Source organism: Salvia splendens, chromosome 4, assembly GCF_004379255.2.
Source record: "Salvia splendens isolate huo1 chromosome 4, SspV2, whole genome shotgun sequence".
NCBI classification, from domain to species: Eukaryota; Viridiplantae; Streptophyta; class Magnoliopsida; order Lamiales; family Lamiaceae; genus Salvia; species Salvia splendens.
The window spans coordinates 30,012,114-30,084,202 of record NC_056035.1 but is presented as its reverse complement, the minus strand read 5'-3'; the positions used below and the strand labels follow the sequence as shown (position 1 = coordinate 30,084,202).

The following is a 72,089-nucleotide window of genomic DNA, read 5'->3' as shown; positions in this document are numbered from 1 at the left end:
TGAAAATGTTTTCGGCATGAGTCCACTGAGTGCATCAAGTACTCAGGCCTGCATTTCTTTTTTTTTAAAATGTGCAGGTTGAGCAGTGACGAGCGCGGTGGGTGTTGAGCAGAGCTGGTGAAGATTTGTGTTTGCTTTTAAATGTCTGAATATATTATGTCTTCATACATAATATTATTCTTCTCTCGAATGCTTCCGTTGAATGTTGTTTCTTTTGAGTTTATGTATTGTTGAGATATAATCCCTTTGAGTTGTCAATTGTTGAGATGACACTCTGATTTTTATTCAAGCTATTCCCATTTGTTTCGAGTTATGGTCGAGTTGTGTTGATTTTCCCCTTTCTTCCCCGCTTCTTTAATCCTCCCCTAGTCGCGATCAACCGTATTTTCTATCCTTAGAAAATGCGGGAGTGACAGTTTCACTGCCCTCATTTCCCTGTTGTGGAGGGGCAGGTCTGTCAATATCAGAAATCACAATGACTCGGATTGCGGGGCGCATCCTCTTCGGATAAGGAGGAACACTTTTCTTCCCCTTCCTTTTCCTCTCTCTCTATTCTGACTTGGTTGTCCTCAACAACCATTCTTTCCTCATCGGCCTCACCGGCCCCTTGGTTTATCGCCCCAACGGATCCTCGGTCTTCCGGCTCCTCCAGTTTATCCAATATCGATCGTACTTTGCGGGGGTCTCTCCACCTGCTCCTCCTCTGCCCTCTGCATGCTGGCCACCCCGGCCTCCACCTCCTCCACCAACCGGTTGATCTCCATTCTGTGCGTCCGACGGTGCAACGGCTCATCCTTCATATCCGGGACTGATTCATCCTCTGCATGAAGAATGAAGTTCCAATCCGCCTCCGTTTGTTGCACTATTTCGTTGGGAGGAGGCAGAAGGTCCTCCGTAGAATCGTCGTCAACATTTACAACCTCGATCGGTTGTGTCGGGCCTAGGAGAGTAGGGGAGTTGGAGCCTCGGCCACTTGGTGGTGTCGGAGCGTTGGGAGTAGCCGCGCCCTCTGCACGTGGTTGCGGCACGGATTTGGTTAAAAGTGACATCCGGATCTGAAATCTTCCTTTTATACTGATATTGCGGCTGTTGGGATCCTCTACTGTTGAGATCCCTGCGGCTGTTCAGATCTTTGGACTTTTCACGTACAGGCACGTCCTTTCAGAGTGCCAGCTGGCATAGCTTCTCTGATACGCTTCCTTCCTCTCTCCAGGACGTTCTGTCCAATGCGACAGTTGGCGCTTCCTGACACCCTTTCAGTCACTGTGCACGTCCTTTCATCACCTGCCCTGATCAACGAAAGTACTGTACCACCAATTAAATTCGAATTGTACTTATCAAGTGGACAATTAATTCCAGATGAAAACTCAAATAGTTCCACTTGATCAACTTCCATCCTTACTTCCGACTTTTAATTTCTAAAAATTAAAGACTAACACACAAAAAATTATTTACACTAACTACAAAGGATTCGACCAAGCTCCCCTAGGATGTCACTTGATTAGTTTAATAGATCAAGAATTTTTCGCTTTGATCAAGCAGACTACCCATGAGTACCCGATCACTCCTTTTACCTACTCACTGGGTAAGATTAGGCAGGATCAGTGGAATTTCTTCCACTGTGCCCTCCTCGGTCTTGTCCATGTAGGGCTCAACCCGATAACTCTTGACCACGAAGGAGAACGAATTGGGGGGGTCTCCTGGGAGTATGTTTGCCTCCTGTGTGTGCATTGTCATGATGGTACGAGGGTCCGCCCATTTTGAATTCCGCTTCCTGGGTATCAGTTTGAGTCGATACTAGAAGAGTAGCTCTTTCTGCCCCACTATGAGCTCTTCCTTTCTCAAAGCGGGGTTGAGTATGCGTTGTCGATCAAGGTGGGGTGTCACTCCTTCTTCTATCCTGGCAGGATACATGCACAGATCTGGTTAATCTTTCTCACGTATGTTGTTTTCCACTTGACCCCCTCTTGACCTAGCCTCAGTTCTTCCATCAGTTGTCCTCCCTGTCCTTGCAGATTTGGTTTGACTGGTTCTTGATACGTTTGGTTGGACAGGCTCTTGAGGGTAACTGGCGATGCAGGTAAAGATAATAGTTTCCTTGTAGGCGCAGGACTTTCCTTCAACATTCTTCTCAATGGGGCGGCTTGGTCAGGTGGTTTTTCGACCCTTGCCGGCTGAGTGATCTCTTTTAGCTCAGCTGGTCGTGGCGGCTTACAGAAATCCATAATTGCCCGTTCGATGGCTTGATCATCCATTTCTTCAGTCATCGTTGCATCGAACCATTCAGCTGCTTCATTCTTAAGTTGTTCGTATTCAATGGAGTCAGTGGTCGGTTTTTTGAAGAGTTTTTTTCCTAGATACTTTTGCTCCCAAGGTCTGATAGTATCTACCGATTGTATGCTCTCACTGTCATGTGGCTTTCTTATAGCTTTATCAATGTCAAATGTAAGTTGTTCTCCATTAAAACCCAGATTCATCATCCCATGGCGGACGTCGATGACTGTGCTGACTGTAGATAGGAACGGCCTTCCCAAAAGGACTCTGGTAGACTCCTCCGCTCCTGGCTCTGTCATCTTCATGACGACGAAGTCGGCGGGGTACCTAAATTTGTTTGCCTTGACGATTTCATCTTCCAGAATTTCCTCTGGGTGAATGCCAGACCCGTCTGCCAGCTATATCATCATACTGGTTTTGACGAGCTTAGCTTCTTCCAACTTCTCGTATATAGAATACGGCATAATATTGATGGAAGCCCCTAGGTCGCATATTACGTGCTCCATTTGAACGTCTCTGATGGAAATTGGGAGTGTGAACACCCCTGGGTCAGTCTTCTTTGGTGGAAGATCACTAGGTTGGATTACCACGGCCACATTTTCTACTTCGACCATCCGTCCTTTCTCAGTGACTTGTTCAAGGGCACTAGACTCTCCTTCTTTTGTGACTTGATCAAAGGCGCTGGACTCAGGGCCTTTTTAATGATTGGGTCCGTCTATGGGTGCTGGAGAACTCGCAGATGGGCTTTGATAAACTTTTTCTGATTTTAGAGATAATGTATTGACATTCTCTCTCCCAGGTGGTGGTTGCACTGTAGCTGGAATTTTTTCTTCATTTCCCCTCAGCTCGCCCAGTGACATGGCTACCTGAGATAACTGTTTTGTAAGCATATCTAGTGCAGCCCTCTGTTCTCTCTGGGCTTCTTGTATTTCTCGCATTGCATCATGGGGCTGATGTGGGATCATCATATCTCCTAGACCTTCATTTTGCTATTTGTTATACCTCTGATTAAAACGACCTCCTCCATGGCCTTATTGATAGTAGCCGGAAGGTCCATACTGTTATGGCTGGTTCTGGGGAAAATGATTCTGTTGGTTCCCTTGGAAATACTGGTTTCCTCTTTGGTACGGTGGGACATAATTTACCACTTGATTATTTGGCTGTCTTCCCTGGCTACTTGGCTGAGGGCCTTGGTGTTGGTACCCTCAATTTTCTTCATGTTGTTGGCTTGACCAGTTGGGCTGTCCTCCACTGGACCAGTTTCCTTGAGGTCCATTTGACCATCCTGCCCAACTTCCCTGCATTCTGTTCCCTCCAGTGTTTGGTCTATCCTGGATCCGAGCAGGCCAGTTGGGCTGCCCTTCAGAATGTTGCATCTGCTGTGTCGAGGGCTGTGGTGGCTGGCTTTGACTCTGATCAGTCCACCTAAAATTGGGGTGGTCTCTCTGCTTCCCCTGAATTCAGTTCCCATTTGCATTCCAGTGGCCAACGGCATTTACTTGGGGCAGCGGCTCTACCTTAGGGGGGAATTCGCAATAGTAGTAGTGATGCTCTTCTGGCGGAGGCGGTGGTGGCGCATACTGCTTCTCTGTTGGTGCAGGGGGTGGAGGCGGTCTGGCTTTCTCCACTGCCTCAAGCAGCTTCTTTTCCATTTGTTCAAATCGAGCCTCCAACTTTTCATCATTGCGCGCCTCTGCTATATGCACTGCCCCTCTTCTATACTGCCATCGGGACGTCTCATACGAGCGCTTAGCCTCGATAAGCCTTTCCAGGATGTTTTTAGCTTGGCTGAATGGGGTCTTTGAGAAATCCTCTTGGGCTGCGAGGTTTAGATCATTCTTGCTATCGACTGTCAGTCCACCATAGAAGATCGAATAGATCTCCCGCTCCCCCAGCTTGTGGTTGGGGCATGCTTGAAGCAGCCCTTGGAATCTATCCCAATACTGGCCGAGGGGTTCATCGTACTCCTGTCTGCCTTCTGTAATCTCCCTCTTGAGGGCACTTGTCTTTGACGCGGGGAAGAAACGATCTAGGAAGATCATTCAGAACTCGGCCCATGTTTTGATGTACCCTTCTGGCAGTCTCAACAGACATACTCCAGCATCACCCTTCAAGACGAAGGGGATAACTTTCAGCCTATAGTCCTCACACGTAGATCCAGCCGGTACAGGCTGGATATCACAGTATCGGCAAAATTCCTCCAAGAAGGCGTACGGACACTCCTTTGAAAGGCCGTAAAAATGGGATAAATCGGCCAGTACTCCGGACTTGATCACGATGGTCCGCATCCCAGGAGTAACGGCAATGGCATGTGTGGGCTCCTTCTCATCATGAGCGTGCAGAGAGCCAATTCCTGAGTCGCCGGCGACGAGGGCCATCTCTGCTTTTGCTTGTTCAAGTGGTGGTGGTTTAGGTTGCGCGTTCTGCTCTCCTTCTTCTTCGCTGGTCAGTTGGTCAACGGCTGCTGCTACTTCTAGTGCGGCTCTGTAATGAGTGGTAACGACGCAGGCTTCCTGGACTCTCCAATGAGCGTTAGTGCCTCTGTATATAAGAGGGTGATTCCAGTGGCTGCCGCGGTGGTACCTTCTCATCAACAGAAGAAAAAAAACAAATGAGATACACCTATGCGCTACACACAAACATAAAATAACACCATGCTTCCCCGGCAACGGCACCATTTTGGAAGGACCTCGAGAGGGCGCGCAAATAGAGTGTGGATCAAGTTATATGGAAGATAACCAAACTGGTTGGATCAGTTAGCAAATGTCGTTGCCACTTGATCAATGCCATCTCGCCCTCACTCGTTTCTACCAAAGTAATTTATAAACTCTCAATTTTGCACTACTTTAACAGTAAAGCGGCAAGTTCGGGGCCGATCCCACAGAGAAGCTAGTGTATCAAGTGTGTGAGTAGTGAACAGGGGGTTGGCTGCTGCCACGCTTTAACCTTGGGAGTTTTTACCTACTGATTTTACTCTAGACAGAATTTAACTTACTAACTTGATCAAGGAAATTTTAACTACTGGGTCAAGTGAATTTCAGACTGGAATGAAAATTAACTACGTGAAACAGTAAACACCACGATGAAAACGAAAGCAACTTTGATTAAAACTAAACTCAGAACAGTACAGCGTGAAATCTATACTAATCTAAGGTGCCAGTTTAATGAAAAGACTTATTTGCCCTTTTTGGCGGGAAAATTCAAAGCTATTTGGTTTAACCTTTTGGTCATTTAAAAAATGGCAACATTGGACAGAAAAAGGCAGATATTATTGGACAAAAATTATTCTAATGAAACACTAGCTTCTCAAATAAGATAAAACACTTATACATACACACACCTTTAATTGAATCTGCATTATTGTTGATTGATTTACTGAAAATTTTATTTTTGATTGCAGCGTAGCATGAATCTTGGAAGCTGGCGACAGCTCCGACGATGGGTGACGAAGGCGGCAAGGTTGATGGAGGTGGGGCAGTGGCGGCGACTGGCTATGAGAAAGTGAGCCGCCACTTCGAAGATCCGATCTTTACCCGGAACGGCGGCAGCAATGCAGCGGAGGCGTGAAACGAGCGGCAGTGAAGCAGGATGGACGGAGAGAGGAAGCAGAGCAGAGCAGCGCCGCGAGGAAGGGAGGAGTGACGGAGGAAGGAGAGAGATCTAAAAAAGAGTGAGAGAGAAAGGAGGAGGACGCCGGAGGAAGGGTTGTAGCGGCGATGCCGACTGAGGGCATCTCCAACGATGAGGCAAAACACATCTTTGCAATGAAAAACACCTCCAATCATACTCCAAAACGCATCCCAAATCTTCCTTTTTTTGCATTTTTGAACAGTATCACTCCAAAGATAAAACCGGAATGTAGCTACTGCATTCCACCTTTTGAAGTTCCTGGAAATTGCACTTGGCTCCCTCGTGCTTTTATATTTTCGAATGGAAGAAAGGGCTTACCTGGTTTATGGAGGATTGTTGATGGTTGAAGAGCTTGGGCAGAAAATTTTGAGATGCAGAAAGAACCAGAGAAGGGAACGAAAGAAGAAGAAGAAGAAGAAGAAGATAAAATTAGGTTTAAAATTCAATTAGTAGTATAATATATTGATGGGCTGGGCTAATCATATACTATGTATTTGTTTTTTGTACAAGTCATGATCCAATAAGAAATTACGCTATGAAATTGCAAATTTTGAAATAATTAGTTGAAGTAAAAGTTTTGATTAAATCGTAATATTAATAGTTAGTAATACACTGAACTTTTGATACATATATAATCGTAATATTAATAGTTACTACTAACTATTAATGTTTTTTTATTGAATGTATAATATATTTTATATTAATATAAATAATTATATTTAATTATTTAATTATATTTGGAAATTTATTTTGACAAAGTGTTATGGGTTAATGTGTAATTTAAATAAATATGTAGGTGAGATTGAAAAAGTAAAAAAAAAGTAGGTGAATATGGAATATTCTTTTGGGTTTGAGTTTGGTGTAAAAATTGTTGGAGTAGAATTACTGTTTGATGTGATAGAACTGGAAAAATGGGTTTGAGTTTAGTGTAAATGGTTGGAGATGGCCTGAGAGAGAAAGAGGAGATGGGAAGGGAGAGTGCAATCGGCGCTGAGAGAAAGAGAAAGGGAGGGAGGCGCCGCATTTTTCTGTAGGGTTTGTAGGGAATATTAATTTATGGAGTATACTGTTATTTAGATTTATTTGTGTTGAAATTTTAGTCTAAGGAATGTATTATTTGGGCTTTATTTGTATTGGATTTTATGATTTTGAAAAAATTTATAAAAGTATAGTTTTAAATTGGGTGTTATGTATATATCATTATATTTATGCTTTAAAAATTAGTTTTTAATTTTGAACTATTAATTTATTGGACTTTGTATAAATATTTTTTAATTTAAATTCATCTTTGTAATTAAGTTTATGTATTGTTATTTTGCCTTTTATTTGAATTAAAATTGGAATTGTGCTAAAGAGTTTAAAATTGGAATTGTGCTAAAGAGTTTAATTTGCCTTCTATTTGGGTTAAAATTAAAATTTTATTCATCAACAACCTCTAAAGTAGGAGCAAGTATGGCACGATCATGCAAACAATTACTCAACTCTTCATGATTCATATGAGACGGATATATCGTTGAAACAATTGTTCTAAGAGGATCCCCAGAATTAGACAAAACAATTGTAATAATTTCTTCTCTGAATTAATCTATAAACTAAATGGGAAACACAAATATATAATTTAATTTTCATGCTATATTTATTTAATTAAAATATTCAATATTTCATCCTCATAAAAATAAAGACATTTTTTATATTCGATTCAATTGAATGACCGAAAGTTTTAATTATTCTTGAGTTTAACTGAATATTAAATAATACTACTATTTTTATACGAAGTTGTAGTATGTCATTGAAGTGTGATTGCTCTATATGTATTATATATTTTATAGTGTTTTAGTTAATATTTATTTTAAAATTTATAGTTAATTAAGTAAAATATTTTTTGAATTATCTAATATGAGTATACTGTTATTGTACGTTTCTTATTCTAATTTCTACTCTTTGATCTTTACTCACACATATTTTCTTTATTTGTATATTTATTCTAATTAACTTATATTCTTTGATCATTAATTACACATATTCTTTTTGTAATTAATTTTATTATTTTTACTCCACTTGGATCATAAATTAAAATTGTATATAAATAATACATTCATTAAGGAGTAGTACATTTTTTTTATATCTTCGCATTGCTTTGAGTTCTTCATTTCTATATTTTTATTATATTTTGTATTCATTATTTGAAACTCTTATGTCCCGTGCATAGCACAGAGGTTAATACTAGTTTAAACTAAGCTAACACTTCGGAAAATACGAAAGCAAGTAAAACCGAGGAGATCCTCGGCGGGAAACTTAAGAATACGCCGACAAATATCAAGTATTCTGCAGCGCTCCTTTGATCACCCTTTCTAACTAAGCATTACTTTATCTAAGCTATCTAGAGAACTGAAGTAAACTAGAGAGCTAAACTAAACTAAACTAAAGACGGAAAGTAAAGGATCGGATCTGGTTAATGTGGTGGCACATCCTCTATTTATAGGCACGACCTCCAGCTGGATAACAATCTTGGCAGGGAATATTCGCTCACGCTGAGTGTGAGTGACTCATCGATTGCTACGTGCTCTCCTTCTAGAATGACGACGCTTTTCAATAACAGATTCATGACTCGGCTTCGTCCTTGTGTCTCATGTATCAGCACGTGTCCCCTTCTAGAACGTTGTCCTTGCTAAGAGAATGATGCGCACCATCCAGCTCATTGCCTCGCGTGTCCTTCTTCTGGAAGCCCGTGGTCCCCTCCTTGCCTGCTTGGTTACTCCCCTTGATCAACTCCCCCGATTTCTGGCATCTTTTCGCCTATTGTACTTGCTTGATCAGTTTGGCCTTGTTGCCTTGGTCAAGCGGCATTCCTGCACATTTAACACTTGCTTTGCTCGATAAACCGATCAAGTAGCGTACATTTACCCCTAAACCGATGCATGAAATGAGCCTTATCAATGAGTGGCGATTTTCCCTCTATAAATAGCCCCCAAAGCTTCATAAAAAATAGATCTTCTCTTTGCCAAATATTTCTAGAGCTTAAAAGTTAGAGTGCTTCATTGTGCAAGGAGTTGAAGAAGGATTCAAGATCATCAAAGCTACAAGGATTCAACCTTTGGGTTTTATTGCTTTAGTTCTTATGTTTTCATTGTCTTCCCTTCAATCTATGTTTTTAGCTTATTCTATCATGTGTAACTGAACTCATAGGATTCTAGGGATGTGTTAGTAACTTTTATTGGTTTATACAATTCCTATTTCTATTTAACATTCGTTTGTTCTTACTTTGTTTCTTCTTTAAGTTAATGGATAATGCTTCACGCTTGAGTGACACATGCAGTGATGATTTAATATAACTTGCTACATAATCGTGAGAGGAGGTTGGCGAGTTAGATCCACTTAATAGACACAACAATTAGTTTTCTTTAAAACGACACTTTTAATTGAGAGTGAGGACTTTTAAAGGGTCTTAGGAGCTTTTAGGAGTTACGTATTTAGGATTGACAACCCTAATGTTTGTAATCAACGTTTGCATCGCATGAGCATAACCTAGGTGACTCGTTCTATCAAAGTAAGAACTGTGCTAGGGTGTTGTAGTTGGAATTTGTATAACCATAATTGTGAATGCACATCCCTGGAATTCCCTTATCTCTATACTTTTATCTCCGTGATTATTTGCAATTAGTTATTTTTTGCTTTCAACAGTTCCTTTTTAAAAAAATCTCCAAAACTTTCGGTTTTTCAAATAGTATTTGAGTTTTAGTAGAAGATAGACAGTCCGTGTTTGTTTTCCCCGTGATCGATATCTGGTACTAACCTGTAGCTATACTATTCCTACTCCGTATACTTGCAAGTATTTATAGTGCTAATAAAAAGTGCATCAGTTATTCACCACATTTCAAGTTCAGTTGTTCCATCGTTTCGTAGCTAGCTAGTTCTGCCACTCTTCGAAGTGAAGAAACAATTTCACTTTCTGTTTTGTTACTTTGATTTTGCATTGCCGTTTGTTGAAGACATGTTTAGTTTCAGTTAATTTGTTTTCGCGCTTATGTTCAGTCTCTTACCATTTAATGGATAGTTCTATTTCACGGAATGCTTTCTATGCTTATTTACCTCACATTTGTTTTCGTTTGTACAAGTTTCTCACTTGTTGGGTGCTTTACGCAATTGTTAATTGGATAGTGTAGTAGATCTGAAGATTTCACTAGTTAAGTTTTAGATTTATGCATGTTTTCTACTCTCATATTTAGTTCCAGTTGATCAGTCTTTCGATTACATGTTTTTCTTGAGTATATCCAACATCTTAAGGTGTTTTGATTTATGAGTCTTTATGTTCTTTTGTCGTCTCGTTCGTTTCGTGTCTATGGGTTTCTTTTATAACAGTAATGTGAAGAAGATGAAGTAGTTTAGACGTAGCTTTAGGAGATCTGATTTGGATCAGATTGTTGTTTTTGCCCATTTTACTTTTTCAACTTTTTGCTATTTAGGGTAATGTCCTTCCTTCACTTTTTCTGCATGTTCGCCTTATTTAGGTAGTTGGCATGGAGCCACCTAAGTCAGGTACTCCAGGTTGTTTGTTTCTTTCTTTCACTATAATCCAAAAAATTTACGTGCCCATTAAGTTTCAACCTAATATTCCGTATTCGCTTTCCCAGCCTAGTTGATCAGTTTAGATTTAAGATTTCAGTCATATTTTCAAGCCCAATAGGTAACTTAATTCACAATTGTTGTGAGACAGCAGCCAAATCCTACCATGACATCCGAGTATAGTGTTCTTGGCATGTATCCATCTCTGTGGGATTTGACCCTTACATCAATGTGCTAGTTAGTTAGAGCATCTCCAACAAGGAAAGGTAAATAAAAGAGGTATATCAGTTATTTACCTTCTCAAAAAGTGAAATATACATTCTCAAAAAGTAACACATTCAGAAGGAAAAATGTATACGAAAAGGTAAATAATTTTTAAAAAATAAAATAATTGTACAAAACACATTAAAAAACATAGAGTGTAATATCTTCTCAAATACATTCCCCTTTGAGAATAATTTTTCATGAAAAGAAGGTAAATATGGTAGTTATAAGATTTTACCTCTCCATTAATGGAGAGGTAAAGATGCCTCTTCAAAATGGGAAAAGGTATAATACATTCTCAAATACCTCTTTCCTTGGAGAATGATTTTTCATGAAAAAGGTAAATATGGTAGTTATATGACATTACTTATCCATTGACCTCTCTCCTTGGAGACGCTGATAAGGATTCTTTGTGTAAATCCCTCCATGTTCCCAACAAATGCCCAAAAGTAGTGTTTGACTCCAAAATTTCTTTTTTTTTTAGTTAAGATAAAAAAGGATAGGTTGAGCTAGCCACAAAAACTAGCCTCAAAAGGAGTTTGGTGGAGAGGTAAGAAAAGGAAAGAAAGGTGTAAAGAGGGAGGAATCCTCTTTAGGGACCTATGACCTCCCACAAGAAGATGTGAGCAACCCTAGGCTACTTTCACCCAAAGCAAACACTTCATTGGCTCCACATTCATAACTACACCACAATAAATGTATACATATACTTGATCTAGTCTAATGAATATAAACCAAGCAACCTACATGTAGGAATTTGGATAAAAATATCACAAGGGAGATTCTCTCAAAGGAGTATTCAAAATATCATTTATCAAAGTCTCCCAATAAAAGTCTTATAAAATAGTATTTATAGCTAGGGTTGGAATCTCAAGAAAATGGCTCAAAATAAGTGAAAAAAGACTAAGGCAGTGAAAACGCCCGGCCGGGCGGCGTTTCGTCCAAGTGAAATCGCCCGACCGGGCGAACTTTCTGCCTCAATTGTGCAAAAACGTGCAAAACGCCCACTCGTGCATTTTGAACCTCAAAATCGCCTGCCCGCGCGTTTTCTCTGGACTCGTTCTCTCTTCTGCACGGCTTTAGTAAATTGGTCATAACTCTCTCCACCGGACTCCGATCGAGGCGTGCAATATACTCACGCGACCCTCTTTCGAAGATGAACTTATTGGTCGCCTTTGAAAATCATTTGGACGTCATTTAAATAGGTCTATTACCCTTGGAATCCCGCTGCGGCTGAAATGTTTGATGCACGGCTCCCATGATCGTATCATCATCTCCCTCTTGAGAAGGATTTGTCCTTAAATCCGAGCGTGCTCCTTTCCTACCATCCTCGGGAGGCCATCAAGCCTTGTAGGATCCTTGAAGTGTGTTCGGTCTCATCCTTGGACCCCAATCAATCCACGGCTCACATCGTTGGAGTGACTCTTGATTCCCCGCATGCATGGTCATATCATCCTCCTCCCCTTGGAAAGGATTTGTCCTCAAATCCAGTCCGCGCGTACCTACAAGAGTAAACACGAACCAATCAAGTATCATAGGACGATAAAAGGGATGAAGACCACGACAACATCCAAAAGAGGGTAGCACACCAATAAGGTGGGTATGATCATGCACAAAACCAAAAGCCAATCCAACATTCATGCTTCATCGAGTTCAAGACCAAATCACAAGCACTATAAGAACATAAATTCATGAAGTCTTTCATGTCCAAAACCAACCCATAGAGGGAAAAGTCTATAACAAGATTTCCATAGAAATTTTTCAAATTATTATACTCATAATAAAACCAAAGAAAGTCGTCAAGATATCCTTCATGCCAATACTCAAATAATCTCAAAAAATAGGCACAAGACGTGGGTGCACATAAGCCTATACATTCTTTCACAATGAAATCCTAAATAAGACCATTAGAAACAAAGTCTTTAACAAAAAGACTATAAAATATCACAAATACATTGAGAGGCTTGATTGAGATGCAATAAAAACAATTAACATGGCAAAAAACACATGTCCCAAGCATTTTGTTTCTATTTGGCTCAATCATCCCTACACTATCTATGCTCAAATTCTTGAACATCTTCACAAAAGATTTGACATTCACATTAGGGCTAAAAGTACACAAGAAAGGGTCTTCATATTGTGCATAGTTGATTATCACCAACAAAAGCCTAAGAACAAAATCACTAACCTCAAGATCATACAAGGGAAGACCATCAACAACCATTAACACATCATACTTGCTCGAATAAGGAACACTCTTCCACAAATTGACAAACTCTTGTCCAACACATCGAGTAGGTTCATGACAATTCACATCAAGCTTGCAAGAAGATGTATCAACCAACAAATCAATTTATCAAAAAGGATTTCACTCAATTGCCCCAACAATCTCAAAGCATGAGCAAAAATATGAGAACGATACATTGTTATTCCATTAATCACAACACAATCCATATGAAACATGTGAGTGGAAAAATCCTTCATAAAACGGCCATAAAATACTCCAATCCCGTAGAAGGGTTTAACCATTTTGCAATGAAAACAAAACAAACACCAAGTTCTAAACGCATCAACAATGTCACTCCTCGTGGTTCTACTATTTCCACCCACATGCTCATGAAGCACAAGATTACCAACAAACGAAAGCTTAGACATCGTAGCATGCAATCCATCTTTCAAGTTAGAATCCACAATAGAAATAACATGTTTATCAATGCTTGGATTTCTCAAGAAAGGATCAACATATGATGTAAAGATGGGTTTATGACTTAACAATTCAAGCTCTTGATGCCACATATTACACACATAAACAATGACAAATATACCAAGATAAATAGACTTCTCTAATCAAACCACATTCAATGGGGCATCACAAGGAGACAAGGTTACTGCACTTGAACCTTGGGCAAGGAGTTCCTCGACTTGCCCTTGTTCCTCTTGATCTATCACCGGTAGCGTAGTCTCCAAGCCAAGTGCAACATGATGCTCCACTTCTGTGCCTTCACTTTTGCTTCCTACAAATTCATCACCATAAAAAGACATACAAGAAGTGTTAGTGGGTAAAAGCTTATATTCCTCACCAAGAGCAGAGGGTAAAGGATTATTTAGGGCCCACCCACAGTTGGCCTTAGAATCTAACAAGCACCCTTCAGTCACTTGTGCTTGTGGTTTTTCTCTCATTTGGTGTTTATCTTTCTCTCACCCCCTCCACTCTCTTGACTTTTTCATCTCACACTCAAGTCATTTTTCACACTCTCTTGGCTTTTAAGGCACACTTTCACTCTCAAGCCTTTTATCTCTATCTAGGTTCTTTCTTCTACCACTTTGAATTAAGATCAGAGAAGATAAGACATCCGGACTCAACCTATGAGACACCTTTGGGGTATGGAAAGAAGAGGATGTGCCCTTACAACTTGATGAGGTGAATGTTTGGTTTATGTCCCCATCACCATATCGATCAAAAGGACACATCCGTACACTACATGGAACTTCTCCTTCAATTTCCCTCTCAAGCCCAGGAATTCTACAATACTCTCTCTTTATGCTTCTACGAGGAGGCTCTTCATAAAGCCTTGACACTCGCTCCCTTCTAATCCCTCTATCAATTACATTATCATGGCCCATCGACACATAATCACATCTACTATGCCTCTCTCGACTATATCCTCCATAGCACTTATAATCTTGATGAGGTCATTCTTGATATTCCAACTCTTGCTCTCATCGACCCCAATTAGCACAAGCTATCCTTCTTTCACTCCTCAACGAGTTCTCATTCCTCCTATACCTCCCATCGGAAACATGGGGATGTGTGGAGTTGCTCCTAGGATTGTTTGACCTTGATAGTTGTACGTTCTTCAAAGCGTTGGCATGTATGGACACTTGGTTCTCCTTGAGTTCCTTCAAGTCCCCGAACATAGCATCTTGAGCGACATGCGTTGTCGTTAGGCCTTCTTTTAGTTCCCTAAAGTCCGCCATAATTTTGGACCGTGCTCGCACTCGGTTCAACTCCCTCCGGTTGCGAATACCCCATCGTGGTGGATTTAGTACGAGGTGGCATTCAAAAAGGTACCTACAATAAGAAACAAAATAAACTAGGAACTAGTCCTAGGGGTTAGTAAAACAAGAAGAGATTTAAGAAGCTAACTCACCCCAATGGTTATATCCTACCCCCAAGTCACTCACCAATGTCACTCGGTAGGTTTAGAATATAATCACTCACTCTCGATCCAAATTCTCAAATGCAAGTGCAAAGAAAAATCAATCAATGTATACACGTATGCAATAGAACCAAGTAAGTAAAGCCAATAAAGCATGTGAAAGTAAGGTTCAATGCCTAAGGAAGCTAACAAACAAACTTAGTTGAGCTGAAAATTCATGTAACTCTTTGCTGATCTTTAAGAATTTTTTTGATATGGCTACCCAACCCCAAAATTGATGAAACTTGGTAAATAACAAGATTAAAGGGTTTAGAAAAAGGTAAAAATATCCCCAATATAGCAAGTTTTCGATATGACCTTTGATTTTAAGTTTTCCCCAACTCTGTCAAACTAGGGCACAAAACAGGGCAACAACTTCACACGTTAATTTGACATTCGAGTGATGGAATTCCGGGCTGAAGTTTTGCAGGTAAATAGTTCATATATCAAGGTTCATACACACCAAAATTCAGCTCAATCCAACAACAATATTCCAATAAACAAACAAAAGCTAAAACAAGGAAAACAAGGAAAATGAAATTTCATAGAGACAAATAATCAAACACTTACTAAGCAACCTGGCTCTAGATACCAAATGATAAGGATTCTTGTGAGGGAATCCTTCCATCTGCCCAAGAAATACCCAAAATAGTGTTTGACTCCAATTTTTTTAGTTAAGATAAAAAAAATGATAGGTTGAGCTAGCCACAAAAACTAGGCTAAAAAGGGAGTTTGGTGGAAAGGTTAGAAAAGAAAGAAGGGTGTAAAGAGGGAGGAATCCTCTTTGGGAACCTATGACCTCCCACAAGAAGATGTGGGCAACCCTAGGCTACTTTCACCCAAAGCAAACACTCGATTGGCTCCACATTCATGACTACACCACCACAAATGCATACCTATACTTGATCTAGTCTAATGAACATAAACCAAGCAACCTACATGTAGAAATTTGGATAAAAATATCACAAGGGAGATGCTATCAAAGAAGTCTTCAATATATCATTCATCAAAGTCTCCCAATAAAAGTCTTACAAAATAGTATTTATAGCTAGGGTTGGAATCCCAAGAAAATGGCTCAAAATAAGTGAAAAACGACTAAAGCGGTAAAAACGTCCGGTTGGGCGTTTCGTCCAAGTGAAATTGCCCAACCGGGCGAACTTTCTGCCTCAATTGTGCAAAAACATGCATAACGCCCAATCGAGCGTTTTGAACCTCAAAATCGCCCACCCGCGCATTTTCTCTGGACTTGCTCTCTCTTCTGCACTGCTTTAGTAAATTGGTCATAACTCTCTCCACCGGACTCTGATCGAGGCGTGCAATATACTAACGCGGCCCTCTTTCAAAGATGAACACACTGGTGGCCTTTGAAGATCGTTTGGACGTTATTTCAAAAAGGACGATTACCCTTGGAGTTCCGCTGCGGCTGAAATGTTTGATGCACGGCTCCCATGATCGTATTAGATTCTCTTAGTTGAACCGTAGGTTAAGGTTTTCTTTTTGTAGTAGTAGTGCACCGCACTTAGAGTCTAACGATTCGAGTCTAGCTTACCTGATCAGTTGGGTGAATCACATGCACATGCATTCACGTAGACTGCTTAGAGTACGCGATGAGCTATCGCTTCGTATGACAAGTATTGGATCCCACTCATCGGCGCGCAAAATGAGGAAGGGAGAGGGAAAGCCAAAGCGGTCGAGACGTCTTAGCCCCCGCCAGATGGGAAGAAGAAGAAGAGGCCGAACTACATCCCCAAGGATTAGATGGCTCTAGCGAGGTGTTGTGTCGACGTCTCCGAGGACCCGATCTTCTCCAACAGCCAGAAGGTGAAAAGGTTTGGGGGCAGATCATGTAGAAGATACGAAGCACTGAAGCCTGCTAGGGCAAAGATCTGCAATGAAGAATAGCTCCGCAAGCACTAGGAACGAATTAAAGCGGAAATTGGCAAATTTAACTCCGACTACCAAAACACCATGAGGATGTAGGTTGTGACCAGAACAAAAAAATATCCCCGACATGGTCATAAAGACGTACTCCAAAAAGGGTATACTTCTCGCATTCAAGCACTGAGAAGCCATGCTCATTGGGGTTGGAGCCAATACTCCAAAGAGGACAAAGCTCAACTTCAGCGGCAAATAAAACAGCATCGGAGGAGGTGATCGGGTAAGAGTTTTGGCACACACAGAGTCTTCCCATTGACGTTAAAGCGGCTAAGAAGAAGGGAAAGACAGAGGCGACCGGTTCACAAGCCGAATCGCCCTCAGTCTAAACACCCGACCCTCACAACTTTGACAAGGGCGTTGTTGCAGAGAAAAATATCGGACACCATCACAATTTCAATGTGAGAGGACGAGGTAGTGAAAATCGATTTGCAGAATTTCTTCAACGACGTCAAGAAACGATATGGGTTGGGTCCAAGCAACTGTTTTTTTTCTTGGTTTTTTTTTATTTTATTTTTTTGCATTGTAGCTTTTTTTATTTGAAGTATATTGGTTTTGCCTTTAATTTACTTTATTTGATAAACAAAAAAAATTTGTGCTAACATGAAAAATAGAGATGGACAGATTTATAGGGCAAATGGGGCTCATTGCAGGTGCTAAGGATGGAAATTAAATTGATGACATAGCAAAAGACAAGTGGAGATGGACAAATATATACTCCCTTAGTGCAAAAAAAATAGTTCCGTTTGTGGACGGCATGGGTTTTAGTGAGAAATATGTAAAGTAAGAAAGAAGAGGAGAAAAGGTGCATAAAGTAAAAAGAAAAAATAAGTAAAATACTACCTTCGTCCACCAAAATTAGAGATAATTGTGTATGGCACAGGTTTTCATGTGCATTTGGTAAAGTAAGAGAGAAGTAGTGTTAGTGATTATGGGGTCCACATTATTAGTACTCCCTCTGTCCTACTTTAGGAGTTCCGGTTTACCATTTTTGGGGTCCCACTTTAAGAGTCCTTGATGAAATATTCCATAAATGGTAATAGGCTTATGTGAATGAAATATGCTATCTGTATTCCCATAGTTTTGAATAGTTAATACTACCTCCGTCCCACGTTACTTGAGGCGTTTCTTTTCGGCACGGTATTTAAAAAAGTTGTATTTAGTGAGTTAAATAAAGTAGATGAGAGAAAAAGGTAAGATAAATAAGAGAGAGTACAGTAAAAGAAAGAAAAAGTAGGTGAGATTAGATGTTTTGTTTTTAGCTAAAAAAGAAATGACTCAAGTAACTTGGGACAACCTAAAATAGAATACGACTCAAGTAACTTGGGACGGTGGGAGTATGATTTAATGCTTGCAAATGTGTGTTTTTCTTGTGTAGGAGTGGAATGGAGTGCATAAATTGAAGTTGGAATGAAGTCCGGAGTCAAAAACGAACTTTGGAAGAAGTCAGAATGTTCCACTCGACCGAGTGGAAATGTGTCTAGAAGTCACTCGGACAGAGTGAGCCTAAGTGACCAAAAACTGTCAAGTTAGAGAGTTCCACTCTCGACCTAGTGGAAATGTGGTGAGAAGTCACTCGGACAGAGTGAGTCTAAGTGACCAAAAACTGTCAATTTAGAGATTCCACTCTACCGAGTTGAAATATTTCCATAATCCACTCGACCCGAGTGGAGTTATGCCCAACCGAAAATTAACAGTTTTTCATGATTTTTAAGTGGCATTTTTGGGAGTTTTGAGGGAGAGTCAGACATTCTCATAAACGAAAAAAGAGGGGAAAAAAGAGAAATATAGGATGAAGAAGAGAAGGAAGAAATTCTGGCCAACATTCCGACGAACCAACTCCAAATCTCAATTCCACTCAACAAGAGCATGTTGTCTATGGTTTTTATTGCAAATTTCACCATGTGTTTAGGCTAAAACTCTTGATGTTGCTCCATGTTGTGATTTAGGCTTGTATGGATGTTCTTCACCATTTAAATCCATGTGTTTTGTCACCAACAATGTGTTTGATGTTTATACGCTATGTTTTTGGCCATTATTATAGTGTTAGTTATTTCCTTTATTGTCTCTTTAACATAGTTGAGGAGTGTTTGATTATTGGTGTGCTATTGAATTTGAATTGTTCAGAGGATAATTTGATAGTGGATTAAATAGGAGATCATAGTACATGAATATTTCTCCCGTGCTTCCGCAAGAGTTTGTAGTCATTGAAAATTGGTTCATAGATTATGTGTTCAACTAATTATGAACTATACATCGTGTACATGTTCGATGTATGTGATTAGGTTGATGTGTTAATCCCAATTTATGCATTCTTGGTATGGGTGTAGAATAATACAAGTCTAATGAGCAATTTAAAGTGGCATGTTTTTCATGTTTGTGAAATCTTTCAATAGTTAATCTTCTGTTTTGAGTTTGTCAACATCTTTGAAAACCAAAAGTCCAATCTTTATGTTCACATTTTTAAGTTAGGAGGCTTTAAATAATCTTTCACATCTACGTGGATCGACACTTGAAATACTACTCACTGAAATATCAAGTTCAGTTAATTAATTGAACTTGATATTTTGTGTGAATTGAATCGGATACTCTAAAATACGCATCACAAACCTCACATTCCACTCACATTGTATTATAAAACTAATATATAAAAGTAGGACTCACATTTCACTATCTTTTTTCATCAACTTTTCTTTACATTTCTTAAAACTCGTGCTAAACTCAAATGTAACTTCTAAAGTGAGACGGAGGGAGTAGTATTTAAATGTTTAAAACTTTCCATATTTAGAAATTTGTTTAATTTTGATGGACGGTCCAAAATAATAAAAGTAGTTTATTTTATGTCTACGAAGGTACTATGAGATACTCCCTCCTCACACAATAATTGTCACTCTTATTGTGACCACGGGTTTAAAGAAATATAAAGAAAAGTTGGTTGGAAAAATTAGTGGAATATGATACCCACTTTTTTATATTAGTTTTATAATAATATGTGAGTGAAGTGTTAGTGAAATGTGAGACCTACTTTCTATTTATGGTAAAAATGAAGTGTGATAATTATTGTGGGACGGACCGAAATGGAAAAGAGTGACAATTATTGTGGAACGTAGGGTGTAGATGAAAAAAATATTAAAAAAATATAAAATAAAAAGAAAATACTGCTCCCTCTGTTCCATAGTAATAGAGTCATTTGTCATTTTGATACGTTCCATAGTAATAGAGTCATTTCCCTTTTAGTAAAAGTAACACATTTTTTCACACATACTTTATTTTTTCTTACTTTTTTCTTTCTTCATTTCTCTACCTTTTTTATTTTCTATTTTATTCTCCATTTACTTAACTCATCTAATATAATTTTTTTAATTTCCGTGATAAAAAAAATACCTCTATTACAATTTTTAGTTTTAGAAATGATAAACATACCAAAATGGCTAGAGGTTGACAATGTAGTTGTTGAAGCCCACTTAGCAAGTGTCGGCACGTAGAGACAAACAAAAGTGTCCGTGTCTCGCTGGAGAGAAGTGTCACGTGGAGGTGGGCCCGTGGCTCTCTTTAGCCGCACTTCATGCACTCTGTCCCTCGCATTGACGCTGCATTGCTGTTGATTATACCCCTCCCCATTATTAAATATTTTATTCCGTACCCCGCATCTCTATTTACTGAACTGCCCCTCCCCTCCAAACAATAATTTTAGAAATACAAATTTACAGGATTTACCTCATTCCCAACGAGATTTCATTATTCTTCTTGCATCCCTCATTATATTCCAATGTCCAATTAAAAAAATACATGTTATTTTAGGAAAACAGTGGAATATACATATTCTGTAACTTGGAATTTTGTTTTGGGTACTGTTATTACTATCTTCAATTCTTAATGATATGAATTAAAATATGAAGCATTTTACATTTACCCTTTTTGAAATTCATGCAAAGGTATCTCAACTGTGAAGTACTAAAAAATTACTGTATATTCTAAATAAAATATTATCTATATTTATGCACGTGTGTTAATATTTAAATCCAAATCTGCTGGCCATGTGGATTCACGTCACAAAATAAAAGGAGCAACAAATAAGAATCCATCAAAAAAATTTCAAATTACTCCAGTTTTTATTTAATAAATTGGCTAATAATTGTAATTCATGCCCTTAACCGAATGCTGAAGAGCATCTCCAATGGCGGACGTCCGCGACGGGCGACCAGGACGTCCGCCATTGTGGCGTCGAAGGTCGGATACGGACGTCCCGTGAGGACGTCGAGTGTCCTCGGACGTGCGGGCGACGGGCGGGCGGACGTCCGCCATTGTGGAGTGGGTCGGACGTCCGGTAATTATTTTTTTTAAACTCTATATATACGGCTCGTTGAACTTCATTTCATTCGCACCACTTGTGTTAACAAGTTTCTCTCTTCTTTTACTACAAATTTCATTTCTACTTAACGGAGAACGATAGGAACTCCCTTGCCACGAGCGAGTCGCAGACTCCGGCGTTTCCCATCGACCTGGAGGGAAACGTTAGCGGAAATGCGACAACAGTTCCGACAATGTCGGGTATGGGTGGAATGGGTGGGATGATGTCCCCTTATATGTACAATTGGACGAGTGAGATGGGTGGTATGATGCCCAGGGTTGCGGGGATGGGGGGCATGACCCCAAATATGATGATGCCGGGGATGATGGCGGGGATGGGGATGGGGGACATGACCCCAAATATGATGATGCCGGGGTCGGGGATGGTGATGGGGGGCATGACCCCAAATATGATGGGGATGGGTGGGATGATGGCGGGGATGATGCCGGGGGGAGGGGGTGGCAGGGGCCCATAAGCGGACGATGTCTATCGGCCAGTTATCGATATGCTGTCTACTGATACCCCCTCCACTTATGTTCCGGAGACTCAGTTCACCAGCTTGGAAACTTTCTCTTTAGAGGAGTTGGGGCAATCTCCGGTCAGGGAGACTCCAGGCAGGGGGAAGGGACGTGGCAAGGGCAAGGGGAAAGCCCCGGGCTCTTCCTCACGAACGGTGGCGGAGGAGGAGGATGAGGATGAGGATGAGACGGGAAAGAGGACGGTATGGAGCCCGTGGGAAAATGTCGCGCTTGCGAAAGCTTGGGTTTCAGTAGTCGAGGATCCCTATGTCGGTGCCAACCAACATATTGACAGACTGTGGTATCGCATCGCTGAAGCCTACCACACACACAAACCGGCTGGGGCGAAGCGTCGCGTTCCCGAACAGTGCCGGAAATAGTGGGATCGATTGAGGCCTAAGCTTAGTCGATTTGCGGGCCTCTACCAAAACAATCTCCGCCAGGCAAGCAGCGGTATGTCCGAGGAGGATGTTCGGAACCGTGCCTTTGCTCAGTACCCCGACAGAGCCTTGAAGTTCAAACAATTCGATCAGTGGGAGGCCTTTCTCGTGGTGAAGGAGTCCCCAAAGTTTTGTGGGAGTCGAATCGGGCTGGGCGAAGCGGACGAAGATCAACGCTTCTGGTGAATACAGCAGCAGTGCTGGTTCGCAGAGCTCCCAGAAGACGACGAAGTGTCCCCGCTACCTCAATCAGACTCTCGCCGCCGTCGTCGCCCGGTTGGGCAAAAGGCTGCGCAGCGGAGGGCTAGGGGAAGCAGCAGCGGGTCGTTCGAGGTCCAATCGGAGGCCCCTGCTCCCCCAGAAGATATCGACCGACTCGCCCGCGCGCAGTTAACGAATAGCTTGGTCCGGACCATGCATAGGTGGCATAGCACGACCGATCCGGTGTACAAGAGGATGTTGAAGGATGTCATCGATGGATGTCGGCGCGATTTGGGGATGCCACCCATTGGAGATGATGGCGCCGAGATTAGCGGCGGGGACGACGGGGCCGGCACGGGCCACGGGGGTGGCACGGGCGACGGGGGTGGCACGGGCGACGAGGACAGCGCGGAGTGAGCCGGGGATATTGGACTATGTATTTTTCTTTTTTTGAATGACTATGTATTTTGTTTTTTTTTCTAACTATGTTTTTTTTTATGTTTTATGACTATGTATTTTTGCCCGTATTTTACTTTCCTGTATTCCGTGTCAAAATTATAATTCCGTTTTTACGTAATTACATTATTGTGATTTTTTTATTGCGGGAAGTCATAGTGGGAAGGGCGATGGGAAGGGCGGATTGTGCAGGGGATGTCATAGTGACGTGGCAGTGGGATGGGAAGTCCTAGTGACGTGGCAGGAGGTGTTTTTGGGATGTCCTAGTGGATGTCCGAGTGGGACATCCGCCCACTGGAGATGCTCTAATTAACATCTATCCGTCCCATCATAAGCCATCCATATTTCTTTTTGGGACATTCAAGATAAAGTGAACAATTTTATCTTTTAGTAAAATAATATTCACTCCGTCCCATTAATATGAAATATTTTGTATTTTATATAATGTAATATTGTTGGTAAATAAAAAGATCTTAAAGTATGAAAGAGATGTTGAGATAATGTTACTTCTATATTAAAAAACATTACTCTATTTTACTTTATTATCTATTCACTCCTCCATTTACTTTATTTTCTAGTTTATTATCTTTTCACATAACTCTTTAAATATAATTTTCTTAAATTAGTCAAAAAGAATTTATCATTTATGAGATTTACAATACTACTAGTTTGGTTTTCTATTTTTATTCCCATACCTAAATTAGTGCCATTGCATTTTTTTCCAATTGTTATCTTTTTTTTACTCTTCTACTTCGCTCTCATCCACTTCACAAAACATGATAATTTCCCCTACGTAGAAGGTCCTAAGGGCATCGTTAACGCGTCGGGCCGGCCCGTCCTGCACGTAAGAGGGGGGGCGACTTGCGGCCTCGGCCGGTCCCGGGGCCGCGTTTGCGGCCTGGTGACAGTCACGGGGTCCGGCCCAGCCCTGCGTTAATCGGAGACGGGACTTGACGGAGCTGCTATTTTTGCCAAAAATTGGCAGAGGAAGAAGAGGGAGGAAGAGGAAGAAGAGAAAGAAGAGGGAGAGGGAGACGGGTGATGGAGCCCAATTTTCTGATTTTTTTTTGCATTTGGAAGAAGAAGAAGAGGGAGGAAGATGAAGAAGAGGGTTGGAGGATCCAATTTGCTAATTTTTTATTTTTTTGCATTTTTTTACATTTTTTATTTTATAATTTTTAGTTTTTTTGTATTTTTTGCATTTTTTATGTTATAATTTTTAGTTTTTTTGCATTTGTAATTTTTTTCTAGGATTTGTAATTTCTTTTTTCGAAAGAACAATTTATTTTCCCGGTTTGAATTGTTCAACGAATTGCATTTACAAGTCAAATATGTTGAAGTTGTGAATAGTGTCATTTATTAGTTTCGGCCCGGGTTGTGGCCCGCAGTGTTAGAGCAGTTGGGGTCTGGGCCGCAACTATAGATGAATGATGATGTGGAGGGGACTTGGAGCCTGAAACCTGGTTGGGGTTATTGATGCTCTAAGACCACCCGCAACGCGTCACGCGGGTGTCCCGAGTCACGTTACGGAGGGACGAGACAAGCGCGGGACGCGTTGCAGCGTCCCGGCTCGTCACCAACCCTTCCCCAGCACGTCACGTGTTCCGTCCCTCCTAGCGCGGCATGGGACGGCTCGCCACGCGCTCCGGCGAAGTGGCGCGCTCCCAGGCCATGCGTGATGCCCACTCGCCGGCCTGCGAGTGGGATTCGTCACGCTGACACAATAAATCATTTTTTTTAAAAAAATTGAATTAAAATAAAAATTAAAAAATTGCCAAACGCTAATGTTACCGTTTTTATAGCCATTTCCATTTTTTTTACTCTATAAATACTCCTAATTCATCATCATTTCCCACACAATTACAAATCTATTCTTCACAAATCATCTCCATTTCCTCTCCAATTTTCATCTCAAATCATCTCTACTTTATTCTTCCCCCAAATTTAATCGATCTCATGGATCCATATGAGCAAATGCGTCGAATAATGGAAGATTCACTTGAAGAAGATCGACATCGGGAGGCGGAGGAAGCCGCGCCGCCCCAAAGACGCTCTCGGACTTACATCCATCGTAACCGGGAGGAAGCTGCCGCAAGGTTAGTCCGCGACTACTTCTGCGATAACTTGGTGTGGGGAGATACCTACTTCCGTCGCCGTTTCCGCATGCGGCGACCGCTATTTCTCCACATCGCAAATACATTGGCGGCCCGGGAAGAGTTCTTCCAAGAAAGGTTCGATGTCGTCGGTCGTCCCAGCCACACGACGCTGCAGAAATGTACTGCAGCAATCCGTCAGATTGCGACTAGACAAACGGCGGATGTGTTCGACGAATACCTCCACATTGGAGACAGCTGTAACGCCCCACTTTTTGAATCCTAATTTTCGAACCCTAAGACGATTGCATTTATTTCTTTTAATGTCGTGAATTAAATGACGAATCGTTATGTGATTTCTTTGATGACCTAATTTTGGTTCGTAGTTATGATTTTGGGTTGACGGAGTCAATTGAATTGATTACATGGCTATTTGAATATTTGATGCGGGGTGAAATATATTGCAGTGAATTTTTTTTTTCTAAGGGTGAGTGAGATTAAATAGGATCATCAATAATTATCTTGGCCATTTTATTTAGAATCTTCGACCACTATTAAATATTGGATAGGAATTCTATTATCTTGGATTTAATTATTTGTTTGGGATAATTATCCAAATTAAATCCAAAGTCCAATTACCTTATTTCTTCATGAGAAAAATCGATCCCTATGCTTATTCCAAGGGAGATTTCGAAATTTTCCTAACTATGGGAGGAGGAAATTATTTATTTTTATCCCTTATCTATTTCTTTCCATGAGTGAATTAAAATATTCTAGCAAATCTTGTCTTACCTTATTCAATTAAAGATTTGAAATTTATTCCTTGTGGGAGGAACTTAATACACGCCTATTTCCCTATATCTTGGGAGGATTATTATTAATTTTTCTGCTCCGTATTATTTTATTCTACTCCGTGAAATACCAAATTAAATCATAGGCTAATTAAATAGCCTATAATTTTCGAAATCCCCCTTATTCCTCCCCAAGAATCACGTTAATTCCCCCATCAAACCTCCTCCAAATATTCATGTAATTAATTGGGATTTTATTTCAACTCTTTACATATGAGGGGGAGAAAACCCTAAACCTACAACTATACGCCCCCCCCCCCCCTCTCCCCCCCCCCCCCCCCCTCACATCCCACACGCCACTTTCTCCTCTCCACTCCTCCTCCACTTGTTTTTCTATTCCACTCAAGACCTCTTCATTTTTGCCAAGAATTGAATCAAGATTCATACTTTGTTTCTTCCGATCGTTTCAATAAAGAAAGGTACAATTGAACTTCTTTTCCTCATCCCCTCCATTCAAAAATTGATTTTGATTCCCTCATGCATAATGAGTGTAGGATCGTAGGTCTAAGAAATTAATCGGGTGGGATTGATGATTTCATGAGAAAAGATATGTTTATGCATTATGGTTGTATATGATTTATCTTGTGGATGATTTATGTTGAATGCTATGTGAATATGTGAGAACAAAATTGTGAGATCTTGCTGAAGCATGAATATATGTGTTGGGATGAATATTTGGTAAACCTTAATTCGGAATTGTGAAGCTTGAAATCTGTAGTGTTCGGATAGTAGATTCCGACGCGTGTTTGGCCGACCAAACAAACTTCTTTTTGTTCGATTCTTTTTTCTGAGTAAACGTTAAGGTGTCTTCTGTGTTGTGTGAAAATTTCAACCTATTTGGACAAAAAGATGAAATTTTAGTGAATTTGTAAAATTGACTGCGCAGTTCTGCCAGAAATTATTTTCTCGACCAGTGGGTTTCGTTTTTATTTGACCGACCTAAAAAGGTTATTTTGATGTGAAATTTAACTGGATAGTATTTGATGTGTTTACTGCATTGTGGTAAAATTTTATCCCCAACGGAAGTCGGATGAAATTCTTAACGATTTTTACAAAACGCTTGCGATGTGCTGCCAGATTCCTACCACGATCAAATGATCTTGACGATTAAGTTTTGAATGATATACATGATGCATATGTGTTAAGAAACCAATTCGATGATGTAGTGATGTGTTTTGCATTGATACATGCTATGGTGTGTTTCCTCATGTTGACAAAACGAATCGATGGGAAAAGGGGAAAGTTGGGGACATGCATGATTTTGAGTCGGTATTTGGGACTGATTGTGATACTCATAATTCAAAGGTGATAACTCGCGCTCTCAGCGTGACAGCAAGGGAAAGGAGATACTTGAAATCTAAGCAGTCGAGGTAGGCTTTCTTTTAAATAAGGACGATGTCCTAAATGTTTTATCGATGGGATATGAAACTGTGTTTATCATGCCATGTTTGATTTTAACGTGCCTGTCTGATATGGCTTTATGCCATTATTATTTAAATCGAATTCGGGTCCTCGTAGGGCCGTAAACCCTACTTGGACTAGTGTACACCTATGGTAGACCGTGTGCTAGCATACGGGCTGGCCGGTCTAGTGACCTGGTTTGTGGCCGCATTCCTTGTCATGTATGAGCAGATATGGCTAACGTCTATGAAAAAAAGACTGATCAGTCAACTTTTACTATGAGAAATGATTTTGAGTGTCTCGGGCCTTTCTAAAGCGAAACCCCGATGGTTACTTATGTATGGCATGATAAATAATACTTTTATTGAAAATGTTTTCGGCAAGAGCCCACTGAGTATCTTTATAGTACTCAGCCCTGCATGTGTTTTCCCTATGTGCAGGTTGAGCGGGGATGAGCGGTTGGTGGTGTTGAGCAAATCAATTAAAAAATGCTATTGTCTTGAAACTCCGAGTGTCGCCGTGTCTTCATACATGACTTCACTCTTCTCTTGGATGCTTCCGCTAAAACGTGAGTGTTTTGTCGTTAAGTTGATACTGATATTTTTGGATTCTCATTTTGAATATTGAAGCACGTTACGTTTTGAATTATTTTAAGCAATGCCTTTTTGACCTAAAGTATGATAGTCCTTCTTAATTGGATTTCATTGTTAAGGCGTCCCCTTTTCTTATACTTAATTGTTCATTAAATACTTTGGTCAAACCTCTTTGATGAAACCCTAGCCTATTTTTCCTTGTTGCATTTAAGTCCGTTTAAGTCGCGATCGCCGCATTTATTATACCTTAGAAGGGCGGTCGTGACAGTTTGGTATCAGAGTCTCAGTTCTTTCCGCTCTGGACCCAAGAGTCTTGTTGAGTCAAAGTCTTTTCATGTGTAAATTGATAAATTGATAATCGTCGAATGATCAACACCACGACTCGTCTCCACCCAACCACGAAGAAAGAGGTAAAAATATTTGTGTGAGTTTTGGATTGAAATACAGAAGTTTGGAATTTTCAACGAGAATCGAAGCTAATATGACATTTTGGAAATTTTGCTTGGAGTATGAAATAATGAATATGCACGGATATGAAATTGTTTTTAAGTCTCTGTCAAAAAATGATGAATAACGTTATGCAAATGAACTTATATTTTACTCGATAGAGAAAATCAACAAATATGTGTTAAACCTATATTAGTTGGATGAATGAAGTTTCATATGATTGCGATTATTCGACTGCATATGAGGCAATATTTATGAGCCTGAACTTGAGCCTGCTGCCATACCTAGTTGTAAATCATGTGTGAGATGGTGAAACGCGAAGTGTAATTACTATTATTCGTCTATACTATGAAACAACTCATATTAGAAACGCTTTTCCCTTGCAACCTTTCATATTTACAAATTTTGTGATGAATGTAAAACTTTATGGTAAGCACGAACGTGGGGGTGCGAACTGCCTAATGCGGGGCGAGCAGCCCATGGGGAAGTCGGCATTCTACGAATCGACAAAACCGAAAAAAAAACGCACGAACTAATAATCTTGGAATATAAATTCTTGGCTCGATGTACACCTTTTGATATATAGACATCCTCATGTGCACCGTATTCTCAGCATTTTTTAAAACTTAAACCCCATTGTTTCCTTCTACCCTTTGAATGATGCTGAGTTTTCTTTTTCTTTTCTTTTAGATGGTCCAACGGTATTATGCTCCAATGCGTAATCGTTACGCCAGCAACAGAAACCACCCGGTTGAGTGCTACCTAGAATACGAGTGGGATGGGGAGCTCTTTCTTATGTCCTACGTTACCGAGTTTTACAATAAATGGGTGAACGCCTACGCGTATGGGGGAGCTACCCATCACGCGGGAATCAAAAAGCTCATCCACACTCTCCCATCTCTTTGGAGCGAGTGGGTCGCCCAGGCGTCTGAGTCATTCACATGGTATAGCCCGCCCGAATACACACCGCGGGGGGGACCTGGTCGGCCTTATAAAGGTGCTACTTCCGGCCATAACAGCTGCAGCCGATGGACCGCCAAGCGATCCACCTCCACATATCTATCCGTCGGGTCAAGCCCGCATGCGGAAGTATCGCTACGACAAGGAGTCGCATGTCTCCCGTGCTCCTAAGAGAATGAGACTCGGGATGCGTACCTCGGCCCCTCTAAGAATAGACCGAGAAGTCGATAGGATGCTCGGGATGATCCCACCACCCGTAGGTGCCGAGGAGGAAAGTGTGGAAGAGGAGTCAGACGAGGAGGGGGAGGACCCAGATGGAGAAAGTGTTGGAGAGACCGAGGAGAAGGAGGATGAGGTTGGAGACATTTAGAAATGATAAGTCTGGGATATCTTGTTGCACTTTCCCCCATGTTTTGATACTTTATTGTTTTTGCACGACCTTACCATTATCTTTCCACGCTGTTTCACTCTTTTTGCCTTCTTCGTGATGGATACTAAGACCTCTTAGAGGCAACATTTTGATATTTTTATGGAAATTCTTGTCTTTTGCTATCCTATTGTGCAATGATTTGGCACCATCCTTTATTATCATATTGTGATTATCTTTTGCTAGCCTATGGCACAATTACCCTTTTGCTATACTATATCGTAAATATCCTATTCTATTCTAGTGCACAATTACCTTTGACGTACTATGGCGCAACCATCTTTTGACTATTCGATCGTACGGTTGCCTTTCGCCATAAAATTTTCCTTGTTATTCCATTAAGCAATTGTCTTTTGTTATCTTATTGTACAATTGTATTCTGCCATATTACCTTGCAGTTGTCTCTTACCATTCATCTGAATACTTGTGATTTGTCCTACTATTGTACCAATTGTCTTCTACTACACTATTGAACAATTACCTTTTACTATCCTGTTGAGCAATCGTCATGTTGCTATCTTACAGTACAATTGCCTCTTGCTATGTTATTTTGCAATTGCTCTCTTGCTATCATTTTGTGCAGTTGTATTTGATACCATGTCTTGCAGAAGCCCTTCATTATTCTATGATACAATCGTCCCTTGATTTCCCACTTTTCAACTATATCACATGACTAATCTCAGATTTTGAATAAATGCGATAATAACTCATGTGATAATGAATCAGAATGCCGCCAAGACGTAACATAAGACGTTGGAACCCTGAACCTACCCCTCAGACGATGGAGGAAAGTGTGACACAACCCATACCTCCACCACCACCACCTCCACCGCCAGTTGACCGTGAAATTGTGAAGCTGTTCCTAGAGCAAAAACCTCCCGTCTTTGATGGAATGGGAGAATCGGCCAAGGCCGAATCATGGATACGCACATTGGAGCGCATCTTCTCAATCCTAGGGTGCAATGATAAAGAACGGTTGAGTTGTGTGACCTACCAACTAACCGAGGCTGCTGACTTCTGGTGGGACACCAGGATGAAGACAATGCCCCGAGATCAAGCAGTGGGGATGACTGGGGAAGGCTTCAAGACCGAAATGTATAACAAGTACGTACCAAAGAGCTATCGGAAGGCAAAGGCGTCGGAATTCTTCAATTTGACCCAAGGGCGCATGACAGTGACCGAATACGACCGCGCGCCTAACAGCATGACCCGGTACGCACCTAATCAAGTCGATACTGATGAAAAGCTGGCTGAAAAGTTCCGTGAGGGACTAAGGCATGAGATAAGGATGTCGTTGGCTAATCATGGGAGACTCCCCTATGCGGAAGCATTAGCCCTTGCGCTAGATATTGAGGCAGCTATGTCCAAGGAGAGGATGAAGGAAGACACTACTTTGGCACTACCTCCACCATACCACTCTCGAGAGAAGAGGAAGTGGGAGGGGAATAGGACCCCGTACGACAACAGGAGGTACCAGCCCACCCAGAACCGACCACCGTATGGGGGAGGGCAAAACTCATCTAACAAGAGAGGCGATTTCCGACCCAAGCCACCCCAATGCAATGTCTGCTCCAAGCACCATTTTGGAGAGTATAGAGTTCAGAACACCACTAAGTGCTTTAACTGCGGGGGAAACGGCTACTTCTCTAGAAAGTGTCTGAGCAAGAAGGTGGCAATGGGGTCGAGGCAAAACACTCAAGGACCCCGCCAGCAGCCAAGGGTACAGCAAATGGAATCAAGGGGAAATCGCGATCAACCTCCGCAACAACAACAACCTTATCGCCCAAGACTTCTTCCCCGGGCTAGAGCATATGCCTTGAGTCAGAAACAACCCAAGACTAAACAAGGGAGTCACCAAAATGGAAACCTGGCAGGTATGGGCAAAATTCTCGACACTCATGTCGTTGTGTTGTTTGATACGGGCGCATCGCATTCATTCATATCTGATTTATGTGTGGATACTTTGAACTTGCCTATTAACGAATCTGAACATAAGATGGTAGTGTCTTCACCAGTGGGTGGGACAATAGAAATCTCTCAAACTTGCCCGAACGTAGAAATTTCTATTGGAGACCTTAAGCTAGTCGCTCACGATCTGCAAGTTATGGCGATAGGAGACATCGACGTAATTTTAGGAATGGATTGGTTGACCGTTAATTTTGCGACGATTCGTTGTAAGGAGAGACAAATATCTCTACAGGCTCCGGGAAAGAAACCCACCATATACTACGGAATCTCGATGAACCGGCGAACGTCTATCATCTCTGCACTCCAAGCCACTACGATGTTGAGAAAAGGGCGTCCTGCCTATCTGGTCTATCTACAGGGGATGAGAAGGAAGAAAGGGAGGTGGAGGATGTCGCTGTGATATGAGAATTTCCCGACGTCTTCCCTGAAGCTTTGCCTGGACCACCGCCAGATCGACATTTGGAGTTCACAATCGACCTAGCGCCAGGGTCGGCGCCTGTGTCCAAGGCACCATACCGAATAGCACCTAAGGAGTTAGAGGAACTCAAGATACAACTTCAAGAACTTATGGACCTGGGTTTCATTATACCCAGTGTCTCACCGTGGGGCGCTCCTGTGCTTTTTGTGAAAAAGAAGGATGGATCGATGAGAATGTGTATCGATTATAGAGAGCTGAACGAGATGACTCTCAAGAACAGATATCCACTGCCGAGGATAGATGACCTATTCGATCAACTTCGAGGAGTCGATGTGTTCTCAAAGATGGACTTAAGGTCTGGATACCATCAGTTGAGAGTCCGAAGAGAGGATATACCGAAGACTGCTTTTCGCACGAGGTATGGTCACTATGAGTTTGTGGTAATGCTGTTTGGATTGACTAATGCCCATGCGGTATTCATGGATTTAATGAATCGAGTGTTTCATCCGTACTTGGATAAGTTCGTTTTGGTATTTATAGATGATGTACTTTTTTATTCGAAGAATGAGAAATAGAACGAGGAACATCTGCGAATCACTTTGGAAACGTTGAGGAGTGAGAAACTGTACGCCAAATTCAGCAAGTGTGAGTTTTGGCTTAAGGAAGTAAATTTCCTTGGTCACATCGTGTCGGCAGAAGGAATTCGAGTGGATCCCGCTAAGGTTGAGGCGGTACAGCAGTGGAAAGCACCTTCAACACCAAACGAGATTTGGAGTTTCCTAGGCTTGGCAGGATACTACCGAAGGTTTATAGAGGGATTCTCCAAGATAGCGAGACCCATGACACAACAACTCAAGAAGGGGGTGAAAGTCAATTGGACCCCCGAGTGTGAGGCAAGTTTTCAACTCTTGAAGGAAAAGCTAACTAGTGCACCGATTCTAGCTGTACCAGAGCCTGAAGTGAACTACGTGGTATACACGGACGCTTCGAAGGTGGGATTTGGATGCGTGTTGATGCAAAGCAACAAGGTGATTGCTTACTCATCCCGATAATTGAGGCCACAAGAGTTGAACTATCCAACCCACGACTTGGAGTTTAGCAGCGGTAGTACACGCTTTAAAGATATGGAGACATCATCTCTACGGAGTTCGATGCGAGATCTTTACGGACCACAAAAGCCTAAAGTATTTCTTCGAGCAGAAAGATTTGAACATGCGGCAACGAAGATGACTCGAGTTGGTGAAAAACTACGATTGTGGCATCAATTACCACCCCGGCAAAAGCAAATATCGTGGCAGATGCTTTGAGCCGGAAGGACCATTCCCAACTGGCTACTTTTCTCACCAAAGAAGGAAGCCTGATTCGCGAGTTTAGTAAGATGCGTTTGGAAGTGGTGAGAGCACCTGAAACAGTGGAAGCGCGAATCACCACTTTAGTCATTGAACCTGATCTAAGGTCAAAAATTATTGAAGCACAACGGATGGATGCGAAATTGAAAGAAATTCGTGTAGAAGTACGAACCGGCGAACCTGGGAATTTTAGTGAATTAGGTGACAATGCGCTTACTTTCAAAGGAAGACTATGCATGCCGGACAACGAGGAGCTCAAAAACGAAGTTATGAATGAAGCACATGAGACTCCTTACACCGCCCACCCAGGAAGTACGAAAATGTATCAAGACTTGAAGAAGTCCTTTTGGTGGAATGGTATGAAGAGGGATATAGCGGCATTTGTAGCGCGCTGCTTAGCCTGCCAACAGGTGAAGGCTCTACATCAACGACCGTACGGAAAGTTGCAACCACTAGAAGTTCCCGAGTGGAAATGGGAGCACATCGCCATGGATTTTGTGACAACATTGCCCAAGACGCAAAAAAGGGAATACCGCCATATGGGTAATTATAGACCGACTCACCAAGAGTGCACACTTCATACCGATTTCCATAACCTATGGATCAAACAAGCTAGCTCAAATTTATATAAAGGAAATAGTGCGACTGCATGGAGTCCCAGTGACGATCATGTCTGACCGTGACCCAAAGTTCACCTCAAGGTTTTGGATCAGCCTACAACGTGGGCTAGGAACTCGATTGAATTTTAGCACAGCATTTCACCCGCAGACAGACGGGCAATCCGAAAGAACGATCCAAACCCTCGAAGATATGTTGAGAGCTGTGGTGTTAGACCGAGGAGGAAGTTGGGAGTCCGCACTACCACTGATTGAATTCACCTACAACAACAGTTTCCAGGCAACGATAAACATGGCGCCATATGAAGCCTTGTATGGGAGAAAGCGTAGATTCCCGCTCTACTGGGACGAAGTTGGTGAGAGAAGAGTACTTGGACCCGATGCAGTTGAAGAAATGGTCGGAATTGTCCGACAAATTCGTGAAAGGATAAAAGAAGCTCAAGACAGACATAAGTCATACGCGGATGCACGACGAACCGACTTACAATTTCAAACTGGCGACAAGGTTTTCCTCAAAGTATCCCCGTCAAAGGGGATAACGCGTTTTGGTGTCAAGGGAAAATTAAAACCGCGATTTATTGGGCCTTATGAAATCCTTGAAGGAGTGGGTCCTGTTGCATACCGTTTGGCGCTACCCCCAAGCCTTGGAAACGTGCACAACGTCTTTCATGTGTCGCAATTGCGGAAATACGTGTTTGACCCAAAGCACGTGATTCACTACAAAGAAGTCGCTTTGAACTCGGACTTGAGCTACGAGGAGAGACCCCAGATGACTTTAGACCGAAAGGTCCAGAGCGTGAGAAATAAACCGGTTGCTTACGTGAAAGTACTTTGGAGAAACCACGGGCACGAAGAAGCCATGTGGGAGATTGAGGACAAGATAATGAAATCGTACCCAGAACTCTTCCCATAAAGGTACCAAATTTCGGGATGAAATTTCTTTTAAGAGTGGTAGGATGTAACGCCCCACTTTTTGAACCCTAATTTTCGAACCCTAAGACGATTGCATTTATTTCTTTTAATATCGTGAATTAAATGACGAATTGTTATGTGATTTCTTTGGTGACCTAATTTTGGTTCGTAGTTATGATTTTGGATTGACGGAGTCAACTTCATTGAATTGATGACATGGCTATTTGAATATTTGATGCGGGGTGAAATATATTGCGGTGAATTTTTATTTTCTAAGGGTGAGTGAGATTAAATAGGATCATCAATAATTATCTTGGCCATTTTATTTAGAATCTTCGACCACTATTAAATATTGGAGAGGAATTCTATTTTCTTGGATTTAATTATTTATTTGGGATAATTATCCAAATTAAATCCAAAGTCCAATTACCTTATTTCTTCATGAGAAAAATCGATCCCTATGCTTATTCCAAGGGAGATTTCGAAATTTTCCTAATTATGGGAGGAGGAAATTATTTATTTTTATCCCTTATCTATTTCTTTCCATGAGTGAATTGAAATATTCTAGCAAATCTTGTGTTACCTTATTCAATTAAAGATTTTAAATTTATTCCTTGTGGGAGGAACTTAATACACGCCTATTTTCCTATATCTTGGGAGGATTATTATTAATTTTTCTACTCCGTATTATTTTATTCTACTCCGTGAAATACCAAATTAAATCATAGGCTAATTAAATAGCCTATAATTTTCGAAATCCCCCTTATTCCTCCCCAAGAATCACGTTAATCACGTTATTCTTCATGTAATTAATTAGGATTTTATTTCAACTCTTTACATATGAGGGGGAGAAAACCCTAAACCTACAACTACATGCCCCCCCCTCACATCCCACACGCCACTTTCTCCCCTCCACTCATCTTCCACTTGTTCTTCTATTCCACTCAAAACCTCTTCGTTTTTGCGAAGAATTTGTTGAAGAATCAAGATTCATACTTTGTTTCTACCGACCGTTTCAATCAAGAAAGGTATAATTGAACTTCTTTTCCTCATCCTCTCCATTCAAAAATTGATTTTGATTCCCTCATGCATAATGAGTGTAGGATCGTAGGTCTAAGAAATTAATCGGGTGGGATTGATGATTTCATGAGAAAAGATATGTTTATGCGTTATGGTTGTATATGATTTATCTTGTGGATGATTGATAAGTCGTATTCTAGGCCTTTGTTACGGGTCGGTATGATGTGCAAAATTGATTATATCTGCAAAACAGTTGCTCAAAGTGTGCAGGTTAAGTGTTCTAGCCAGTAGGGAAGTTTCGGAATGTTCAGGTGAAAAAGGGCGCCAGCATGATCTCATACTGATCAGTATTCGTGCTGAAACGGCTTGAGATGGAGAAGACGGATAGCTAGGACGGATTACCCACAATTAAGGGCAAAGAAGTCAACTTGCAATGAGGATATACCCTAAAATCAAGGGTAAGCCTCCCTATAAAAGGAAGCCAAGAAGGAGAGAGAAAAAAGAAAAAATCCACATTCACTCATTCACCACCATCTTTAGGTAGAGAGTTCCCTCGGTAATACCAGTCTTTCAGCCGTGTCCCGCTTCTTGCCTCGCCGCAGCCATGATCACCTGACGCCCAGATGTTCCCAGAGTTCCAGTCATCGTCCGTTCCAGCCAGCAAGACCGTAGCTTAGAGATTCCATCGCCCGGAGTGGCAAAAACACTTTTATTTGCCTTCGCAGTTTAATTTTCCTTGCTTTCCTTACGTTGGATCTTTGTTGCTTTTGGATATTTTCTACTTTTGAAGTACTTGTTGAAGATCCGAACGTGTTTATGCTATGAAGTTGATTTCCGTTTCGTTTATTGTGTTGTTTTCTTTTCCTTCCTTGCCTAGTTAGCTTAGATCTAAAGTTTCTTGGTGTTTTAAGTGTTGAATCTCTCATTTCTGTTTTACGTAGCAAGTTTCTCTAGGATAGTATAAGCTGGTACTGTTTGATTGGGAAGTGGATCGTTGCATGCAAAGCTTAGTTTTAATTTCCGAATCGTTTTTCCATGTTGACCAGTATGCAGAAGTCCAATTCCAGTGTTTGATTTCAGATTTGATTTCGTAGTTTTAGATCTGTGTTCGCGAGTTGATAATCTGTGTTTTCCGTGTTGAATCTGGAATTGTTATCTGAATTTTGGATGTGTTTGTTGAAGAAGATGGTGTCTATTTCAATTGGAGGGGACCACTTACTTTTTAGATGCTTTTTGCTTTTGTCCTTCACTTTTAGTTAAGCCCTGTCAGCCTAGTCACCAAACTTCCACTACCCTCTGAATATTCTGTTTAGCCCAAAATAGAAACCCGTACGTTCTAAATATTTTCTGTTACAAAAATGTCTCCCCATTTCACGTACACAGTTACATTCCAGATGTCTTTCATACCGTCTGACCAGTAAAACACCACCTTTAAGTTCTTGCCTAGGTAGAGACTCAACCCAAGCGTGGTAGCTAACCAACCTTTCCAAATATCACCGCGGTAGTTTAAACGCACCATCTCTGTGGGATTCGACCATTATCACCACTATACTGATCAGTAGGAGTAGGTTGAGGAATCTTTGAAACCAGGGTCTAGGCTTAGTTAGGATCTCTATCCTGACCAGTAGGATAAATCCTTGCTTGAACGACACCTACACACCTCTGGTCCTTTCAAATGGCGTCGTTGCCGGGGATGGATGGCATTTTTGAGTTGCTATTGTGTGTGATACTTTGGTGTATATATTGTGTATAATTTTCCTTTTTCTTTTCATTTCAGTTTATGAGCAGTAGCTCGTCTCCTGATCAGTGGAGGCCGAAAATACTCAAGCGAGGAACTATACTCGTAACCACTCGTTCTGGCCTGTCGACCACCTTGTCTGACCTAGGCACGAGTAGTGACGAAGAGAAGGGCACCATAGAGGGACCAATACCAGAAGAGAAACCACTGTTGGAAGGCAACCCAAGGGAAATGGCCAACCAGGGAGATGAAGACCCGGAGATCGGGACGCTGAACGCACATACTGAAGGAGAGCCACCGCAAGCCATAGTCGTTACTCCAGGGCAAACCGCCTGCGATGTGAAGCCTCATGTGATCGCGATCCTGCCTACATACTGTGGGAAGAGCTATGAAAGGCCGTATGAGTTTCTTCATGAGTTTTGTAAAATTTGTAGGGCGCAGAGGAGACCAGCAGGAGCGACTGAGGATGATTATAGGCTGAAGGCTTTGCCATTTGTGCTCAAGGGGGAAGCTAACACCTGGTTCATGCGCCTGCCCCCCAACTCTATTGAGACTTGGGCCGATTTCAAGTCAGCATTCCTGGGCGAGTTTTTTCCGTCATCCAAGACAAGCGCGCTGAAGAGGGAAATAACTAATGTGAAGCAAGGGTATGATGAACCCTTGAGTGATTATTGGGCAAGATACATGGGTCTTTTGGAATCATGTCCCAACCATCGCATGGCGGACATTGAAGTACATCATACTTTCTACGAAGGTATGAACGCGGTAACCAAGGACCTGGCAAATTCATCGTCAGGAGGAAGCTTCACGCAATTACGGGTCAGTGAAACGAAGAGAGTCCTAAGGAAGCTACTGAATGCAAAGAAAGAGTATGACCATTCAAGGGAAGGATACAACCGAGAGCGGGCTGCTGTTGCCTCGTCTACTGATCAGGAAAATAAGCTGGAGCAGAAAATGGATTTGAAAATGGATGAGCTGAAGAAGTCACTTCTGAGTGCGATCGAGAATAGCACTCCACCACCTCCCCCAGCTGGGAATTACAAGGGTGCAGAGCAGGGAAATCAAGGACCGAACTATGATCAGCCTAATGACTTCGGGAATATGGAGCAAGTTAATGTTGCGGGGTACTTCAATTCTAGTGGGCATTGGATTCAAGGTAGACAACGGGATGCACCATGGAGGGATCATCCAAACTTCCGATGGGGTGACGGAAGCCAAAATCAGAACCAAGGTCAGAACCAGTATAACCCTCATCCGAACCAAAACCCTAACAGTGGACCAGCAAACCCAGACTACCAGCCCAACTGGTCAGGAAGAAACCAACAATCCCAAAACCAAAACCCACAAAACCCGAACCCGAACCTTGTCTATGTGCCGCCCCACCAGAGAAACTTCCAAAATTTCCAAAATCAGCCGAACCCAGGACCCCAACACCATCAGAACCAAAATCAATTCCAAGGCCAGCACCAGAATCAATATCCTCAAGATCAGTACACCCCTCCTGCCCAGTATAACCAATACCCGCCTAATCAAGGCCAGCAAAACTCCCAGAACTATCAACACCAAGGGCCGAGTCATTTCCAAAATTCGAACAGGCCAAGGAGATCCGTTGAGGACATGATGGGTGAAATGCTAGCGTCACAACAGAGCATCAAAGGAGAATCGCAATCCCATAATGAGGTCGTGCAGGGGATGCAAAATGCCCAGAAGGAACATAAGGCGAACATGGATATGATGAATAGGCAGTTAGCTCAACTGGCCAGTTCGGTGGGTGATTTGAAGGGAAATGCGGGGAAACTCCCATCTACAGTCCAAATGCCCGAAAAGGCAAATGTGAGTAAGGTTACGTTGAGGTCAGGAACTACTTATGACGCGCCTCAACGGAAACGACCTAGTGGAGGATCCAATGGAACGAAGATAGGAGGCGATACCATTTCAGCGGAAGAATTAGGGAGACCTATGCCTCGGATGCAGGATCCATTCTTCTTGGATGATACACCAAGTGTAAGAGGTGAACCCGACACCCTACTGACCAGGAAGGAACCTCCTCAAGAGGAAGAGCCCAGAATGGAGGCCCAGACCCAGGAACTACCCAAGAAAGACTCCAAGATGGTTCCTGAGGGACCAGTAGAGGAGAAAAAAGGGGAGAAACCATTCCCATTCCGATTTGTTACAAAGAGGAAGAAAGAGAACCCGGTTGACTACTTGTCGATTTTTGGGAAGTTGGATGTCACCATACCATTCCTCCAAGCCGTGAAGCTGCCCCCTCTCGGGAAATTCATAAAGGACTTCATAGCCGGGAGAGCCCAGAAGGATGGCAAGATTATGGTGGAAGGGATAGCGTCAGCAATAGTGCAAGAGAAGTTACCACCCAAGAGAGCCGACCTAGGTATGTTCACCCTACCCATAACTGTAGGAGATGTGAAGGTCGAACATGCAATGTGTGATTTGGGGGCATCTATAAATGTCATGCCATTGTCTATCTATAACCGGTTGAAAGGAGTGAGGCTGTCAAATACTAGGGTGTTGATCCAACTGGCTGATAGGTCGTGCATAAGTCCTGAGGGAGTTTTAGAAAATGTGTTAGTAAGAGTGCATGATTTTACATACCCTGCTGATTTTTATGTGATCAAAATGAGTGAGCATGAAGCGAGGGAGTCTAGTGGAGTCTTGTTAGGAAGACCTTTTCTGAGAACGGCCAAGACAATAGTGGATATGGCTGAGGGGACTATTTGCATTGATTTTCATGGGGAGAAGTTTACCTTCGATATAAATGATGCCATGAAGAAACCCATCGATTCTGAAAATCTATGCTATGTTGATGTGATTGACCCCTTAGTCCAAGAATTTCTTGAGACCGAACTATTGCAGGAGAAACTCCAAGCTTTAGATGTGTATGAGCAAGCTGACGTAGAAGCCGCTGCATGGTGCGATCTGATCAGCAGCCAAGGGTTGACTGATGAAGAGATAGAAAAAACAATTATGAACTTTTGTCAGAAATCAGAATTTATTGGAGCCGCAGGGGCTCAACTACCAGCCAGTACAGAGGAATTCTCAGATGGTGAATTAGAAAAAGAGGGGGATGCTGCAAAAAACCTTCTACCCGCAGACACAGTTCCCCAACAAGTTGATTTAAAGAAAGCGGCCAACAAACAAGCCTCGGTGAGACCCTCTACAAACCTCCGAGATGAAACCCCAGAAATACAACCGCCGACTGAAGAGCGGCCGCCAAACCCACAACCGCAACCACAAGAGCCGATTCCTCAGGCTCCGGCGATGATTCCCTTGAACGAACTGGCGGAGTTCCTCTGGCAGCAGGACCCAAATAAAGATTGGGCGGCTGTGTTGGCAGGTTTTAGCCAAATCGGAGGCGGATCAAGCATGAGCGGAGGAACCCCGATAGTACCCACCCCAGAAACAAATGTTCAACCCACAGTGCACCCACCGACTTTCATTCCAACTTCCTCAACAATCCCACCAGAAAAGAAATCTCCCTTGGCGACCGCATCATCAGAATCCTCACAACCCTCCCCGACTCGCCAACAAATCGAACCAATGGATGTTGACCCTCTTTCTGCCTATTATGACTCTGACCTAAGGGAAGGCGAATGGAAAGCAAGCGAGGAGCAGAAGAGCAGGGAGGAAGAAGATGAATCGGAGAGAACACCGGTAGCGGAACTCGTTCCCCAAGAAATGGAAAGGGAGGGGATAGATCTGAACGAAACGGCCAGAAAGAAAGTCCTTATGACTGATGAGGAGTTTGAGGAGCTTTTGGACGAGGTAACCAGGATGGAAGATGGTACTGCCAAGATGGCTGAGGGTCTGGACCTCGCATCGGAGGCAGTAGGAGAGAGTGAAGAAGCTGGTATAAGGAACGACCTAGAAGGCCTAGCCCACCAGCCAGTAGACAAGGTGGAAGAGAAACAGACCGAAGAGGGAGAGCCGAAGTCGGTGACTCCCCAGCCAGAAGCAGGGGAGAGTGATACACAAATCGAGGAGAAGGATACCGAGGTACAACCAGCGGAACCAGAGCAGGTGGTACCACCAGTATTGAAACCGAAAGCAGTTAAAAGAAAATTGGTGTTGAAACGTGATCCAAAGGCAGAACGGCTGAAGCCAAAGAGAGTATCGCAAAGATGCCTAGGGAAATGGACATCCAGCAAGGCAGGAGCAAACACGGCAGCAAGTGCGTTGGAAATCTCTAGTGAAGAACACAGGGCTACTCCTACAAAACCTGGGGAAGAATCCTTGTCGGCTACCAGCTTGAAAGATGCCTCGACAGCAACCGAGGTGGTCTCACCCACGCCAAGTGACCAGAGGGAAGAAACTGACACGGTGGCTGAGGGTCTGGACCTCGCATCGGAGTCAGTAGGTCACCCAGAGTCAGGAGATGACAGTACCCATATCCTCTTGGAGACCCAGTCTACTGCCCAGAAGGAGCCTTCAACACCAACAGAGGAGAGACCGGAGAAATGAAGACGGAGATGAGGACAGATACCGCACGGAGAGGAAAAGGAAGGGGAAAGCCCCTGTTAAGAAGAAACCAAGCAGTAAGAAGCAACGCACGGTCAACACCGGCATCGCCATCACAGAGTCAGATCAGAGAGCCCCACCGCGCCGAAAGGAGCCAAGTGACAGTGATTATACCGCAAGTGAAGAATCGGGGTCAGAAAGCGACGTCTCCGTAGAGGACGAGGAGTATGGCGAGAAGCAGCTCCCAAACAACCATCGAGAGTTGATGCATCCTCCCGTGGAAAGATTGAAGTACCGGCGTTGGAAGGTGGAGCTCACTGACGAGCTAATAGAAGACATGAAGCACTTCAGCACTAAAAAGCTTCAGGATGCGTTTGATGACAAGGAAGACGGCAGCAAGCAGATTAAGAGTGGGAAGGTACTCTTTTTCCCAGCACTTGATGAATTGAATTCCCGTGAGCCTCTCTTGATGCATTCGCGTGCGTTGGGTTTTGATTGGTTGTTGGAGAATGTGGATCCGAGTATACCTATAAGGCTGGCAAATGAGTTTTTCACTACCTTTAGATTCAAGGTCACTACGGATCTGGATGAAGAGTCCATAACCATTAGGGTATTCGGAAGAGAGGTAAGCATGAGCTTGATTGAGTGGACGGTCAGATTGGGAATGTGTAGTTTAGGAGAGGCCATAGGGCCAGAATGGAGAAGTAGGGAGAGGGGAATTCCCCGGAGGCACATCGAATTTGAGCCCCAGGAAGCCTGGGAGGAACTTACTCACCCTGACGCAGGGCAGTTCCAGTCCTCGATTTCCCGCTCTGTCCACTTCAACAACCCGATTTTGCATCTGGTGCAGCTTTACCTGGATTTTAATTTGTTGGGGCAATCAAATTCCGCCGTCTGAACTTCAATGACCGAACTGTACCTCCTATGGTGTGCTAAGCGCGGGAGGACAGTGCACCTGGGCTTCTGGACCGCGTACCAGTGTCACCTCATCGCCACCCACCCAGCGAGGAACCTCTCCCTTTGCCATATATAGAAAGTTTTTGTCAGGAACAACATAGCTATCTTGGAGGAAGAGGACTTATCCCCCTTGACGATGGTCGACCCTCCTGGCCTCTTTGATACACCATTGTTCGTCCGAACGAACACCGTTTACATGAGGCAGGGCATACCACGTTTCTACGCGATGGAAGAAGAAGCTATACCAGCCGGGAGAGCGACGGCAGCCCAGGGAACACCAGCGCAGGAGCAGAGGCAGGAGAGGTTGGAAAAAGCAGTGGCGGAGTTGGCCGATGAAAATAGGAAAGCAAGGGCGGAGTTGAACCGTTTGGCAACTGTGATGGAAGGAATCTTGAAGGAGTTAGCTGCTGAAAAGTTAGTACGAGAAGCTGGTACAAGCGGCCACGGAGGCCAGGAAGTCGGATCACAAGGACCCCAAACAGAAGAGGAGAAACAAGAGGACGGAGATGCCGAGGAGTCGGCCGAGCCTGAAGGAAAACAGTCCGAGAATGATGAGGAGCAACCGGAAGAACCACCTGCACCACAACCTGCCCCGCGAAGGAGCAGGAGGAACAAGTGACCACCACCCCACCTGACCAGTTAGTTTTCTTTTTAATTTTTCAGTTTTTTTTAGCTTTCCGTATTTTTTTTTTGTGTGTCTTGGTTTTTGTTTAGGTGGTATAATCTGTGTTTGTTCGCAAACCCCCATTCATAACACTTAGTCTATTTAATAGTCTAAGTGTGAGAAGTATAGGGTTTGTTTCTTTAGAGCATGATTTCTGTGTTCTCTTGTTTTTATTTTTCGTACGCATGTTGACTCACACTTAGTCCATTGTATGGCCTAAGTGTGAGGAGTTTTTATTCGTGTTTGTGTTCGTTGGTTTTTGTTTAGGTGTTTAGTTTGTTGTTTCTAGTTGCTATTTTGTTGTCTGTGTGCCCGCCTTACTGGCCATTACCTTTTCCACTTCACAGCCTTATCTGAGCTGCTCGTGAGATCTAAGTCCGAAGCAACTGTGGTTGAGCATAATGAGATAATGCAGTCCTAACATTCCTAGTGAGGTATGAGTGACTGAGTGAACCTACAGTTGGGCCGAGAGTGTGGGCGATCTTGACAAACAGATATACTAATTGAGAGAGAGAGGGGGGTGGCAGAAGTTCAAGGCTGTCTAAGGCCGGATTGCACCTGATCCAGAGGGGAGGGATGGTTGAAAATATAGCCCGCTCTTTGTGTTTTCAGTTTTTTTGTGTGTTTGTTTAAGTGTTTCTTTTGCATCATAGTTTAGAGTCTAGGTTAGGTAGAGTCAGTCAGGGGAGTAACCAGGCTAGAATTCGACTTATGTCTTTCGGTTGTTCTTCACGCTTGAGGACAAGCATGTGGTAAGTGTGAGCAGTTTGATAAGTCGTATTCTAGGCCTTTTTTACGGGTCAATATGATGTGCAAAATTGATTATATCTGCAAAACAGTTGCTCAAAGTGTGCAGGTTAAGTGTTCTAGCCAGTAGGGAAGTTTCGGAATGTTCAGGTGAAAAAGGGCGCCAGCATGATCTCATACTGATCAGTATTCGTGCTGAAACGGCTTGAGATGGAGAAGACGAATAGCTGGGACGGATTACCCACAATTAAGGGCAAAGAAGTCAACTTGCAATGAGGATTTACCCTAAAATCAAGGGTAAGCCTCCCTATAAAAGGAAGCCAAGAAGGAGAGAGAAAAAAGAAAAAATCCACATTCACTCATTCACCACCATCTTTAGGTAGAGAGTTCTCTCGGTAATACCAGTCTTTCAGCCGTGTCCCGCTTCTTGCCTCGCCGCAGCCATGATCACCTGACGCCCAGATGTTCCCAGAGTTCCAGTCATCGTCCGTTCCAGCCAGCAAGACCGTAGCTTAGAGATTCCATCGCCCGGAGTGGCAAAAACACTTTTATTTGCCTTCGCAGTTTAATTTTCCTTGCTTTCCTTACGTTGGATCTTTGTTGCTTTTGGATATTTTCTGCTTTTGAAGTACTTGTTGAAGATCCGAACGTGTTTATGCTATGAAGTTGATTTCCGTTTCGTTTATTGTGTTGTTTTCTTTTCCTTCCTTGCCTAGTTAGCTTAGATCTAAAGTTTCTTGGTGTTTTAAGTGTTGAATCTCTCATTTCTGTTTTACGTAGCAAGTTTCTCTAGGATAGTATAAGCTGGTACTGTTTGATTGGGAAGTGGATCGTTGCATGCAAAGCTTAGTTTTAATTTCCGAATCATTTTTCCACGTTGACCAGTATGCAGAAGTCCAATTCCAGTGTTTGATTTCAGATTTGATTTCGTAGTTTTAGATCTGTGTTCGCGAGTTGATAATCTGTGTTTTTTGTGTTGAATCTGGAATTGTTATCTGAATTGGATGTGTTTGTTGAAGAAGATGGTGTCTATTTCAATTGGAGGGGACCACTTACTTTTTAGATGCTTTTTGCTTTTGTCCTTCACTTTTAGTTAAGCCCTGTCAGCCTAGTCACCAAACTTCCACTACCCTGAATATTCCGTTTAGCCCAAAATAGAAACCCGTACCTTCTAAATATTTTCTGTTACAAAAATGTCTCCCAATTTCACGTACACAGTTACATTCCAGATGTCTTTCATACCGTCTGCCCAGTAAAACACCACCTTTAAGTTCTTTCCTAGGTAGAGACTCAACCCAAGCGTGGTAGCTAACCAACCTTTCCAAATATCACCGCGGTAGTTTAAACGCACCATCTCTGTGGGATTCGACCCTTATCACCACTATAATGATCAGTAGGAGTGGGTTGAGGAATCTTTGAAACCAGGGTCTAGGCTTAGTTAGGATCTCTATCCTGACCAGTAGGATAAATCCTTGCTTGAACGACACCTACGCACCTCTGGTCCTTTCAATGATTTATGTTGAATGCTATGTGAATATGTCACAGCAATTGTGAGATCTTGCTGAAACATGAATATATGTGTTGGGATGAATATATGGTAAACCCTAATTCGGAATTGTGAAGCCTGAAATCTGTAGTATTCGCACAGTAGATTCCGACGCGTGTTTGACCGACCAAATGAATTCCTTTTTGTTCGATTCGTTTTTCTGAGTAAAAGTTACGGTGTCTTCTGTGTTGTGTGAAAATTTCAACCTATTTGGACAAAAGATGAAATTTTAGTGAATTTGTGAAATTGACTGCGCAGTTCTTCTAGAAATTATTTTCTCGACCAGTGTGACCGACCTAAAAAGGTTATTTTGATGTGAAATTTTAACTGGATGGTATTTGATGTGTTTACTACATTGTGGTAAAATTTTAGCCCCAACGGAAGTCGGATGAAATTCTTAACGATTTTTACAAAACTCTTGCGTTGTGCTGCCAGATTCCTACCACGATCAAATGATCTTGACGATTAAGTTTTGAATGATGTACATGATGCATATGTGTTAAGAAACCAATTCGATGATGTAGTGATGTGTTGTGCATTGATACATGCTATGGTGTGTTTCCTCATGTTGACAAAACGAATCGATGGGAAAAGGGGAAAGTTGGGGACATGCATGATTTTGAGTCGGTATTTGGGACTGATTGTGATACTCATAATTTAAAGGTGATAACTCGCGCTCTCAATGTGACAGCAAGGGAAAGGAGATACTTGAAATCTAAGCAGTCGAGGTAGACTTTCTTTTAAATAAGGACGATGTCCTAAATGTTTTATCGATGGGATATGAAACCGTGTTTATCATGCCCTGTTTGATTTTAACGTGCCTATCTGATATGGCTTTAAGTCATTATTATTTAAATCGAATTCGGGTCCTCGTAGGGCCGCAAACCCTACTTGGACTAGTGTACACCTATGGTAGACCGTGTGCTAGCGTACGGGCTGGCCGGTCTAGTGACCTGGTTTGCGGCCGCATTCCTTGTCATGTATGAGCAGATATGGCTAACGTCTATGGGAAAATGACTGATGAGTCGACTTTTACTATGAGAAATGATTTTGAGTGCCTCAGGCCTTTCTAAAGCTAAACCCCGATGGTTACTTATGTATGGCATGATAAATAATACTTTTATTAAAAATGTTTTCGGCAAGAGCCCACTGAGTATCTTTATAGTACTCAGCCCTGCATGTGTTTTCCCTATGTGCAGGTTGAGCGGTGACGAGCGGTTGTCGATGTTGAGCAAATCAATTAAAAAAATGCTATTATCTTGAAACTCCGAGTGTCGTCGTGTCTTCATACATGACTTTACTCTTCTCTTGGATGCTTCCGCTAAAACGTGATTGTTTTGTCGTTAAGTTGATACTGATATTTTTGGATTCTCATTTTGAATATTGAAACAATTTACGTTTTGAATTATTTTAAGCCATGCCTTTTTGACCTAAAGTATGATAGTCCTTCTTCATTAGATTTCATTGTTAAAGCGTCACATTTTCTTATACTTAATTGTTCATTAAATACTTTGGTCAAACCTCTTTGATGAAACCCTAGCCTATTTTTCCTTGTTGCATTTAAGTCTGTTTAAGTCGCGATCGCCGCATTTATTTTACCCTAGAAGGGCGGTCGTGACAACAGCACTGGGAGAATGTGCTTGCTCCAATTCTGCAAAGGTGTCCGGGCAGCCTTCACCGACAAATTTCTCCGGAAGCCAAGCACGACAGATTGCCAGTTCCTGCTCCGCCTTCACGAAGAAGTGCATGGATTCCCCATTATGCTTGGCAGCGTCGACTGCATGCACTGTCAATGAAAGAATTGCCCGGTGGCGTGGTGGGGGCGTACACGAGCAGCCACAAAGGCACCCACCCCACCGTTATACTCGAGGCAGTTGCCGACTACCGACTATGGATCTAGCATGCGTACTTCGGGGTCCCCGGCTCGAACAACGACATAAACGTGCTCCACCAATCCGACCTTTTCGCCGAAGTTTTGGATGGTAAAGCGCCGGTCATCAACTTCACCGCTAAAACCGGCGCTATAAAATGGGGTACTATCTTGCCAACGGCATCTACCCGAAGTGGCCAACCTTCGTGAAGACGTGCGTGTGAACGCAAAGCAGGCGCTTTTTGCGCAGAAGCATGAGGCTGCTCAGAAGGATGTGAAGCGGGCGTTCGGGGTTCTCCAAGCCCGCTTCAACATTATCAAAGCCCCGGCTCGTACGTGGTTCATGGAGAGCATTCGACATCATGTATACGTGCATAATCTTGCACAACATGATTGTCCAAGACGAAGGACTCGAGGCAGGAAATTGGTTCGACCCCGAAGCCCCCGGAATTTCAATCGCCAGTAGTCCGCCTCGAAGTGGAGTGCATCCGTCTATACAAGAACGGTTATCTATTCGGGCAAGGAAACGTGACTCTTCCTCCTTAGCTCAACTCCAAGATGATCTAATGGAGCACATTTGGGCGAACTTTGGCAGAGGAAATTAAATTATGTATTATGTAATTTTTTTAGGATTTTTAATTATGTTTTTTTAAAAATTTTACAAATTTTATGTTGTAATGTTATTTTATTTTTAATGAAATGTGTTTTTTATTAATGAAATTTGTTGGAAAAAAATAAAAAAAATGAAATTGAATGAATAGTAATTTAAGGGACGGAGGGTTGCAAGTTCCGTCCCTTAGTTAAGGGATAGAGTAAAAAAGTACAGTTAGGCCTGCGAATAGTAATGCAAGGGACGGTATAGTGACAGCATCGTGGATGGCTTAAAAACATCGACAGCAACTGCACATTAACATTCTTTTCCACTCAAAATGCTGTAATTTAAAAATAACAGCGATGGCGACAAACTTGATGAAAACCACATGAGGTTTTCACATAAAAAGAAAACACATACACAATTCCTCAAAAAGAAGACGATAAGAAAAGAATGTATTTACCTTCCTTTAACCCCTTTCCCATGTTTTTCTCTACTTCCTTCCATTTATCAAAAAAAAATCCTTTCAGTTCACGAGCTGCCGTGATTGTAACCATAATACGATAAATACCATTTCACGAACTTCTTCAAACCCGTTTGCAGATCAGTCGTCGGGTTGTACCCGAACTCGTTGTGCGCGTAGCTTATATTCGCGTGCGTGAACGGAACGTCGCCGTTTCCAGGCATGTCGAGCACATTCTTCTTCGCCTTAATCTTCAAATGCTTTTCTAATATCCCCACCATCATCGGCACCGTGACGGGGGACGTGTTGCCGAGGTTGAATATCCTGAACTGCGCCGGCCCCCGCTTCTTCCCGCCCGACCCGGTGCTCTTCTTCGCCGTGTCTAACGACCCGACGCACCCCTTCACAATGTCGTCGATGTAGGTGAAATCCCTTGCCAAATCGGCGTGGTTTTTGCCGCGGTAGACGGTGATCGGCTTGCCTTGGAGGATGTTGCGGGTGAAGGAGAAGTAGGCCATGTCGGGGCGGCCCCAGGGGCCGTACACGGTGAAGAAGCGTAAGCCGGTTATTGAGAGGCCGTAGATGTGGTTGTATGTGTGTGTGATTTCCTCTCCGGCCTTTTTTGTGGCCGCGTAGAGGGAGGCCGGTCTGTCGGTCCGGTCGGATTCGGAGAAGGGCGCTTTCTCGTTGAGGCCGTAGACGGAGCTGGAGCTGGCCCACACCACGGACGGCTGGGGGTGCGCGGACTTGGAAGCTTCTAGAAGCGTGACGAGGCCGGCTATGTTGCTGTGGATGTACGAGTGGGGATTCTCCATGGCGTACCTGATATTATAATTGATTACAGAGATTTGTGGTAATTAGATTTGAGGTATGGTAACGGTACCTGACGCCGGCCTGGGCGGCGAGGTGCATGACGTGGGAGAATTTGGCGATGTCGAAGAGCTTGGCGAGCAATTTGGCGTCGTTGACGTCGGCGTCGACGATGAAGATGTGGTGGGAGGAGAGGAGGTCGCGGCGGGCGGATTTGAGGGCGGGGTCGTAGTAGTGGTTGAAGTTGTCGAGGCCGACGACGCCGTCGCCGCGTTTTTTGAGGGCGAGGGAGACGTGGGAGCCGACGAAGCCGGCGGCGCCTGTGACGAGGACGGAGAAGCCGTGGGGGCGGCGGATCTGGGCGGAGGAGAGGACGTGGTGCTCCCAGTGGGTGAAGTAGGTGGCGGCGGAGGGTTGGAAGGTGAGGTAGGCGGCGGTGAGGGCGAGGAGGAGGAGGGCCCAGAGGAATAAGGTGCAGGGGGAGGAGGGGCAGCGGTGGAAATGGCGGTGGGATTTGTCTTTGAATTTGCCCGGGGTGGAGGGGAGGAAGAGCTCCTCCATCGGCATTTGGGAGGGACAAATCAGAAACAAGGTTGGATTTGGATTGGAGGTCTCTTCTCTCTCTCTGGAAATGGTGATTGAGAGAGAAGGAGAGATCCAAAATCCAAATGGGGAAAACAGATGCAAGACAGATTGGGAAAGAGGGGGGAATGGGGAATATATAGTGGGAGACCACAAATGAAGACGCGTGAACAGGGTGGAAAATCCAATGTTTTAAAAATCGGACCGGACTGGCCGGTTCGACCGGTCGGACCGTGAACCGTTAGGTAGTCCGGTCCGGTTCACCCCTTTAAACCATCACTGCATTGAACCGCCATGAACCGGTGGAACCGGCCAGTCGGACCGTGAACTGGAAACCGGTTTTCAATTTTTTTTTCAAAATTTTTTAAAATTTGTTGTTGGTAGAGGTAGTCCGGTTCGACCGGTCGGACCGTGAACCGTTAGGTAGTCCGGTCCGGTTCACCCCTTTAAACCATCACTGCATTGAACCGCCGTGAACCGGTGGAACCGGCCAGTCGGACCGTGAACCGGAAACCGGTTTTCAATTTTTTTTTCAAAATTTTTTAAAATTTGTTGTTGGTAGAGGTAGTCCGATTCGACCGGTCGGACCGTGAACCGTTAGGTAGTCCGGTCCGGTTCACCCCTTTAAACCATCACTGCATTGAACCGCCGTGAACCGGTGGAACCGGCCAGTCGGACCGTGAACCGGAAACCGGTTTTCAATTTTTTTTTCAAAATTTTTTAAAATTTGTTGTTGGTAGAGGTAGTCCGGTTCGACCGGTCGGACCGTGAACCGTTAGGTAGTCCGGTCCGGTTCACCCCTTTAAACCATCACTGCATTGAACCGCCGTGAACCGGTGGAACCGGCCAGTCGGACCATGAACCGGAAACCGGTTTTCAATTTTTTTTTCAAAATTTTTTAAAATTTGTTGTTGGTAGAGGTAGTCCGGTTCGACCGGTCGGACCGTGAACCGTTAGGTAGTCCGGTCCGGTTCACCCCTTTAAACCATCACTGCATTGAACCGCCGTGAACCGATGGAACCGGCCAGTCGGACCGTGAACCGGAAACCGGTTTTCAATTTTTTTTTCAAAATTTTTTAAAATTTGTTGTTGGTAGAGGTTGAACTCATGACCTCTGTTCTAGTTAAGAAGACCTATACCACTCCACCACATGGGCTCATTGAACAATTTGAACATTAAATATTTTTATACATTAACCATTAATTTTATCTACAAAAACTAATAATTCATTTTAATTTCATTATTCTTTAATATAATTGTTAATTATAATATATATAATTATCATCCTTTATATTTTAATGATGCTCTACTTACCACCTATATTATTATTAGTACCATATATGATTCATTATTTACTATAAATAAATTTTTTATATTACATACTTAATTTATATACCCTGACATTAATGAATAATCTTATCTAAACTAATTAATAAGTACTTAATTCGTATTTAATTATATATTATTTTACGAAATAAATTTTCTTAAATTAATATAAACATTATCTATTTTAATACATGAAATATTAAATTTTTTATCTAGACTAACTAATATTAAATATATATATCTGAATATATTTACTAAATTTTAATATTATTCATATTTATACATCACTAATTGTCTATAAGGTTTAATGTTTTGTGATATATTATTAATTGTAAATCATTTACTAAATTTAATATATTTTTATATATATTTGCAACAGTAAAACGGTTAGACCGGTGGTTCGACCGGTTGGACCGGTTGAACCGTGAACCAGTAACGTCGCCGGTTCGCTTGCCGGCCGGTTTTTAAAACATTGGTGGAAACTGTTTTGCTACTATACTTTTCGTTTAATTATGCAACGAGTGGACACTCGGGATTTGCCCATTTTGGAGGGACACATCAACTGTGAGGTTTGATGGATTTGGTAACTTTGTATTTGTACAGTTTACTTTTCATTCTTTTTAAATAAAAAAGATAAATTGTAAATTTATAATAAATTATTAAATATTCTTTTTTATTATCAAAATTTAATAAAACATTGGTATAGTATAATAAAATTAATTTATTATTATTATTATTATTATATACTCCATCCGTTCCACGATGGTAGAAACGTTTCTTTTCGCCACACGGTTTAAGAAAAGATTGTGTTAAGTGAGTTAAGTGAATATATGATTAAAATGTAGAGAAATAAAGAAAGAATATAATAAGAGAGAGTAAAGTAAGTGAAAATAAATATGTTGACTTTTACTAAAAAGGAAAATAACTCAACTACTATTTAACAAATTGCAAAAAGACTCTACTACTATGGACCGGAGAGTACAATGGAAAAGAAAAAAATTCAGTACTCCCTTCGTTACATTACATATGCCAAATTTCTTGTGGGCACAAGTTTTTTGTTAGGGGTGTTTAGCGGTTAGACGAAGAGGGAATAAAATAAGAGTGAGAAAAAAGTAGAGAAATAAAGTAGAAGAGATGATAAAGTAAAAAATAGATAGAAAAGTTTTTTTGTCATAAAAGAAAATATGTCACTTATACAGAGACGGCCTAAAAAGGAATACACTTTACTCACCGTGGACGCATATTACTTTATATTTTGATGGTCCATGAAAACTAGGCTCATTTGTAGATAATATGAGCATATAAGTTCTGACGTAATTGATAAAATATCAGAGGAAGAAAATAAATAAATAAAGTAATAATAGTATAACCCAGATAATAAAGAGAGAAAAGTAAATTACCTAAACTAAAATGGTTAAATGGGAGTGTTGAAGCTTGTATTCGGGCCAGCCCACTTATGAAATTCTGGAGGCCCATATTGTTGGCTCCACACGAATAACGGGCAGGCAATCAAAATACTTACGATTATATATTTTGCAGGAATTTTTTGTAAATATATTAATTTCATTTCCTATAATTTAGAACCACTGGCAAACCAACAATTTATCATTAAATTTGGTTTGCAACTTTGCACTTTTTTTGATGATATATTAAGAAATATTCAATTTAAATATAAAAAATTTGCTTCATATTTCCTGAAACAGAAATTAGGCACAATCGAAGAAAAAAAAAGGAAAGAAAAATGAGTAGAGTGATATGCAAATTCATTCTATCATCCTCTATCCCTGCTACTCACCTCCGCTTCGCTCCTCTTTGTTCCGCCGCTTCAAGGTCTTCGCGTATGGCGGCTCAACCTTCTTCTTCGTCGTCTTCCCCTTCCCCTTCCGCCGCCATCGATTTTCTCACTCTTTGTCACAGTCTCAAGGTATCCGTTTCTGAATTCCTAAATCAATGCGTACTCAAGTTTGTAAATCAATTGTATGTAATTGGCAGCCAAAGTTAGAATTGTCGAAACTATTGCCTTCGTTCGCTATGTCAAAGCATTGTAGATTAGAATGCATACATCTATTGTGATCTGGCCGTGCTGGAAAGGCTGCTGCTCTATATAGATTAGCGCATAGATCTGCTATTTATAATCAACAATGAAATAGATTGCAATGTGATTTCAATTTGATTAGAACGGAAGTAGATCGTTGGAATTTCATTAGTCAAAACATGAAGGCTGAAGGAGATACACAGGGATTAGAGAAGAGTTACTTATTACATGGATATGTTGCTATATGCATCATTTTATCACCTAAATTTGCATAACTGGATCTATTAGCGTAAATATGATCTTCTTTTGTGATCGTACCAGACGACGAAGCGAGCAGGATGGATAAAAAGGGGGGTTCAGGAACCAGAGTCGATAGCTGATCACATGTATCGGATGGGATTAATGGCTCTTATAGCTTCTGACAATCCTAGCGTCAACCGTGAGAAGTGAGCCTTTTTGTTTACAATTTCACTTATATGTTTTATTATGTATGTCGCGTTTTAGATTTTTTACACCAGTTACCTCATGAATGTCAGGTGTATAAAAATGGCTATTGTGCACGACATTGCTGAAGGTGAGGAGCAAATACACTTTTTAAGGATTGGCTAACAAACATTGCTTTGTATTGTGGGATGATCTAAATCTCTTTTTAGCATGTTTCTGATCAACTGCAAGATTTCATGTTTGATTCCGGTGTATAGCTATAGTTGGTGATATCACTCCTTCCGACGGGGTTCCAAAGGAAGAAAAGAGCCGACGCGAGCAAGAAGCATTGCAGAAAATGTGTGAACTACTTGGAGGAGGTGAAAGAGGTAAGAAGAAAATTTAGTCAACCATTGTTGTTCTATTTGAACTTAATATATGTGATATTAGCATGCTCTTATACCAGTATGCTGACTGTAATATGTTTGCTGCAGCTCAGGAGATTAAGGAATTATGGATGGAGTATGAACAGAATTCTTCTATGGAAGCTAAAGTTGTGAAAGACTTTGACAAGGTAATATGCATACGGGTCTCTTGACTCTTATGTTATGTGAAATGGGAAATTTCCTCAATATGGTGTTATTTACTCAAGGTTCAGTTCAGAATTCCACAGTGTGTTTATAACAAGTAAATAGTGGTCGAAGTGGGTGCTTTTCTGTGACTAATATTACCACATCTATCAGTAAAGTAAATAGCTAATTATTTCTGAAGTGATGTATCAAAAGCTTAACACAAAACTTTGATCCCGACAATCATTGAGTGCAGGGTCCATTGGACATTAAAATGACACATTTTACTTTTTAGGATGTCCCATTCAAAGTGACACATTTCTAAAAATGGAGACACTCTCTCTACTTTATTCTCTCTCCACTTAACACACTACACAACACTGCAAAAATCTTGTGGAATACTTCGCTTTGTCTGCTTTGACTGGGAAGGAGGGAGAAATCAGTGTTAATTTTAGCAAGTACTTGCTTATCTTCTTATTTCTATGTTTTTTCAATCATCTCAAATTTGGACATTCTCGCAGGTGGAGATGATACTGCAAGCTCTAGAGTATGAAACTGGTAATTCATCTAACCATAGTAATTCAAGTATTTTTCTGACATGAAGTTCATGATTATGGGATCTTAATATAGCTTGTCTTAGAATTGTTGCATGTCCTATCTCAATTAGAGTACGACATGCTAATTTCTGAGATTTCATACATGACAATGCCTGCTACAACTCATTGTTGGCCATACTTCCTTCATAATGCACTCCTTCTGTCCCATAAAAATAAGGACATTTGGGATGGCACAGGAATTAATGCACAATTGGTAAAGTAAGAGGGGGATATTTTTATGTGACGGACCAAAATGGAAAGTGTCCATATTTTTATGGATGGAGGGAGTATCATTTTTTTAGGATATTTAGCTGTTTGATTTTAATCAGTGTACAGTGTGTCTTCGTCAAGCGCCATGACTTCCCAACACCGTTCTACTTTCAATCTCCTTGCGTGTCAAATAAATCATGGAAGCTGGAGACATATCTACCCTGAGCTCTATTCACAATCAACATGCCCTCATAAATAATTAGCTAATAGTCTTGTGCTTTGCCTTATTTTTGCCCATGTATCTGCATCCAATTATATAGTTGTCCAATTTATGTATTGTTATCAGAAAAACTTACAAAACTGGAATATTTTCTTATATGCAGAGCAGGGGAAGGATTTGGAAGAGTTCTTTGAATCAACTGCAGGTTCACCCTCATTCCCATATTTCTTTTTGTCAAAAATAGCTGTATCATTCATTCTCAATTAAAAAATTCTCCGCATTGGTGCATCCACGGACATTGTTCTTGGATCAAAGTAAACAAAGTACTATATATCTACATAATGACATATGTAATGGACCAAAACAGTTTCGGTCATTTATAGACCAGCCATTTCTATGGACATAACTCACAATGGCTAAGTGCTCTTTCTTGTAACATTTCTTTCTACAGGGAAGTTCCAAACAGATCTGGGAAAAGCATGGGCTCTGGAAATAGCATCAAGGAGGAAAAAACACTAACAACTTAGCTTATAACATCGTTCATCTAATGCCATTCCCATCTCGAGGCCACTTCTTTCTGTGTAGGCGGAGTCGTGAGCTTTTCACTTCCAAACTACCAGTGATTTTAGGATTTGAGTTTGTAGAATATATGCAGATTTGGATCATAAATAATAGCTGGGAATCATTTTTAGAACTTCCTTCTTTGTTCTCTGATAAGGATAAATAAATATCGGCCATGATGCTTTTATCATCTTGCAGAATGACATCTTCTTTATCTTCATTTTGGTTCTACGAATTGGTGAATTTTTTCAAAAGAGGATCTATAATGGTTCTTTATCTACACCCGCAATGACTCGGATCTCCAATCTAAAGTTTCATTTGGGAAATGAGACTTTTTTTTGTGGACGGAGTGAGTAGTTGTATCGTCACAAATAGCAAAGCCTATGATTTGATGCCAACAGTAAATTGAGACATCAATTTATGGAGTTGAAGATAAATGAGCTAATTGCAGTTTGGATGGAGATGGTGATGCTGCTCCAAATACTCTCTGCTGTTCATCTCTGTCAACCTATTTCAATCAATAAACAACGACACAAGTCTTGTTTGAAATCATCGAAAACAAGATAAACCGATCTTCCAAATCTGACCTACTAATGGTGCGATCTTTGGCGAAGCCTAAGTCGTCGTCCACGCACACCTCAGAAAGGCCGCGTGTGGTAGCAGCATCGGATATCGTCACAACCTTCTCAAATAGTTCCATCGGACTACCTTCTGCACTGCACAATAATCTAGCTCGATTCTCATACATCACCTATAAACACAAAAAAAAATCATGTAACCTAATATAAACCTGCAAAATGATTTACATGAGTGAAGAACTGACATCAATTAGAGTCACAAAGCGGTACGCTGCAGTCCTGTTGGCAGGCCCGAATATCGGAACGCCTTCCACAGCCAACGTATGAAATTTCTCTGTGAAAAATGGTTCATTCGAATTGTTACAAGAGTTCGTATATAAACTGGAAATCTTGAAGAAGAAACGGCTTACTGAATAACCCAAAATAGTCTGCAGCTCCGAGGAGGTGGTCGAAAGGGAAGTAGGCGCAGCCGTTGGCTCCCAAAGGAACCTAACAAGTTTAAAACCACACCATTATAAGCAACAACCATAACAACATATGTAGGCTGCTTTGCAAGATCCACCTGCAGTTTTCTGCCCATAACCACTTCAACCTCGTCCGGAGCAGCCACCTTTTCGCCTATCAACTCTCTGAATTTCTGTTCAACAACGTTCGACACATGTTTTCCGACAAAGTAGAAGCCTTCCTCTGCCTGCATAAACCAATTTATATCAATGAGCATCGAAATATATTTTGTATGGAAAAATTACTAGCCATAAGATATGCTAAATGTACCGATGTCATTTTGCGGTAGTCCAGATACGAACCAATCTGATGAACTACACATCTCTCCTGCATCAAACAGATTCTTAGAAATCAAATACACTTTTTTTAGGAGTGAATGAGACAATTTATGCACCTTGAGAGTGGCAATGAATGGGAGGAACAGGTCCCTCTGCAGCCCTCCTTCGTAGAGCTTATCTGGAGCTCGATTCGAAGTAGCAACCAGAACCTGAAAAGGGTGCTTAGTTGATCACTTATATAGACAAGGGTTAGGCCTAGAGACGTTGGAAGCACTTACAACGTCGTTGTTGAACAAATGTGTGAAGAGACGATTTAGGATGAGTGCATCAGCTACATCACTCACCTGTATAGAGAATAGTAAGGCCAAAGCCACTAGGCTATAAGCGTGCAACGTGCTCAACAAGATCATCTCGCACCATGAACTCATCGAGGCATAACAAGATCGACTCGTTTGAGATCTCCCCACCTAAGATTTCTAGAGGATCTGCAACTCCTCTATGCTTCTGCGAACGAAGTGCCAATAAGTAGCAAGAAACGCAACTAGGGAACATCACATGTAAATACCTGCAAACGGGCATGAACGTTTAGCATGAAGTCTTGGAAATGGATCCTCCGCTTCCTCCAGCTGCGTGGCCTACGGAGATGCAACAAAGAAAATCATACCTTCACCTAATCAGGAAATAAAAAAAACATCCTTACAGTTGATGATAGAACAAGTCCATCAGCATAGTCTTGCCAGTTCCCACTCCTCCGTAGAGATAGAGTCCTCTCACAGGCGCGAAACTGGGCGAGTACCACCAACGTATGCTACAACATACAAGTAACAATAAACAATCAGCCATGAATCCATGTGATGGTGATCATGAACACTTATTAACAGTCTACCTCGCAGCTCTCTGAGAAGCGGCGTAAGCATCCAACCGGGAAGCTCCTGCGTTTGCAACGAGATCATCATATAGCCGTTGAAGTATCTAGCTGCAAAATCAAGTCTTTTCCTATTAAGTCCTCTACTTCTAAACAGAGCACTCTGCATTTAAACACATACACTAATCTCAAATTTACAATCTTGAACCAAAATTAATCACTAGTATTAACATACCTGTGAAGCATCTCCATCTAAAAGCTCACCGGCAGCGATTCTTCGACCGTATTCCATGAGAGGTCCATCTCTACTAAGTTCCACCACTAATTTGTCCAAGAAAATAAAAATTCAATCTTTTTATGAGAAAAAAGCACAAACAATAAAATCATGAATACAACCTCCAGTTACAGCATTAGCAGAAAGAGCTCGAGACAGCACATATAATGGATGTTTACATTCACAAACCCTTTGATTTATGTATACAGAGTAAAAATCGAATCTTTTTGTTGATCCAAAGTTTCCCTTCCAAAGAGCTGGCCTCAAATGCCTCGCAGCCCAAATGATTTTTCTCATTTTATGATGCAAAACTCAAAATTCACTAGTTTTTTATGTGGGAAGGAAACTGCAGTGAAGAAGATCAATGAATGAGTATCAAATCATATAAAAAATTCAATCATGTAAAATAATACTCCATCAAGTTGGTTATTGCTTTCCAATTTCCCATGAACCAAATTTTTGTTTTAAATTAGTATATACATAATCTTGCATTTTTTTATATTGACAATTTCATCTAGAGAAAAAAGTGGCATGATTATGCACTAAATCTTGAACAAAATTCAAAATCTTGAGAAAAATAATAGTACCTGATTGATGAAAGTACAAAACCCCTAGAGGTGAAATGCTCTCTTGTTGCTTCATGCAAATTTATGAAAGTGTGTGTGGATTATTACTATTTACTCAGATGCATGCACATGCATGACATAATTATAATCCATATGTGATGCTTTTATGAATAATGGTGAGTAATTCTCCTAAAAAATGAATCAATAGAAGTGCTTAAAAAGTGAAAAAAAAGAGGACTTGAGAAATTATATAATTCCCCTATATCTCAGGAGCTGAACAATTGGAAGATGGGACTCAATTATTTTTTAATACTAATGTTTCATCTTATCTTTTGTTAATAGGTTTAATTATGTGACATTGTGTCATCATTGCATATTTGATAGCCTTCTTTAATAGTATTTTTTTCTCCTCGTGAAGTGGTGAAGTGGTTGAGTGATGCGTGTATATTCAATTAATATTCATTTTGACTTGGTTTGATGTCACCTTCATCAACAACGTCCATTTACAAAATAGCCCATAAATAAATAAATAAAATTATAATGAAAATAGCGGCTCATTGGTTAATGGAAGTATAGAATATGCAACGTCTTTAAAAATGATAACTACAGCAATAATATGTTAAAATATTACTAATTCGTCTTGAAAATAATTGCTGATGCAGGGGTAATTTGGTCATAAATTGGGAGTTTTATGATAAACGGCAATACGTGTTGGAATCGTAAAGAATGTTGAATCTTATCAGTTAAACGTCGTTATCAGACGGGAAATGGGCCACAATATGGGCCATGGGCCCCATTAACCCATGACGCAGTCACTATTCTCTCACTTTAAAAAGAGAATAATATCCTCAATTATATCAAAATACCAAATCATAAAATTTGTTGAGTTTTATTTTAGGTCTCCAAAATCTTGTCATTTTGGTATATTTTATTAAATATTATATTTCATTTTTATTATTTTAATAAATAGATCATAGTGCATTCTATTAATTCATTTTATTTATATTTTAAAATAGTTTTTCATTCATTTTTCGTTATATTTTTAAAAAATAAACTAAATTAAATAGTGGTATCCAACTAACTAGACATGGATGGAGTGTTAATACACAATTATAACAAATGTGTTTTTACCGACACTTCAAAGTGATCAATAATAATAGATTGTCCGGAAGGAGATCTAGAATATATGACGGTCTTAGTAGTTCTCTGACTCACTAAAAATTACTCCCTTTATTTTTTATAAAAAAGTCTAAATTTATCATTTTAGTTCGTTCTATAAAATTAGACCAAATTTTAGTCAAAATTTTTTTCTATTTACTAACAATATTTCAATCACTTTTTATCAATCATGTTTTAAAACCGTGCCATTTTAAATTTGATCGAACAAGTAAATATCAAAATAGTAATTGATTGAATCAGTATTCAATATTCCCTAGTTTATTCTCAAGCTAGTATATAATTTATTGTTACTTTGCTTTTCAATTTATTACTACTAGTTCAATAAATTATTTTAAACCCCAGTGTTTAAGATAGCAATTGACGGCCATATTTCAATACTTAGAATTAAACATTAGTTCATGTGATCTAGTAATGTTAACTTACCTTTATCTATAGTACTTCCTTAGTATATTACTTAGAATTAAACATTAGTTCATGTGATCTAGTAATGTTAACTTACCTTTATCTATAGTACTTCCTTAGTATATTATTAGAAGTACTGATTTACCATTTTAGTCTATCCATAATTAAGAGTTCCAATTTACTTTTATTATGAATGATGACCATACATTCCCCTCACATATGAGTCTCACATTTCACTATCATTTTTCTATCCACCTTCTTTATATTTCTTAAAACACGCGTCGAACTCAAACGGAACTCTAATGCCAGACGGAGGGAGTATTAAAATAACATGTATACTTGCATATTACTCCTTTCGTCCACTATTAGAGCATCCACAACCGTGCTCTTGCCAGCGGCACGGTTGTGGGCCCGGCCCCACTTTTTCTGCCTGCTCTCTGGCAAGAGCACAACACCCACAGCTGTGCTCTTCCGCAAGGACGAGCACAATTCAATTTAAAATTCAATTAAACAATAACATTTCCATAATATTAAAATTCATTAAAAAACCACAATAAATAATACAAATTACAAATAAAATAAAAAAGACATAATTAAAATCCTAAAAATTAAAAATTACATAATTAAACTCCTAAAAATTAAAAATTACATAATTAAAATCCTAAAAATTGAGATTGAGAGAGTTGTTTAGTATAGTGCCATTTTTTGTGTTTGAAATGAGAGTATTTATAGATGAAAGTATGAATTTTGGGGTAAAAATGATGGAAAAAAAATTAAAAGTGTGAAAAAATGGATATATTTTATTAGGAAGTGAGACAATATTTTTTTAATTAATTTTGAAATTTTCAGATTTTTTCGATTTTTTTAAAAAAAAATAATAAAAAATGATAAATCAACGGGCCAATCAGAGCATGCCACGTCGACGCCTTGTGCTCTTGCCGCTGGCACGGCCGTGCTCTTAGCTAAGAGCACGTCCGTGCCAGCGGCAAGAGCGCAGCGGCGGCGGAGCGCGTCCTTGCCAGCGGCAAGGACGGACGAGCAGCATTCCACCACCGTTGGGGATGCTCTTAGGGGTTTCATTAAGAAATTAGGTAGAAAAGTTAGTGAAATAAAGGTCTCAATACATTAATTTTATACTATGAAATGTGTGTAAAATGAGTTAGTAGAATGTGAGATCGATTATCATTTGTAGTAAAAATTAACCGGAACTCATATTCAGTGATGGACCAAAATGGAAAAATAAAACTCCTAGTCACCACTGAGAGAGCATTTAACAGTAGGGTTTAGTGAAAACTAAAAAGTAAAATTGAGCTTTTCCTTGCATGCATTGATGGAGAAACTATGGCTATATTTTGTGTTGCATTTCTTTCCCATGATCTCTCTGGGTTATTGACGATTATTAGCTTGCTTTTCAATGAATGGACTCTCCATTTTATAGCTTTCTCCTTAATTATACATTCATGAATTCGGAATCATGTACTATCCACAAAATATTACATCAACATATTACAAGGACCAAAAAAATCACAATCCTAAATAAAAAGACATGATTTTTAGATATGTACTACATCATAAGAATAGAAGTACAAATGAAGTGGTGTGGCATGGCCTACTTAAACTCTCTTTCCCAATCCAAAGCTTCTCTTTTTTCTAATTACCTTGGACCAGAAAGTTCAATGCAATTGGCATCACAACCATCATCTATGCTCTTCTCCATCCCAAACATGCTCAACTCATCACAACCATGCACCTTGCCCTTTGAAGTGGTGCTACTGTCAATGTAGTTATGCGATGCCGCCCATTTTTCAGCCAGGCCGTCACCCTCGAGCATCCTTCACAACGTCAGCCATTTTAGGCCGGTGGGCGGGTAGGTACTGAGTGCATAGCAGAGCCACTTGCAGCATCTCCCCCACCTCAATCCTGTCATACTTCATCCCAAGCTCTTTGTCCACCAATAACTCAACTTTCTTCTCTTTGCTGGACCTTCTTCACCTAAAAGGTCAAATCTTGTATTAGTTCTAGTCCACTTAGTGATCAAACAAACACACATTACCCATTCTAGCATGGCTCCTTTCTGGCTCACGGTTTTCCCAAACTCGAGGGCTCGCATTCCCGTTATCAGCTCAAGCAGGAGGATCCCGAATCCAAACACATCGGTCTTGTCTGATGACTGGCCGGTGGAGAGGTATTCTGGCGCGATGTGGCCTACAGTGCCACGGACAGCTGTGGTGACATGAGATTCACCGTGATCGAGAAGCTTTGCAAGCCCAAAGTCTCCCACAACCGCCTCACAGTAGTCGTCCAGCAAGATATTCGCAGCCTTGACATCTTGGTGGATTATCTTCGGATCACATTGCTCGTGCAGATACAGTAAACCCCTTGAAGCCCTGATCGCAATCCTCTTCCTCGTGTTCCAGTCGAGCCCCAGTTTCCCTTGTAACAACATAAAATGGCAGACATGTTTTATCAGCTAACAATTTAAACAGACTACTAAAACATTATGCATTTGAATTTAAGACTAGCAATTACTTCTTGTACAACTCAAAGTTGGAATCTTAAGCACATTCTGAAGAATAAGCTAATTAGCAGTCTCCAAAAAAGAGGAACTGAAGCTACCTCTAAGCCTTGACGCGACGCTGCCATTAGACATGTAAGGGTACACAAGAAGCCTCTCATTTTGGGTGGCACAGCATCCAAATAAGCGAAGTAAGTTCCAGTGAACCGCAAGGCTGATCATCTCAAGCTCCGTTCTAAACTGTGATATCCCGGTAGTTCCTGTCAGATCCTTTAGTCGCTTCACTGCAACCAGCATTCCATCTTCCAATTTACTGCGGTAAACATTGCCAAATCCCCCAGCACCAAGTATGTTTTTGGAGCTAAAGTTATTTGTGGCACGTCGTATCTTTGTGATGGAGAAGCTCTTGAGGTTCCCTAGTCTTATAAGGTCCTCTTCTTGAACATCTACAGTATTGAAATAACGATACACAGTTACGAAAACTACAAAACGAGGAATCGTGTTATGGGCATAGTAATCACATACCTGTAATGTTTAGAACCGACCGCTTCTTCTTCTCGGTTCGTTTGTGGAGTAGAAAGCCTAATACTAAGACTAAAATGGAGACAAATATAATGCTCACTCCAAGTGCAATAGCTATTTTCTTGGTCTTGGATTTCCATGATTTATCGCCACAGAATGAGCAAATTGATCTGAGTTTAAACGACGTCGAACAGAGAACAAGAGAGCATAATCAAGTTTACCAGAAGTGGGATTGATGGCAAATGAAAGAGGGCTAGCCAGGAGGGATTCAGAGCATTTTTCACTAGAGTGGCTTCCACAAATCAGAGGATTTCCAGGAATGCTGCAACAACAAAACATTTGATGAATTGAGACTAAAAAAATACTAAAACAAAGGATGCCCACACACAAAACAAGGCACAGAGAGTGGCAGAGTAACATTTGTCTTACACAATTGTAGCATTCAATGCAGCTGATATGAATGTCATAATATGTGAATGTGATTAATCAGTAGAGAGAATCCTTACTTAAATGTTTTGGTTGGAAAAGTAGGAACAGGTCCACTAAGATTATTGAAGGACAAATCCCTGAAATATTCAAGAAAAAGACAGAACATCCCATGATTCACATGTGGAAAAACAAATCCCACAGCACTAAGATAAGCATAACAGAACAAAAATGAGGAGAAAAACTCAGAGAATATGGCAAGATTGATACTCACAAGAAAGTAAGACGAGGGAGATTGGCCAAAGGCAGAGGAACAGGCCCACTCAAGCTATTGTTGTTCAACCTTCTATATTCATTACAAGACAAACCACATCAAACAGACAGTACATTAAAAGTCAAACAGAGGGATAATATTTTGCCAAGAAAAGAAGTAAATTCAAAAACAATTGGGAACCCACATATACTGTAGGTGGTTCAAGAGGCCTAAAGACTCAGGGATATGGCCATGTAAATAGCTGTTTGAGAGATCCAGTGTCTGGAGATTTGGGAGATAGCCTATTCTTTTGGAATAAGGCCAGAAATATTGTTGTTCTGCAACATTCTGCATTGCAAAATTCAACATGAATGGTCCCTTCAAAATTCAAACTTTAGTTTGTGTGTGCTTGAAATTTGCTTGAGGTTTGTAAGGTTGGCAATCATCCAAGACAAAGACCCTGATAAGCCCTGACTCGGAGCTCCACTGCCCAGAACATAAACCACCAAGATTAGCAGTAAAAATACAATCTTTAACAGCAATAAAAATACAATCTTTAACAGCAACAAAACTGAATCAAGGAAAAGGAAGAAGACCAACACGGCAGTAACAAGAGCATCAGAATTGCAAGTTATCATAGACCAGCTACAAGGGTCCACAGAGTTCTCATCCCAATTGCTGAGAGCTCCATGAGGATCAACAAGGCCTTCTCTCACAGCAGTCAGAGCTTCAACTATACACCACAAACAAACAACAAGATATTGTGATTAAGAAGAAGTGGAGCTTTTGTAATCTGTTGAAATTTACCTTCTGGATTGCGGGGCTCAAAAGAGACACAGAGAGTGAAGAAAAATGGAAGGGAGAAGAGGAGGAGGAGGCAGTGGCTTGGAAGGAGAGGCATTGTTGTGATCATTGGGAGCAAGAAACAAACCACTACTACACTTGATTCACAAATGTACAGTTTTTGAGCACCTTTCTTTTCTCTCTCTCGCTTTCTGAAAAGCATTTTTTTACAATGACGCGTCTTTTACTATGTACCTCCTCTTTTTAGACCACTTTATCTTTTTATTTCTCCAGTTGCTTGCCTTTTGAATGTGTGCAAAAGGAGATTTACGGTAACAAGGAGATAAAAAAGGGTCTGTACAATTGTCTACACCACACCTACCTACTGCAAAAAAAAAATAGTGCCCGCAGCAGGTTTGCTGTTCTGTTTTACTGACCCTTCTTCTTTCTCTTGTAATCAACTAATTTTTTACATAAAATTTAAGAAAATATAGATAATACCCCTCCGTCCTAATGAAGATGACCCCTTCCTTGGGCGGCACGGGATTTTATGCAACTTGAGTTTGTGTGTTGAGTGGAGAGAGTAAAATAAGAGAGGGGAAATAAAGTAGAGATAAAGGTGTTTTCATTTTAAGTAATGGGTCATCTTAGTTGGGACGGATGAAAAAGGAAAGTGGGTCATCTTTAATGGGACGGGGGAGTTTAGGGAGTATTTAATGAAGTATAGCTAGTCCTATAACTAATATAAAAAAAAATAAAGAGAGAATGAATAGAATAGGGAATAAATTAAAAATGTTATTTTTTTTAAAAAAAAAGAGCAATATTTGCTTAATTACGTCTACAAATGTCTGCTGGAGTCTATCATGCAGGGACCAAGCCATATTTAGGCGTTGGAGCATGTCTATTGTATATTTCAAAAAATTTAGGCAGTTGGAAAATTTTCTCAATTTTGAAAAAATTTATGGAATGTGGATCTATTTTTATTTCAATATTATTAGTTTATAAAATGTGAGTGAGGATGAATTAGTGAAATTTTGAATTCATTACTAAATATGGTAAAAGTAAAATGTGACAGACGTAAATAGAAATAAGTGATAAAATTTTTTGAATGGAGGGAACAGTAAATTTAAGATAAAATTTTTGCAATAAAAATAGGATTTTTTGACATTTGTAAAATAATAAATTATGAGTTAATTATGTTTTGATTTCTAGAAAAATTATTACTAAGAGCTTGAAAACAACGCTGAATTGGAATCTGATAAATAGGAGAGGAAGTCGAAAGAGAAAACTATTAAACGTTTGGTTCAATCCGAATATATATGTATTACTCCGTCACTGAATCATATAGTAAGATTTGTTTCAAAAATTAGCAATTTATAATATATTATCCTTTTGTGAATCGATATTGAGTGTTTGTGCCCTAGGGACATGACCATAATAGAATGATGATGTGATGTAGTCATGTATTTCCTCGGTCTCATTTAAGAGGCTTAGGCCATTAGCAATGACGCGCCACGTCATCAGTTTTATCCTCTTACCCCCCACCTGCAATGGGGCGCCCTAAGACGTGCCCTATGAATTTTCATTTCATTTCATTTCATTTCATTTCATTTATAGAAAATTTAAATAACACACAAAATTGGGGAAAAACTTCATTTCAGTTATAGAAATTAATACATTACAATACGAATTAAAAAAATACACAAACTCAGCGACGGCGGTTACGGGCCCACACTTCTTCAATCATGTCGTTCATGAGCTGAACATGGTCTTGTTGGTTGCGCATTGAGACCTGGCTAGCTAGAACCTCATTGAAGCCCGGCGGTAATCCTCTAGTGGGGGGCTCGGTCGCCGTGCTGGACGAGCTAGATGCACCGTCATCATCGTTCCAGTCGGTGATGCTCCCACCCTCATGCTCGACTATCATGTTGTGCATGATTATGCACGCGTACATGACATCGGTGATGACTTTCTTGAACCAGAGACGAGCCGGCCCTTTCACAATTGCTCACCGTGCTTGGAGCACACCAAATGCCCGCTCGACATCCTTCCGCGCCGACTCCTGCTTTTGGGTAAATAAAACCCTCTTCTCACCAATTGGGCAGCTGATCGTCTTCAGAAAAACAGGCCACCGTGGGTATATGCCATCGGCCAAGTAGTACCCCATGTGGTGTTGGCGCATGTTGGCAGTGAACTCGATGGTCGGGTCGTTGCCACTGCATTGCTCGGTGAAGATGGTGGATGAGTTGAGGATGTTAATGTCGTTGTTCGACCCGCTATGTCGTTGTTTGAGAGAGGTAGAAATGTGAGAGATGAGCGAAATGAGAGAGGTGAGATGTTCGTACGAACAAGTGAATGAGAAACGAGGTTTAAATAGCCATAAAAAACGCGTGTCATCGTCCGCGACCATCGTCCGCCGATCCCGCAATAGGTCGCCCGATGGCGCGGACGATGGCCTATGATCCGCGCCATGGGCGCGCCCTATGGATCGGCCGCGGACGAAGGGGACGGACGATGGCGGGCACCCACAATGGGGGCATCGTCCGCGCCCGAGGACGATGGACGCCATAGGGCGTGCCATCGGGCGCCCCATTGCGGGTGCCCTTACTTTAAATATTTTCAAATAAAATTTTCTTTTGTTTCTCATTATTAAAATATTTAACTATATTTTTCTCTCTACCTACTACATCCAACAATTTATCCTAAAATTCGTGTTACTCAAGAATGTGAATATCTTAAATAGGGCGGAGGGAGCATATAAAGACAGGGTTGACTGACGTAATGCCCACATTTGTAGGGTGAAGTTTTCAAATGTGTATACAGAAAGCATACAAAAAATTAGATGGTAGTAGTATACTAATAAAATGATGGTTTTTATATCGCTTTCTAAAATCTTTATATCTACAAAATAATAAAAGTTCAATATATTTTAACTATTAGGAAATGGAATATAGTTCAGCTATTCAATATGGCTCACATGCCAAATAAACTTATTGGGTTAAAATTTAGACTATAAAACTGTTAGGATTGGTATACTGAAAAACATATTTCGAGCATGTTGCACGGATAAAATTGCTTGTATACAATAAACTCTACAATCCACTTTTAAACCAAGGCGAGAAGAAGTAATTTTATAGCATTGGTGTTTGCTTGTGCATTTATAAGATGTTTCTCAAATATTTAAATGTATAAGAAGCAAACAAGTCTAATTCTTCTACATAGTAGACTGGTCGTGAACGACGTTCACAGAAGGTGACGCAGTCAGTTCTTTGTAGATGAGAAATAGAATTTCATAACCTAGATAGGCTTTGGCTACCTATCGTGAAAGGTTGCAGTGTCAGTCCGCATATTTCCTTACCTTAGGAAATAAACGACACTGGTGTGGTATAGCACTGAAGGATCTAACAGTTGAGATAAGTCTTTCTTGCTATTCACTGAAAGACGAGGTCTCGGTGATTGTTATTTCTTAATCATTGTTGACATAACATTGAGCATACGATATTGATTATGCACTACTTTGATTTATCAAATGGTGCGGATTTTTCGCAATCCAAGAATCCTGGTATCTTGGGTAGTGGTGATCAATGTCTAGAGGTGCTAGTATTGTTATTGTAATGAATCGTGTGTTGGGTGTGTCCAGTTTGATAATATCCTCAAGAGGTGTTCGAAAAAGGTTTTATTATTCAGAAACCCGGTCGGTTGGAATTTATTCCAGAATAATAAATAAAGATTTTGAACTAGACAAATCTTGGAAAAAGATATTAATTAATTAAAGTCAAATAGCCGACTTAAATTAATTAATGGATATTTATATCTTAAACACGAGAAATAATAAATTAAAGATATAGAGCCCGGATTACTCGTAATTTGGGATTGGATGGGTAGTCAATATTATTTTACTGTAGTGGCTGATAATAATATTCTGTCGGACTTGTATTAAATTGAGGCTCAATTTAATTAGTAAAAGTCCAACAGGTTTGGCCCAAGTCCAACCTCCATGGATCCCTAATCTGGCCCATTATAACTCAATATAAAAGGAGATTAGAAAGGAGATTAGAAGAGAGATTTAGCGTTAATTAACCAAGAATTTTCGTGCTCCCCTCTGGGAGTGGACGAAAAAATCAGTTTTTGATAGAACTGGTATTCTGTCTCCTTTCTAATCAAGCCCTTTTCGATTCTGACAAGCTTTGCCCACCCAAAGGTCAGATTCTGAGTTCGGGATACATATTAGAAGATTCGTGGTTGAGTACGAAGAACATCACGTGGAGAAGGCGCAAGCAATTGTCAATTCATTGGAGAATCAGATCAGTAATCCTAAACCGTAGAATATCATGAATTAGGATTTTAATTCCTTAAGCATGATTTTTGTGCGTTCTTGTATGCAATTCAATGTTTAACATGTGAATCAATTAATCCCATAATCAGTTAAATAGATCCATATGTATGATTTATTTGTGAATGCATGTCTTCCGCTGTGCAAGGGCACCAAACCCCAACAATTGGTATCAGAGCCAATTTTTCGCTCTGATTATGTGGATTAATTTTATGTTATTTAATTGCTTGAATACTTGTTTTGATTTATGCGATGATTACATGGTTTCCTTGATGCTCACGTGAATTGAGTGACGATTTCTCAATTGAGCGATCATTGGGTGATTGAATAAACAATTGATTGTTTTTTATTCTCTTTTGAATTGGTGTGAACATGATTAATCAATATATATGTAATCAATTCGTGGGGAAATCAATTCGCTTCGCAACATGGGAGCACCGCAAATCGAGTGCAAGGCGTGCGATAACCGCCGCAGCAGCAGCACCGTTGTCCGGCAGACTCTGTGGAGACGAGCAGCAGCGGCTGCGGATGTCAGTGAGAGTCCGGCGGGGCAGGGGCAGCGACTACAACGAAGCTGCAGTGCCAAGCGGGCTGTCGGAGGCGACGCGAGAGCAGCGACGGCGACGCAGCAGCATCGACGTTGGGCAGCAGCGGCGTCCCTCCGTGAGCATCCCCAATAGTGCACGAAATTAGGGTTTGTCTTATGCGCGATGCTCGCGCGGGTCCCATCCGTGCGACGTCGCATTGCCTCGTCCCATGACTTCACTTTCCAAAATTGATTAGGGTTTCCAAATCCTTGGATTCAATTTTGGAAATAGTTCAAGATATGATTTAGAATAAGATTTTAGTATATCTTTAATTGGATTATCTAAAATTTAATTTAAGTTGAATTATGGATTAGTTGGAATTCATCTGGATTTGGATAGATTAAATTCTATCTAGTTAAATCCTAGTTAAATTCGGATGATAATAATTAATTTTTTTATTTTGTCTTATGGATTTATATAGATTAATTCTATGTGAATAAATCATAGATAGACTAGATAAATAATTAATTATATTTAGATTTTATCCTTATTTTATGGATTTGTATAGGTTTGCATCTGTCTAGATAAATCCTAGGTAAATTTGGATCATAATTAATTTTATTTTGTCTTATGGATTTATATAGATTTAACCCTATGTGAATAAATCCTGGATAGACTTAGATAAATTTTAATTATGTTTATCTATATCTTGTAGATATTGATAGATTTTTATCTATCGAAAATATATCTTAGTAGATTTGGAATAATTAAAATCCATATGTTATCTTTATCTTGTGGATATTTATAGATTTAATTCTATTTAGAAAATATCCTAGTAGATTTAGATAATTAAATTTATTTATATCTTATAGATATTGATAGATTTATATCTATCTAGAATATATATCTTAGTAGATTTAAATAATTATTAATCCAATATTGTATTATCTTTTAGATTTAAGATAGATTTAGTTCTATCTAGTTAAATCCTAGTTGAATTAAATTAATATTAATTCTAGTTTATCCTAATTTTATGGATACAAATAGATTTATTTCTATTTAGAAAATATCCTAGATAAATTTGGATAAAGATAATACAAGATAATCCTTTATCTAATTGGATTTTGATAAAATTAATTTTATCTAGAATAAATCCTAATTGATATGATATGTTAGTTTCTAATTCTAAATAATCTAAGATTTGCTTAAATCTTAGAATGATTGGATTTTATCTTTATCTTATGGATTTGGAGAGATTTATTTCTATCCTGAAATGTCCTTGTATAATTTAGATAATGATAATCCAAGGTCAGTATTATCTTGAATTTTATGATTTGATTTTATCCATGTAAAATCTAGAATAATCCTAAGAGGATTTAGATAGATTCAACTCTATCTAGATAAATCCTAAATAATTTGGATAACCATTATCCAAGATAAATCTTAATAAATCCGAAATTCCTATTTTGGATAAGATAAGGGATTAATTATTTAATTCTAATAATTATCCAGTGAGATTAATTACCATGAATTAAATGGATTTATCTGTTTATTTGGTGATTATCTGTTTTAAGTGGATTATCTGCCTTATCTACTTATGTGATAATTATGCAAAAACCATATTTAAAATGACTAAGCGATAATTACAACAGTGTGTTGTATATGGTCTCCATAAATTGGTCTATATATGAAGCAGTTTCTAATATTATCGCGACCCACCTTAGTGGGAGCAATAATCCTACGAAATAGCAAGTTCATAAGATTAGACTTCTTAATAGTAAATTGTTTAAACTAAAAGCGAGTTTCTAATATTAT

At 40.7% G+C, this 72,089-nt stretch overlaps 3 protein-coding genes and 1 pseudogene across 3 annotated transcripts; 1 reads left to right on the top strand and 3 right to left on the bottom strand.

Moving 5' to 3' along the window:
* Positions 1 to 48,783: 48,783 nt before the first annotated feature.
* Positions 48,784 to 50,430, bottom strand: LOC121799395 (UDP-glucuronate 4-epimerase 1-like). Its single transcript, XM_042198758.1, has 2 exons — positions 49,821 to 50,430; positions 48,784 to 49,759 (listed from the first exon to the last, which is right to left on the bottom strand). The coding sequence occupies exons 1-2, from the start codon at positions 50,312 to 50,314 to the stop codon at positions 49,006 to 49,008; spliced, it is 1,248 nt and encodes a 415-aa protein (XP_042054692.1). The 5' UTR covers positions 50,315 to 50,430; the 3' UTR covers positions 48,784 to 49,005.
* Positions 50,431 to 53,350: 2,920 nt separating this feature from the next.
* LOC121799397 (5'-deoxynucleotidase HDDC2-like) lies at positions 53,351 to 56,459 on the top strand. The gene is made up of 8 exons (XM_042198759.1): positions 53,351 to 53,579; positions 54,012 to 54,136; positions 54,227 to 54,264; positions 54,392 to 54,502; positions 54,608 to 54,687; positions 55,204 to 55,240; positions 55,872 to 55,913; positions 56,160 to 56,459. The coding sequence occupies exons 1-8, from the start codon at positions 53,397 to 53,399 to the stop codon at positions 56,225 to 56,227; spliced, it is 684 nt and encodes a 227-aa protein (XP_042054693.1). The 5' UTR covers positions 53,351 to 53,396; the 3' UTR covers positions 56,228 to 56,459.
* A 164-nt stretch (positions 56,460 to 56,623) lies between these two features.
* On the bottom strand, positions 56,624 to 59,065 carry LOC121800943 (AFG1-like ATPase). The gene is made up of 14 exons (XM_042200431.1): positions 58,891 to 59,065; positions 58,730 to 58,815; positions 58,516 to 58,601; positions 58,330 to 58,437; positions 58,195 to 58,264; positions 58,047 to 58,133; positions 57,908 to 57,973; positions 57,746 to 57,838; positions 57,622 to 57,678; positions 57,410 to 57,538; positions 57,258 to 57,336; positions 57,093 to 57,181; positions 56,857 to 57,020; positions 56,624 to 56,777 (listed from the first exon to the last, which is right to left on the bottom strand). Exons 1-14 carry the CDS (start codon positions 59,063 to 59,065, stop codon positions 56,711 to 56,713), a joined length of 1,356 nt encoding a protein of 451 aa, XP_042056365.1. The 3' UTR covers positions 56,624 to 56,710.
* A 3,280-nt stretch (positions 59,066 to 62,345) lies between these two features.
* On the bottom strand, positions 62,346 to 65,667 carry LOC121799394 (annotated as a pseudogene).
* Between the last annotated feature and the right edge of the window lie 6,422 nt (positions 65,668 to 72,089).

Coding starts and splice junctions, on each gene's coding strand:
- LOC121799395 (XM_042198758.1), bottom strand. CDS start 50,314: ATGCCGATGGAGGAGCTCTTCCTCCCCTCCACCCCGGGCAAATTCAAA. Junction 49,760..49,820: donor GCCGCCCAGGCCGGCGTCAG/GTACCGTTACCA, acceptor TTATAATATCAG/GTACGCCATGGAGAATCCCC.
- LOC121800943 (XM_042200431.1), bottom strand. CDS start 59,065: ATGAGAAAAATCATTTGGGCTGCGAGGCATTTGAGGCCAGCTCTTTGG. Junction 57,839..57,907: donor ATTTGTTCAACAACGACGTT/GTAAGTGCTTCC, acceptor CACCCTTTTCAG/GTTCTGGTTGCTACTTCGAA. Junction 57,182..57,257: donor AGACTATTTTGGGTTATTCA/GTAAGCCGTTTC, acceptor CATTTTTCACAG/AGAAATTTCATACGTTGGCT.
- LOC121799397 (XM_042198759.1), top strand. CDS start 53,397: ATGAGTAGAGTGATATGCAAATTCATTCTATCATCCTCTATCCCTGCT. Junction 54,137..54,226: donor CCTAGCGTCAACCGTGAGAA/GTGAGCCTTTTT, acceptor CATGAATGTCAG/GTGTATAAAAATGGCTATTG. Junction 55,914..56,159: donor GTTCTTTGAATCAACTGCAG/GTTCACCCTCAT, acceptor TTCTTTCTACAG/GGAAGTTCCAAACAGATCTG.